At 51.3% G+C, this 70,327-nt stretch overlaps 1 protein-coding gene and 1 pseudogene across 1 annotated transcript; both read left to right on the top strand.

Moving 5' to 3' along the window:
* Positions 1-5,523, top strand: part of LOC114696135 — a 10,400-nt pseudogene extending 4,877 nt beyond the window's left edge.
* A 21,210-nt stretch (positions 5,524-26,733) lies between these two features.
* On the top strand, positions 26,734-58,671 carry LOC114696137 (uncharacterized protein C11orf96-like). Its single transcript, XM_037208267.1, has 6 exons — positions 26,734-26,760; positions 27,135-27,540; positions 42,248-42,461; positions 52,445-52,498; positions 53,997-54,124; positions 58,338-58,671. Exons 1-4 carry the CDS (start codon positions 26,734-26,736, stop codon positions 52,488-52,490), a joined length of 693 nt encoding a protein of 230 aa, XP_037064162.1. The 3' UTR covers positions 52,491-52,498; positions 53,997-54,124; positions 58,338-58,671.
* The last annotated feature ends 11,656 nt before the right edge of the window (positions 58,672-70,327 follow it).

Raw genomic sequence — 70,327 nt, 5'->3', positions numbered from 1 at the left:
GTGTATAGGAGGGCTACTGATTTTTTTGAGTTGATCTTGTATCCTGCCACTTTACTGAAGGAGTTTATCAGCTGTAGGAGTTATCTGGTAGAGTTTTTGGGTCACTTATGTATACTATCATATCATCTGCAAAGAGTGAAAGTTTGACTTCTTCCTTGCCAATTTGTATCCCTTTGATCTCCTTTTGTTGTCTTATTGCTCTAGCTAGAACTTCTAGTACTATATTGAATAAATATGGGGAGAGTGGACAGCCTTGTCTTGTTCCTGAATTTAGTGGTATCGCTTTGAGTTTCTCTCCATTTAATTTGATGTTTGCTGTTGGCTTGCTATAAATTGCCTTTATTATGTTTAGAAATGTTCCTTGTATTCCTGATCTTTCTAAGACCTTTATCATGAAGGGGTGTTGGATTTTGTCAAAGGCTTTTTCAGCATCTAAGGAGATGGTCATGTGTTTTTTTTCTTTCAGTTTGTTTATATGGTGTATTACATTGACTGGTTTTCGTATGTTGAACCATCCTTGCATCCTTGGGATGAATCCTACTTGGTCGTGATGGATAATTGTTTTGATGTATTCTTGGATTCGGTTTGCCAATATTTTGTTGAGTATTTTTGCATCAATGTTCATGAGGGAGATTGGTCTGTAGTTCTTTTTCTTTGTTGCATCTTTGTGTGGTTTGGGTATCAGGGTAATTGTAGCCCCATAAAAAGAGTTTGGTAGTGTTCCTTCTGTTTCTATTGTGTGGAACACTTTGAAGAGTATTGGTATTAGTTCTTCTTTGAAAGTCTGGTAGAATTCTGCACTGAAACCATCTGGTCCTGGGCTTTTTTTGGTTGGGAGACTTTTGATAACTGTTTCTATTTCTTTAGGGGTTATTGGTCTATTTAAATGGTTTATCTGGTCTTGATTTAATTTTGGTATGTGGTATTTATCCAGAAAATTGTCTATTTCTTCCTGGTTTTCCATTTTTGTGGAGTACAGGTTTTTGAAGTATGATCTGATGATTCTCTGGATTTCCTCGTTGTCTGTTTTTATGTCTCCCTTTTCATTTCTGATTTTGTGAATTTGGGTGCTCTCTCTTTGCCTTTTGGTTAATTGGGCTAGGGGTTTGTCTATCTTGTTGATTTTTTTCAAAGAACCAACTCTTTGTTTCATTGATTTTTTGTATTGTTCTCTTGTTTTCTATTTCGTTGATTTCAGCCCTCAATTTGATTATTTCCTGGCGTCTATTTCTCCTGGGTGAGTTTGTTTCTTTTTGTTCTAGAGCTTTCGGTTGTGCTGTTAATTCATGGGATTGTTCCCTCTTCTTTATGTGTGCATTTAGAGCTATGAATTTTCCTCTTAGCACTGCTTTCATAGTGTCCCATAAGTTTGGGTATGTTGTACTTTCATTTTCATTGAATTCTAGGAAATTGTTAATTTCTTTCTTTATTTCTTCCTTGACCCATTGATGTTTCAGGTGGGCATTATTCAGTTTCCATGAGTTTGTGGGTTTTCTATCATTTTTGTTGTTGTTGAGGTCTAACTTTAAGGCATGGTGGTCTGATAAGATACAGGAGGTTATTCCAATTTTTTTTGTATCTGTTGAGATTTGTTTTGTGTCTAAGCATGTGGTCAATTTTTGGGAAGGTTCCATGGGGTGCTGAGAAGAAGGTATATTCTTTTGTGTTAGGATGGAATGTTCGGTAGATATCTATTAAGTCCATTTGAGACATAACATCTGTTAGGTCCTTTATTTCTTTGTTAAGTTTCAGTCTGGTAGATCTGTCTTTTGGTGAGAGTGGTGTGTTAAAATCTCCCACTACTAATGTGTGGGGTTTGTTGTGCGTTTTAAACTTTAGTAGTGTTTCTTTTATGAATGTGGGTGCTTTTGTGTTTGGAGCATAAATGTTTAGAATCGAGACTTCATCTTGGTGGATTTTTCCCGTGATAAATATGTAATGTCCATCCTGATCTCTTTTGATTGATTTTAGTTTGAAGTCTATTTTATTAGATATTAGGATAGCTACACCAGCTTGTTTCTTAGGTCCATTTGCTTGGAAAGCCTTTTCCCAGCCCTTTACTCGGAGGTAGTGTCTGTCTTTGAAGTTAAGGTGTGTTTCTTGTATGCAGCAGATGGATGGGTCCTGTTTTTTATGCATTCTGTTAGCCTGTGTCTTTTTATAGGTGAGTTGAGACCATTGATATTGATGGATATTAATGACCAGTGATTGTTAATTTCTGTTATTTTTTGTGGATGTGTTGTGTTGTCCTTCTGTGGTGTATGTTGGTGTGGGATTATCTATTGCTTGATTTTTCATGGATGTGTTTAGCTTCTTTGGGTTGGATTTTCCCTTCTAGTGCTTTCTGTAGGGCTGGGTTTGTGGACAGGTATTGATTAAATCTGGTTTTATCCTGGAATATTTTGTTTACTCCGCCTATGGTGATTGAGAGTTTTGCTGGGTATAATAGTCTGGGTTGGCATCCGTGGTCTCTTAGTGTCTGCATGAGATTTGTCCATGATCTTCTAGCTTTCATAGTCTCTTTTGAGTAGTCTGGTGTTATTCTGATGGGTTTGCCTTTATATGTTACTTGGTCTTTTTCCTTTGCGGCTCTTAATATTTTTTCTTTGTTCTGTGTGTTTAGTGTTTTGATTATTATGTGGCGAGGGGACTTTTTTTTTTGAATCCAGCCTATTTGGTGTTCTGTAAGCTTCTTGTATCTTCATAGGTATTTCTTTCTTTAGCTTAGGAAAGTTTTCTTCTATGATTTTGTTGAATATATTTTCTGTGCCTTTGAGTTGGTATTCTTCTCCTTCTTCTATCCCTATTATTCTTAGGTTTGGTCTTTTCATGGTGTCCCAAATTTCCTGGACGTTTTGTGTTACAACTTTTTTGTCTTTAGTGTTTTCTTTGACTGACGAATCTGTTTTCTCTATTGTGTCTTCAGTGTCAGAGATTCTCTGTCCCATCTCTTGCAATCGGTTGGTTATGCTTGTTTCTGTAGTTCCTGTTCGTTTAGTCAGGATTTCTATTTCCAGCATTCCCTCAGCATGTGTTTTCTTTATTGTCTCAAATTCATTTTTCAGATCTTGGAATGTTTCTTTCATCTGTTTAATTGCTTTTTCTTGGCTTTCTTTGATTTCTTCCCATTTTTTGTTCATTTTTTCTTCCATTTCTTTAAGGGTGTTTTTTATTTCCTCTTTAATGGAGTTTTCCATTTCCTCTTTAAGGGAAGTTTTTATTTCCTCTTTAATGGAGTTTTTCATTTCCTCTTTAAGGGAAGTTTTTATTTCCTCTTTGAGGGAATGTTTTATTTCTTCTTTAAGGGCCTCTATCATCTTCTTAAAGTCATTTTTAGGGTTGATTTCTTCTGTTTCTTCTGTCTTGGTATGTTCAGGTCTTGCAGGTGTAGAATCACTACATTCTGATGTTGCCGTATAGGTCTTTATATTGTTGCCTGTATTTTTGCACTGGCGTCTACTCATCTCTTTCTCTGTGCGGTGCAGGTGGTGTCTGTGTCTGAGAGTGCCTCTCTTGTTCTAATTTTTAGTCTTGGTTTAGTAGGAGTTCTTGGTTAAATTGGTGATATTGGGCTGTTTCTTCAGGGGCAGCTGATCTCAGTCGGTGAAGTATATACTTATGATTCTGGTCATCTGGTTTGGTGGCTGGGCAGCGCCTTCTTCTGTGTTCCCAGGTCACTTTTTGTTCATTCATCAACTCCTCAGCTGATCTTGTTTCTTCAGACTTCAAACTGTAGGCATCTGAATCCTCTCCCAGATGGGTTTCAGCTGAGCAGGGTAGTCTCACCACCTCCAAGTTGTTGGGTTTTGCAGGATCAGCAGCTGGGCCCTGGGTTGTCCTCAGATGGAGTGTTCAGATTCATTCTGGTTCCGTCCCACAGAGATAGCTTCTTCCTCGGGTGTTGGGGTTAGAGGCGTCCCTGTTCCAAGCTGCGTCTGCTTGTAGTCGGGCCTGCCTACCTCTTCAGGCTGCCGCCGGGCCTGTATGTCCCTGTCAGCTGCTGCCGGGTCTGTCTGCCTTTGCTGGCCGCCACCGGGCCTGAATGTCCCTGTAGTTTCAAGAATCTTAATAAACAGTGTGTGTCAAGAAAAGGGAGAGAGCCAGGCACAGGGCCTCACACCTGGAATCTTAGCACTTGGGAAACCAAGGTGGAAGGATCACCTGCTTTGAAGTCAGCCTGGACTACAGAGTGAGATCCTGTCTCAAACCCCCTTTAGGCTAGAGGGATGGCTCAGCAGTTTAGAGCACGTGCTGCCCGCCCTTGCAGAGGACCTGGTTGGCTTTAGTAACCTTGTGGCAACTCACAACCTCCTGTAACTCCCTTTCCAGGGGATCTGCTTCCCTCTTCTGGCCTCTCCAGGTACTGCATTCATATGATGCACTTGTGTGTGTATATATATATATATATATATATATACACATACAGGCAAAAACATATACATAAAATAAAACCTTTCTTTTAAAGATAAAGACTATTAAACTGTTGCCTCTGATATAATTTTGTATATTCATAGAAACTAGACATATGGGGTTGGAGAGATGGCTCAGCGGTTAGGAGCCCTGACTGCTCTTCCTAAAGGTTCTGAGTTCAATTCCCATCAACCACATGATGGCTCATAAGCATCTGTAATGAGATCTGGCGCCCTCTTCTGGCCTGCTGGCATATGTGCAGGCAGAACACTATATAAATAAATAAATCTTAGGAAGGGAGGGAGGGAGGGAGGGAGGGAGGAAGGAAGGGAGGGGAGGGAGGAACTAGACACACTCAGCAAATACTAACTTTTAGAAATGGCATTTCTGCATTTCTGTCTGGGTTGATGTCTGTGGCTCCTGTTGCCATGAAGGCTATGCGGATTTCTGGGGTCTGGGCCTCCACCTGGGGTTCTGTTGGTGTCCAAGGGCCGAGCTACTGCTGACTGGGTGGCCTGCCCTACCACTGACTGGGGGCCACGATGACATCCAGACCTGGGCTGCTACTGAGGACTATGTCTGTGGTCCTTCTGCAGCCGGGTTCTGTGTTGAAGTCTGTAGTCCATGTTGCCACCCAGAGCCCTGGAGATGCCTGGTTCAGATCAGCCACCTGAGTCCATGTTGGTGGCCCAGGGACATGCTGCAGCCAGGGGCATGCAGATCTGAGTGGCCGATGCCGCTACCCGATACCATGGTGACGTCCCAGCCAGACCTGTAGCTGAGAGCCATGTCTGGGTCCGTGGCCCTGCTGCAGACAGGGTCTGTATTGGTGTCCTGGTTCCTGTTGCCATCAAGGGCCACATGGATGCCACATCTGGGGCCATGTTAGTGTCAGAGGACCAAACTGCTGCTGGGGCCATGCCTGTCTGGGTGGCCTGGGCTGCCACCTGGGGCAATGGTGACATCCAAATCCAGCTGCTTCAGAGGGCCACGTCTGGGTCAGAGTTCTCACTGCAGCCGGGGTCTGTATTGCCACCAAAGATCACACAGAAGCCTGGGGTTGGGACCACAACCTGTGGCCTTGTTGGTGTCCGGGGCCATGTGGCCACGTGAGCCATCTTGACCTGAGTGGCCTGTGCTTCCACCCAGAGCCAGGATGTTGTCTGGGCCCAAACTGCTGCACAGTGACATGCCTGGGTCCATAGTCCTGTTGCAGCTGGAGCCAATGTTGATGTCTGTGGCCCGTGTTGCCTCAGGGGGCCATGGGAACGGTGCATGACGGCATCAGAGGGCCGATCTGAGCAGGCCCTGCCATTTGCTGGCCCTCGGATAGCTGGCCCTGCTTCTCGCTGGCTGCTACAGCAAGAGAGCTGGTTCCCACCCTCACGGGGGGGGGGGGCGGGGGGGGGCGGGGAGCTCACTCAGGAGAGACAGCCCCACCCCTCACCTCCTGCAGGGGAGATCTGACCCTGATGGCAGGGACTCAGAGGAGCTAGCCCCGCCCCTCACCTGAGGCTGGTGGCCCCAGTGGCCTGGACTGACCAGCTCAGCTGCCACCCAGGCCCACAGCCAGGCCTGGGGTTAGCCCACCCTCACATCTACCCCATCTAGGACCTGCTGGAGCTCCCGAAGGGACTGGTCCTGTGGAACGATAACCACAGGATCTCCATGACTCAGGTAGCAGTGGGATACCTGAGCCGAGTCTCGGTGAGGACCCAGTGATGATGGTGTACCAGAACCCAGAGGCCTTGAACCAGATCAGTGACTCATTGCAATGAATATTTGCAAGTAAAGCTGATTAGACCAAAGGGTGCACGGTGTGGTACGCTGTGGCTCCCAGTGCCACCAGGACAAGTGAAGAGGTGTTGGAGAGGCGGGAAGATGGAGGAACAAAGAGATGTTGTTGTTGTTTTGGTTTGATTTTTTTTTTTTTTAAGTTTTCAATTGGGAGACCACTGCAGGGGGCAGCGAGGGTAGGATATGGAGGGACTGGGAGGTGAGTGGAATTGGGGTGCATGATGTCAAATTCTCAAAGATTCAATAAAGAAACGATTATATATATATATATATATATATATATATATATATATATATATATATATATATTTCTATCCATTACTGAGGAAAGGTCCCCACAAAAAGGGCACTGAAAAATGAGGATTCATCCTGGGAGTCAAGTCGTCAGGGCAGATGGACATCCAGACAGAAAGACAGAACTCTTTGCTGCTAAAGGATTGATGCATCCTTCCATGGCCAGGGCCCTATAGCCTGTTGGGAGTTTGTTTGTTTTGGTTGTTTTATTTTTTGAGACAAGGTTTCATTATGTAAACCAGGCTGACTTTGAATTCACAGATATCCACCTGCCTCTGCCTCCCAAGTGCCCGGATTAAAGATGTGCACCACCACACTGAGCAACCCTGTGGTGATATATTGTGTACCCTAATAAAATTTCCTGTAGATCAGAAAACAGAATAAGCCATTAGATTAAACAGACGCCAGGCAGTGGTGGCACACACTTTTAATCCCAGCACTAAGAAGGAAGTGATATGGTGGGCAGAGAAAGGTATATAAGGTGTGAGGAGACAGGAACTAAAGCCTTTTCAGGCTGAGGAGTCCTAGAGGTAAGAGGTGGCAGTGGCTTGTTCCTTTGTTTCTCTGAACTTTCAGCATTTACCCCAATATCAGGCTCTGGGTTTGTATCAAAAGACCTATTAGATTTCGTGCTACACAAGCCTCCAGCCTACTAATGTGCTCATACAGGAGCCGACCAAGTGAGCAGTGCCCTGTGTGGGATGAACCTCTGGCCACTGAGGAAGCTGTGACCTTCAGCTCTGACCTACAGCCGCTACCTGAATCCCACAGTTCCTGTTCTAGCTGCCCGAGGCACTAACTGGGTTTCTTGCCTTTTATGTGCCTGCCGCATGTTTCCAGATCAAAGCGCCAGCCTTGCCAAGCGTAAAGAACATGAAGAGAAGTATCCACTTCTCTCTTACAGAGACATAGCTCTGAGTGGTAGCTAGGTCGGAGCTCTCAGGGTCAAGACTATACATGGACACTTTCTCGCTCCTCCGTTAGAAGGAAACATGTCCCCCTTCACTCCACCCCAGGAACAGGAGTGCCTAAGTCATCCATTCCCTCAGCAGAGGAAGAAAAATGAAAGAAAGAAGGAGGGGGCAGGTGTTTACTGCCGTGAGAATGCCTCCCGCAGTCTGCGTCCAGAAGCAAATGACCCCTTGTCACACTAGCACGTTATCGTCAGAATTTAAAGAGAAGATTCGGGGTCTAGTCCTTCAGGAGCGATGCGGGCCTCTTTGGTCCTCTGGAAGCGCCATTCTCCCGGCCTGTCTTTGTTCTCTATCCCCACCACACTGAAGCCCGTTCTGAAAGAGTTGCCGTCTACGGTTAGCTATGATCACGGAAGGATTACTGGGAGGGCAGAAAGCAGGGCTACAGCTCACCTTGGCTTCTCATGCTCGCAGAACAAGCAGCTTATTGGCTGTCATCCACCGAGTCCTGCCAGGAAGTTCACAAAAGTCAGCCACCCCTGTGGGCCTGACTCCTAAGGAAATGTCCACGCTCCCCTGGCCACAGCTGACTGGACCCAAGGTAGCCGTGGGCCAGCCAGACTTGAAAGATACCGACTTTAGACAATGAAATGAGGCTCAGCCCGTAGACTGGGCGGTGTTTTGTTTTGTTTTATTTTGTTTTTGTCAACATGACACTGGATAGAATCATTTGGGAAAAGAGGCTCTCAATTGTGAGAATGCTTCCATAAGATTGGCCTATAGGCAAGTCTTGATAAATGATTGATGTATGAGGGCCCAGTCCACTGTGGGTGGTACCACCCCTGGGCAGGTGGTCTTAGATAGTATAAGAAAGCAGGTTGAGGGCCTGGAGAGATGGCTCAGAGGTTAAGAACACTGGCTGTTCTTCCAGAGGTCCTGAGTTCAATTCTCAGCACCCATATGGTGGCTCACAACCATCTTTAATGAGATCTGGTGCCCTTCTGGCCTGAAGGGATACATGCAGACAGAACATAATAAATAAATAAATCTTTTAAAAACAAACAAACAAACAAAAAAAAACCTCCAGGTTCCTGCCTTGAGTTCCTGCAAGGATGGACTGTGATGTGATGTGGAAGTGTAGAAGAGATAAACCTGTTCCTTCCCAGCTGCCTTTGGTCCTGGTGTTTCATCACAGCAACATACCCAGCGCTGGGGCTGAAAGCTGATGTCTGCCACACCCAGGCTTCATGTGAGTGCTGGGGCGCGAACTCAGCTTCTCATGTCTCCATAGCAAGCATCTCTCTCTAGCTTCTTTTTTTTTTTAAAGATTTATTTATTTATTATGTATACAGAAGAGGGCACCAGATCTCATTACAGATAGTTGTGAGCCACCATGTGGGTGCTGGGAATTGAACTCAGGACCTCTGGAAGAACAGTCAGTGCTCTTAACCTCTGAGCCATCTCTCCAGCCCCTCTCTCTAGCCTCTTAAGCATTTTTTTTTTTTTTTTTGAGACAGGGTCTTGCTGTGTAGCCCTGACTGGCTTGGAACTTATTGTGTAGCCATCCACTCTACCTCCTGCTCAGTCTCTTTTGAATTCAAGTATCTAGATGATCACTGATCCCAGAGCCTCCCTCTGGGCTCCCGAAGTGTCTGTGCATGGATCACAAGGACAGCGGTAGTTAGCCACTCTTTTCTGAGTGTTTGTTTGTTTGTTTGGACAGTATTTAGCTCGGCAGCCCAGGCTGACCTGCCTCAGCCTCATGAGTGCTGGAACTGTAGGGGGAGCGTGGGTGTATGAGCTCTGCTGCGGGTGGGGGAAGTCCGCTTTCTCTTATATCCCTCACGGTGGTTTGCGTGAGAAATGTCCTCGGTAGCCTTGAGTGTGTGAATGCTTGGTCCCCAGTCAGTGGTGATGTTTGGGGAGGCTTAAGAGGTGTGGCCTGTCCGAGGGAGTGTGTGATGGCTGTTCTTAGTTGATAACTTGACTACATCTAGAATGAACTAGCAACCCAAGCAGCCTGTGAGGGATTTTTAGCTAACTGAACCGTTGGAGGTAGGAAAACCCACTTAAATCCAGATCACTTGCAGTCAGAGGACCCACCTTTACGTCTGGGCCACACCTTCTGGTGACAGGCTATATGAAGGACAAGGAAGAAGGAAGCTTTGGGGCTTTGCCTGCTTGTCCTCGCTCTCACTGTTCATTTCTTCAGTGGCTTTAGAACACGCTTCTTCGGGATTCTGGAGAATACTGAAAACCAGCTGAGACTTTCAGCCTCACGGACTGAACAGCTCCTGGATTCTTGGACTTTCTGTTGGGAGTCAGCCATTGTTGCACTAGCCGGACCACAACCTGTGCATCACTCTAATAAATCCTCTTAATGTTGACCAGTGCCATTCCTCTCACGAGCCCTGACTAATTCAGAGTGTGTCAGGGGCTTTGAGAGGCCAAAGACTCAGGCCATTTCTAGTTTACTCTGTTTCATGCTTGCCGTTCAAGACGTGAGCCCTCAGCTTCCTGCTCCTGCCGCCGCCATGTCTTCCCTCTACCGTCAGGGACTCCATCCCTCCAGAACCGTGAGCCCAAATAAACCCTTTCCTCTCTAAGGTGCCTTGTTCCTGGTGTTTTATCACAATGACAGAAAAGTAACTGATACACCCCGCTACCTCAAGATATGGCCAACACAAAGGCAGTGCCCAGTCAGTGGTTGTGGAGTGAACTCCTGACTCTCCCCACGTGAATACACTGCCTTTTCACCGTGTATCTTTTGTAATAGAGTGTGAGCCAGGACCAGAAAGACTCCGGATATTTCAAGCAAAGGGGTGTGATAGAGGGGCTTTGTGTGAACAAAACTGTTTAGAAGAACTGGGAGGTAGATGTCAGGCAGACAGGAGGCCACACCATCATAGCCAAGATCAAGTTCAGAGGACAGAAGGAGCTCTTGCTGCTGCCATGACGTACAGCCAGTGTGGCTAAAGAGTGACGCATGGGGTGGAGCTGCTACAAAGTCTTTCTAGCCAGAGCTTTCTGACCAGGGCTAGGGCCACATGAGTGGTCATTTTTTAAGCAGAATGTAAGTCACAGTCAGACCCTGGCTGCAAGGGTATAGGTCTTAGCCTTCTGTGCTGGCTGATTTTATGTCAGACTTACACAGGCTTAGAGTCATCTGAGAGGAGGAAATCCCAACTGAGAAAACGTCTCCGTCAGATCTGGCTGTAGGCAAGCCTGAAGAGCATGTTCTTAATCATCAATTCATGCGGGAGGGCCCAGCTCCACTGTGGTCCTGGGTTCTGTAAGAAAGCAGGCTGAACAAGCCATGATGAGCAAGCCGGTAAGCAGCACCCCTTCACGGCCTCTGCATCAGTTCCTGCCTCTAGATCCCCACTCTGTTTGAGTCCCTAGTCTGACTTCCTTCAGTGATGTGAAAGGTAGACCACATTCTTCCTCAGCGTGCTTTTGATCATGGTGTTTCATCACAGCAATAGGAACCCCAACTGAGACACCTCCCACCCACTGCAGTTCCTGGGGGAGTACAGTAGTGGTCCCCACCTGTAATTCCAAACAGGAGGTTGGAAGCAGAGGCCAGCCAGTTCCAGTAGAAAATGTCTAGCAGACACAGCTCTACAATTGTGTTTGCTCTGATGTGCAGCATCTGCCTGGCCCAGGATGTGGGAGCATGCACACTGGTTCCCAGCATGCACACTAGTTCCCAGCATGGAAAGCAAGAACACTTTCTTCCTCAACTTGGACTCTCCTACACCAGCTTGGTGCCCATCAGGGGTCAAATGCCCAAGTGATGTCTCTGGCCAAGTGGCTCATGTTTTCTTTGGGTCCCCAGAGTCAGGAATCCAGAGAGTCACTGCCTGCCTACCCACTCCTCATCCCTAACCCTGTTCCCAGGAGTTCAGTGGCCACGGGGAAGAGAAGCTGCGTGGTAGAGATGGGGCTCAAACTACATCTCTTCCAAAGACAAAAGGCAGACAGTATGGCTTCCAGCAGAGCCTGGACCAGGCAGGTGGAAGCACCTTGGAACCCTATTGATACCAACCAAACCTGGAGGCTCCAGACAAGCATGGATGGATGGGAGTAGAGGTAAGGGACACTGGATCCCAGGAATCCACAGGAAGAGAAAGTATGGATCACATGATGGGCTTCCTCAGAGAACTCAGTATCCCCAAACATCAGCAAAAGCCAGTATCTAAGAGGCAGGGACCCGGACTATTGTTGCCTGTGTCCACGCTGAGAAGGTCAGCTAGCAAAGGATGCTGTTCTGCCCCGCATCATGGGGACCCCCAGCTCTCAGTCAGCAAGTGGGTGGAGACTGGCTGCTTCCCTTCATCCTCACTGAGGGCCTTCTAGGTGGGTCAACAGCCCAAGAGTCCTTTAATGCCAGTCTGGGTCCAAAGAGATGCTGAAGATGGAGGAGAGCATGGGAGGCCTACATGGGCCTGAGCTTCGCCAGGTAAGCCAAAAGAGGGAAAGGCATTTTTGAAAGCCATGGTTACACTTTCAGGCCCTATGATAAATGGCACCAGGGTCCCCAGGAGGCAGGCATCCCCAGGACTAGACCAGAGCAGCTCATGCTGGCTCCTGGTCATCTCCATAGCCTCACCCTCACCCTCACCCGGAAACTCCTAAGTGGTCTCCACAGGACGCCAGAATCTGACAGCAATGTCACCTCCAGCAGGGAGTGACACAGTGGGGGGACATCTTCCCCTCTGTCTTGTCAGGCATGGTGGCTGTGATGGCTATTCTTTGTTTGGACGACAATTAGACTGCATCTGGAATCAACCAAAACCCAAGCGGCTGAGGGCAACTCTGAAGATTTTTTTTCTTGTTTTGTTTTGTTTGTTTGTTTGTTATTATGTATACAGTGTTTTATTTGCATGTGTCCTTGCAGGCCAGAAGAGGGCACCAGATCTTATTACAGGTGGTTGTGAGCCACCATGTGGTTGCTGGGAATTGAACTCAGGACCTCTGGAAGAGCAGCCAGTGCTCTTAACCACTGAGCCATCTCTCCAGCCCTTGTTTTTTTCTTTCTTTCTTTTTTTTTTTTTGTTTTTTTTCCGAGACAGGGTTTCTCTGTGTAGTTTTTGGTGCCTGTCCTGGATCTCTCTCTCTGTAGACCAGGCTGTCCTCGAACTCACAGAGATCTGCCCGGTTCTGCCTCTGCTGGCATTAAAGGCGTGTACCACTGCTGCCTGGCAAAGAATTTTTTCTTAATTAAATCACTTGAAGTGGGAAAGACCTACTTTTATTCAGGATCTCTTAAGGTAGGAAAGTTCAGCTTTAATCTGGGCCACACCTTCTGGTGGCAGCCAATATAAAGGTCATGGCCTTTGGTCTTTGCCTGTTTGTTCTCGCTCTTGCTGGCATTAGCGTCTGCTTCTTCACGATTCTGACATCTACTGAAGACCAGCATCCAGTCTTGTAGACTAAATAACTACTGGATCCTTGGACTTTCTATCAGGAGTTGGCCATTATTGGACTAGCTGGACCACACCACCTGTGAGACACACACACACACACACACACACACACACACACACACACACACACACACTCAGTCTATCAGTTCTGTTCCTCTAGAATACCCAGACTAATACAGATTTTGGTGCCAGAAGTGATTCTTCAGCAACAGAAGTATAAGGGTAAATTTGTTTGTTTATTTGTTTGTTAGTTTAGTTACTGGGTTTTGTATGTTTATTTGTTTGTTTGCTTTGTTTTTTGGTGTTGTTTGTTTTGAGACAGGGCTTCTCTGTGTGACAACTCTGGCTGTCCTGGAACTCACTTTGTAGACCAGGCTGGCCTTGAACTCACAGAGATCCACCTGCCTCTGCCCTCCTGAGTGTTGGGATTGCAGGCGTGGGCCAACACCACTTGGCTAAGGATGAATTTTTTAAGTATCTGGGATGGGCCTTCCACTTTGCCAACACTACAGCTACTGAAGCCTCTCTTAGAAGCCCATGGTGTGAACTATTTTACAAACCAAGGAGACAAATGCCTTTGATTATCCTGATTCACCAACTGTGGGAAGCAATGGATTTGGTGACTCTCTCTATAAAACTTTTGACAATTTTTGGAAAAATGAGGCAAGTGATGATGTTGATTGGTTGCTCCTAGAATCTCTGGATAAAGTACCAAAGGAGAACAAAGCACTCTGTGTCAAAGATAACCAACTTCTAGCCTCTCAGAACACGGTGAAGGACAGTGAACTCAGTGATCAAATGGACCAGCTCCGGGGACGCATCAACAGCCTAAAGGTTTCTAAGTGTGCCCTGGAAGAGAATCTTCTCTCCAGCAGCCACAGGGCTCAAGTTGTGGAAAATCAAACTGATGGTGGTACATGCCTTTAATCCCAGCACTCGGGAGGCAGAGGCAGGTGGATCTCTGAGTTCGAGGCCAGCCTGGTCTACAAAGCAAATTCCAGGATAGCCAGGGCTACATACAAGGATGCCCTGTCTCAAAAAACCAACCAACCAACCAACCAACCAGCCAATGACTGGCCGAATTACAGCTTTGGAGGGTGAAAGCCATTAATTGGTTAAAGAATGAGATTCTGTAATGGGATGGGGATGTATGGGAGGACCCTATTGAGGCTGAGAACTTGAAATCCTCAGATCCTCAAGATTTCACCTGAAGAAGCAGTCTCTCCACCCTCAGCAGAGTTACTCCCATCCCCACCTCTGAGACACGTCTTCTCTGCCTTTGCCTGAGGAAATTAATCTTTCAGTGTCTGCTAAACCAGCAGTGACTTTCCCTGAAGGAGATGCCAGGCAAAACAACACTGAGGTTTCTCAGGGCCCACCAGTAGTTGTCTCTAGACCTAGAACCAGATGAGGTTAAGCAGACTCAGAGGAACCTATGAGGAGGTACGCTACACTACTAAAAAGCTAATTCATTCAAGCAAAAGTCTGGGAATATGTGTTGGGGATTTTAAGGGTGGGATAACGGTGAAAAGAGCCTAAAACTGGATCAGGCTGAGTTCACTGATATGGCCTACTGAATGGAGAGTCTAGATTTAATACGGATGCTTGCACAGTACAAAAAAAAAAGTGTTAAAAGCTTGTTTGAATGTTTGGCTGAAGCGTTTGTCAGAAGATGGCCCACTGAAACGGAGTTGGAGATGCCTGATATCCCTTGGCTTAGTGTTGATGAAGGGATTTTAAGGCTTAAGGAAATTGCAATGCTAGAGTGGGTGTGCTGTGTGAAACCTAATCCTCCACAGTGGGAAGGCCCGGAAGACGTGCCCTTCACAAATCCTGTAAGACAGCAAATGGTGAGAGGGGCACCAGCACATCTGAAGGGCTTTGTTGATGCTCTTTTCATTGCGCCAGACCATAATGGGCAGCACAGACAGAGCAATGTTCATGATAGCCCGACCCGTAATGGGCAGCACAGGCAAAGCGAACTTTATGTGGCATGACTCGTGTGGACCTTTGGTACTGGCTAATCAGTCATGGTGTTTCCAGGCGTAAAAGAGGTAAGAAGCCCCTACTGCATTTTTGTTTGATCTATATAAGCAGAAAAATTCTCAAAAGAAAGACTGAACTGGATCATGGCAAAAGGGAATCTTGGTCTGGAACCAATTTCCAGACCCAGAACCCCTTGAACGAAGGGCCAGGCAGGTCTCCTGAGGAAGGACCTCGATGAAATTCCTGAAAGTTTAACAGCTCTTCCCCGGGGACCTCCAGCCTTTGACAAGGGTAACTCTGCATGGGGGGGGGGGGGAGACAAGCAGACTCTCCAGGGTCTGTCGGATGCTGGTTCTGAACTGATGCTGATTCCGGAAGATCCCAAGAAACTTCGTGACCCTCCAGTTAAAGTCGGGGCTTATGGAGGCCAGGTGATTGGTAGAGTGTTGACTGAAGTACAACTCCCTGCAGGTCCAGGGGGTCCCCAAACTCATCATGTCGTTATCTCCCCAGCCCCAGAACATATAAATGGAAAAGACAAACTTGGAAGTTGGCCGAATTCCCACATGGGTTCCCCGACTGTGGCGTGAGGGCTGTTATGGTCGGAGAGACTAAATGGGAGTCTTTGGAGTCGCCTCTGCCGGAAAAAAAGTGAATCAAAACTAATACCACATCCTTGGAAGAACTGCAGAAATCAGTGTGACCGTCAAGAAAGATGACGGGCTGGTAGTTCCCACCACATCTCTCTTTGACTTTCCTCTCTGGCCAGTGCAGAAGACAGATGGATCATGGAGAATGACATCAAGTAGTGACTCCAGCTGGTGTACCAGATGTGGTGTCCTACTTGAGCAGAATAACACATCTCCTGCTACGTGGTATGCAGCTATTGATGTAGCAAACGCCTTTTTTGCAGTTTTAACTCAAAGATATATTAACTCTCCAGCCAAGTCATAACTTACTTCGAAGGCATCTTGTTTTGTTTTTGTTTTTCAAGATAGGATTTCTCCTGGCTGTTCTGGAACTTACTCTGTAGACTAAGTGGGCCTCGAACTCAGAGATCCGCCTGCCTCTGCCTCCCGAGTGCTGGGATTAAAAGTGTCTGCTACCATGCCTGGCTCAGTTCAAAGGGGTCTTGATCATCTGTCTCTCCCACAGAATATCACACTGGTGCACTATATTGATGACTATATTGATGACATTATGTCGACTGGGCCAAGGGAGCAGGAGGTAGCAACACTTTGAACTTGTCGGTTCCTAACCAACTTTGGACTTGTGGATGTGCACAACACTTATGCCTGTTAGAGTAAATAAATCCTATCAGAATTCAAGGGCTTTCTACCTCGGTGAAATGCTTAGGAGCTCAGTGGTGTGCGGCATGCAGACAGTTTCCTTTTAAGGTAAAGGATAAGTTATTGCACCCGGCTCCTCCCACCACCGAGAAAGAAGCACAATTTTAGTGTGCCTATTTGGATTCAGGAGACAGCACATTCCCCACAGTGTGTTACTCTGGCCTATATACCAAGTGACTCGGAAAGCTGCTGGCTTTGTGGGGGGCCTGGAGCAGGAGAAGACTCTTCAACAGGTCCAGGCTGCTGTGCAGGCTGCTCTGCTACTTGGACCCTAGGATCCAGCAGACCTGATGGTGTTTGAGGTGTCGGGGGCAGATAGGGATGCTGTTTCACAGGCCGCTATAGGTGAATCACAGAAGAGACCTTTGGGATTTGGGAGCAAAGCTCACCCGTCATCTGCGGACAGCTCTTGGCCTGCTAACGAGCCTTCCTGGGAACTAAACTTTTGACTATGAAATGGATCAACTACATATTTAATTAAAAAATAAAACAAAGCCAAGTCTTTGCATCAAGTCTTCCAGTGTGGAGGATGTCGGGTTAGAGGTGCTGCTGGCCTCGACCTACGATGTGGAGAAAGTTGGTTGGACCTGCAGAAAAAGCAAGGCTAGACAAGACCCCAGGGAGGCCAGGCTGAGTGGTCCCCTCCATCCCTTGGTGCAGTTTGGCTGTACATGCCAATCAAATCCCCTTTTGTCTGCCCAAACTGACTTAAATTAGGTTACTGGTGTGTATAGCCAAGGAGTCCCATGATTACTTTTCTCTGTAAAATAATGGAGGGGGGGGGGAATCCAAATAATGGGTCAGGGAAGGCTGGCCCGTGAAGGGCAGGGTGGCTTTTGACATCAGTGCTTTGCATAGTCTTGTCCTCAAGCCCTGGAAGAAGCCGAGGTGGCCTGACTCTGCATGCTCCAGGTCAGGGGTAAAGGGACCTCAGTGGAGCAGCCCCTCTTAATGTCTGGCTCAAGCTTGGCACACTGAGACAAGCAACTTAAAAGAAAAAAAAAAAAAAAAAAAGCTCGCTTTGCTATGGCTTCGAGGCTTCCAGGCCACGCCTGCTTGATCCTATTGCTTCCGGTCTGCGGCCTGCAGCTAGGCAGAATATCCTAGCAGGAGTCAATGCTGAAGGGAACGGCTCACCTCAGAGTAGGAAGAGAGCGGGGGAAGGGAGCGGGTGGAATGAGAACCCTTCCACGGGCATGTCTTCTGACCTAACTTCCTCCCTGAAGACCCTCATCAAGAGTTCCAGCATCATAGGCTGCAGATCAAACTTTCCACACCTGGCCCTCACAGACATTATAGAGAAACGTGTGTGTGTGTGTGTGTGTGTGTGTGTGTGTGTGTGTGTGTGTGTGTGTGGTAAGTTTGTTCAGGTGAGACTTACAGAATTGTTACCTGTGAACTGACATCAGCGAAGGCAAAGGAGCCGGTCAGTACAAAGACGTCTTTCAACAGAAACACGAAAGCAAAGTTGTATATTGTCTGGTTGGCTAAACTCTAGGGTGAGTCTGGGGAGATAGTGAGGGATTTTCTTGTCCCAGAACCCACAGTTTTTAAAGGGAGGGTGTACTGGCTGGTTTTGTGTGCCAACTTGACACAAGCTAGAGTCATCAGAGGAAGGAGCCTCTGCTGAGGAAATGCCTCCCTGAGACCCAGCTGTAAGGCATTTTCTCAATTAGTGATCAATGGGGAAGGGTCCAGGCCATGGTGGGTGGGGCCATCCCTGGGCTGCTGGTCCTGGGTTCTATAAGAAGGTGGACTGAGCAAGCCATGGGGAGCAAGCCAGTAAGCAGCTCCCCTCCGTGGTCTGTGTATCAGCTCCCGCCTCCAGGTTCCTCCCTGTTTGAGTTCCTGTCCTGACTTCTTTCAGTGATGAACAGCAAGGCTGAAGTGTGAGCCTAATAAACCCTTTCCTCCCCAAGGAACTTGCTTTTTGGTCATGGTGTTTGGTCGCAGCAACAGAAACCTTAGCTAAGACAGAGGGGCTGGAGGGGTGGCTCAGTGGTGCCGCCACCATTCTTGCCTTGGAGGTAGGATCTTTAAAGGGCTAGTTCAGGGGCTGGAGAGATAGCTTAGTGGTTAAGAGCACTTGCTGCTCTTTAAGAGGACCATGTTCAAGTCCCAGCACCCACACGACAGCTTACGACTTTGTAACTCCAGTCTAGGGGTTCCTATACCCTCTTCTGGTCTCTGCCAGCAGGCACGCACATGATAAATAGACATACATGCAGACAAAATACAAAGAGCTGGACAGACAGTTTGGCAGTTAAGAGCACTTGTTGCTTTTGTATAGGACTCAAGTTCAGTCCCCTGAAGCCATATGGCAGCTGACAATTACCTGTAATACCTGTTTCAGGGGATCAGCCACCCTCTGCCCTCTGTGGGTGCCAGGCATGCACATGGTACATATAAACTCATGCTGGCACTCACACATTCACATACATAAAAAAATAAATAAAACTGTGGTGTGGCCTGACCACCTCTGTCTGAGAACCCAACATGAGGCTGTGGCCTCTTGGGGACAGGAGATGTTTCTATTGCCGCTGTCCCAGCCCATACATAAACGTCGGCAAAACACCTATACACATAAAATAAATCTTTAAAGAGCTCACTAAATTGAATTAGATCATTGCCTAATGTGATCAATTTTCTCAGCGGAACCGGAGGTTAGGACGTAGCCACACACCAAGGGAAGACCGTGTAAGACACAGAGGGAAGATACTTTTCCTACGAGGCAAGATGAGACGTCTTAGAAGATGCTAACTCTGCCATTGGTGCCTTGAGCACTGTGGGTAAACAAATTGCTTTTGCTTCAGCTGCCCAGTCTGTGGCACTTGGCTGGGGCATCTTGCCACCATCTTCCCTAAAAGGTGGGATGCGGATGTGGGAGGAAGGCAGGCTGTGGTCCTTACTCACTGATCCACATGCACTTACCCAGTGTCCCTTGCTACGTAAGGAACTGGAGCTCTCTATTGAAGACCGAGAAGCCAGTGGAGGAAGCAGGACGTTGAAAGCCTGGAGCTTGGCAAGGAAGGATTTCCAACAAAGCTCCAGGCTCTGGCTAACCCAGAGGGCCCCAGAGGGTGAATCGCAGAGCAGAGCAGGCTGCCCAGGAGGGGAGTGAAGCCTTCTCCAGAGTAGAGCATCAACCTGACGCCAAGGTACTTCTGCAAATGATCATGCTGGGAGACAGATGGACACATCTAGAAAGAAGTCTGGGTTGAGATCTGGGTGGAGAGTCAACAGTGTCCTCGATGGTGCCCAGCATGAAAACACACTTTGGTGGGGCCTGACACTCTAGTCTGAGAGCCCAACGTGAGGCTGTGGCCTCTTGAGGGCAGGACATGTCTCTCTGGCACTGTCCCAGCATGAGCCCCCAGAACACTGCCTGACCTGTGCCAGACACTCACTCAAGAAATGCTCGAGAAGGGAACAGAGAGGAACAAAGGCAGTACCAATCGGGACCTGCAGAGGATCCAGAAACCGTGCTGATGCTTTAAGCAGAAAGGAGTCTGATATCATCCAACTGGGGAAGCTGACAATTCCTCACTGAGGGAAGGACCTGGAGTGTCCTTTGTACAAGGCCTGCAGGCTGGATTCCCAGACCCTGCAGGACTGGCTTGCTGGGGAACATGGCCACTGCTATGCTCTCTATCTGGGAGGCAGGAAACTACGAGGCAGCCCAACTAAAGGTCTGCTGGGCTCAAGAACACAGCTCTGAGTCGAGTGTGATGGCGTGCACCCGTGTGCAATCCCATCATTTGGGAGAGGCAAAGGATCGGAAGTTCAGGGTCATCCTCACCTCATAGTGAGTTTGAGGCCTTGTTTAAAATACATTTTTTAAAAAACCAAAAGTTTACCTGTGGCTTGGAAATCGGAAAGGAAACATTTTCAACTATGAAACTGCATCTCAACACCCCAAAATCACAGGATGGTACCCTGAAGCATCTTGTTGAAGACAGTCAGGAGATAGCTCCTGCCTCACTTCCTCCCTGGGAAAGGATACTGATTAACCTATCAGATTCAGAGCTAGAATACTGGGATTGAACTTGGGCCCTCTGCAAGAGCAGTATTTGTCAAGTTGACATAAATCCAGCCGGCACAGCCTGTAAACCCAGGGATCCAACACCCCTGACTTCTAAGGGAACCTGTACTCCTGTGTATATACCCACACATGAACACAGACATAATTAAAAACCAAAATAAACCTTAAAAAAAATTGCCATGTAGTAAAGAAAATAGGCAGAAATATACTGTCTTTCCACAGCTTCTTTTTTTTCAATTATTTTTATTTTATGTGCATTGGTGTTTTGCTATGGGTGTCGGGTCCCCTGGAACCGGAGTTACAGACAGGTGTGAGCTCCATGTTGGGTGCTGGGAATTGAACCTGGGTCCTCTAGAAGAGCAGTCAGTGCTCCCAACCACTGATCCACCTCTCCAGCCCTTTCCACAGCTTCTTATGTCTGCAAGGTATAGCTTTCCATGGCATTCTGTGTCAAACACTGGGGACATGGGACCGAGGCGATGGCTCCGTTGGTAAATGTTCACCGTGAACACGAGGACCTGAGTTTGATCCGCAGCACCCATGTTGAAAGCCAGGCATGATGGCTCACTTATTTTTTGTTTTCTATTCTCTGGCACAGGGTTTCTCTGTATAACAGCCCTGGCTGTTCTGGAACTGGCTCTGTAGACCAGGCTGGCCTTGAACTTGGAGATCCACCTGCCCCTGCCTCCCACTGGGATTAAAGGCTCACTTGTAATCCCCGCACTGGGGATGCAGAGCTGCTCAGTCCCTGGGGCTTGGTGACCAGCCAGCCTAACCTTATCAGTGAGCCCTAAGTCCTGATGAGCTACATTGTCTCAAAATTCAAAGGGGGAGGCTCCTGATGAATGACCCCTGGGACTGACCTCTGACCTCTGTGGTCATGTGCACCTGCACACACACACACACAAACTATTTTTAAGAGTCAGTACGAGAGCCAAGCATGTGAGCATATGCTTGTAATTCCGGAATTTGGGAGTAGAGGCAGGATCATGAATTCAAGGTAGTCTGGACCATAGAGTGAGTTCCAGAGAGCTTAATACACGTACCAAGACTCATGTGGCTCATGCCTATACTCTGCATTTGAGAGGAGAAGGTGGGAGGATCACTCACAAATTTGAGGCTAGCCTGAGGTACGTATGTAGTGAGTTCAAGGACACCCTGAGGTGCCTAGTCAGTTCTGTGTCGGCCTGGACTCTGGAGTATGACCCTGCCTTCAAAATACAAACCAAATAGTATTCCAGAGGCTGAAGCAGGATAGTGAATTTAAGGCCAGCTTGGTCTACATAATACAGGAGAGCCTGGGTTACAAAGAAAAAAAACATACACTTGAACACGTTAGACTATGGAGCTTGTTGACACGGCACTTGCCTAGCATGCTCAAGTCTCAGCTTCAGTCCCTGCAAAACACACACACACACACACACACACACACACACACACACACACACACACACCTGTCTTCCAGCCAGGTGTACTAGTGCACAGCTGTAAGCCCGCCCCTCAGGAGGAAGATCCACGACAATGGTGAACTCAGCTCAAGGCCCTGGCCCTTGGGCCACCTAGTGAGACACTAACGCAATGAAAGAAAAGAAATCAACAGTTCCTCTGGATTCTCACACCGGGTCAGCCACTGACTAGCCAAGACTTCCCAGGTCTGGGATTGGGGTTTGCCAGGGTGGAGTCACTCCAGTGTTCACTGCATCAGAACAGCTGGAGTGGGGATCAGTAATGGCGTGGCACAACAACCCACCCAGCTGTTAACCCTAGCAGATTTTGTGCCGTGAACAAATTGGAATGCTGCAAATCCTGCACCCTGTTACTTAACAAGCCTATCACTTGAGCTGGCATCTAAGCACGCTGTAAATTGTCACAGTTGCCGCACGGTGGCGCGCCTGCTCTTGCCGCCATGGAAACTCTTGAAGGATGGTGGTTTTGACAAGTATCTGGCTTTTTTTTTTTTTTTTTTTTTTCTTTTTTTTTTTTTTAAGCCGGTTTCATTCTGGAGCCCTGGTTTGCTTGGAACTCACCGTATCGCCCCAAACTCTCCTGAGGGAGGCGATTGCAGGCTTGAGCCACTGGGCCTGCTTCAGAAGCCTGGCATCCAGAACGTGTGCCCTTGACTGCACTGCAGTATGACTTGGGCGCTGCCTGCCAGGAAAGGCACACAAGAAGGCTGGCTGGGCTTGGCAGGAGCGCCTTTGAGTCAGAGAACTGGCAGTCACTGGACAGAATCCTGCTAAAGCGGGTCAAAACAGGGACCAGAGTCTGCTGCAAGAGAGAGGCAGGGATAGCTCAGTTACCCCCAACCTCTCCCTCCCTCCTTCCCTCCCTCCGTCCCTCCTTTCTTTCTTGAACCCCAGGGTGTTTTCTCTGATGGCTCCCCTCACCCATCTTCATCCTTCTTGGATTTGTTCCCTCCCCACTGACTTTCTCAGGCCACTGAGCTCCTCTGCAAGCCCCCAGCCTCGGCCTTGCTCCAGTAGACTCGGGCTGGGCTGGAGATCAGTCTGCACACGGTTGGTTATCAGGGAAAGCAGTGGCCCCAGGTGCTGTAAACAGGGCCACAGAGACCCACCAGGTCTAGTAGACGGGAAGGTCCTAATGGACACCTCTGGGTCACAGATGGGCTTTGACTTAGAATCTCCTTTTTTTAGCAAAGCATATGTTTTCTTTTACCCATTTACTTTTCAGAAGTCTGAAGCCATGTGAGGTTCAGCATCACAAGGATTACGTAGCCAATGGCGTTTACAGGAAGGTTGCTTTGGAATTCGGCACAAATCATGCTACTCTTTCTACAGGCCTGAGTTACCTTCCCCCAGATTACCCTGGTTTTGGTCTGTCTGCTTCTAAGAATCACTGTGTTGTTTTTGCTTTGTACACACACGCACATCTCTTGCCTAAGTGGAATTCATTTTCATCTTCAGGCATAAACATCTTCAATTTTAAGCAGGGCTGAGTGTTCTCTTCGGTTCCAGAGACCTCGATTATGGCCTTTGGAAAGCTAATTACCTTTTCTGAGCTATGCCTCTAGCAGTGTGGGCTCAGAACTCAGCACATATTTGTTGAGTGAATGAATGTCAAGAACCCGCCCACACTGTGGCCGCTGGGAACATCATGTCTGCATCTTCAGAGATGTTCCAGACTGCAGCTGTGAGACCCGGGCAAAGTAAGCCTCCAAATCCAAGCATCCCCTATACTTCCAGGCATTAGATGCCTCTACCCCACCCAAAGAGAAATAGCTTTCGCTTTTTCACTTTCTGAGATCTGTAGAGAAGGACCCTGGCTGAGAGGAAACCACAGAGATCAAGAAGCAAATCTGGGAAGGGTCTGAAGCCCCCAGGCTCCCATTCAACTGTCCTGGTGTCCCCAGCAACGCAAATGGTGCCCTTGACCCACGGTAGAGTTTGAAAGGTAAAGAGGACCCAGGAGCGGGAAGAGATGTCCATACAGCAGAGGCCTTGGTGTAGCTAACCGTCCAGATGCGGGCGTGGCACCGCCCACTTCTCTCACATCGAGAAGTCTTTCCCGCCGCCAAGCTAGGCTCTGTGCGCGCTTGCGTCCGAACAGAAAAGTCCAGCAGAGGGCGCTGTTGGACAATGCGCGGAGCCGCGTCAGCACGCCAGAGCCGCTGGGTCAGCACCGCGGAACGCAAGGAAGGAACTGTGGGCGGGAGTGTGGGAGCCCCTTAAGAACATCTGTGTCTGCAAAAGCTTTCATTTAGTCTGTCCAGATCTCGGAGCTCTGCTGGTCTCGCCAACTGCAGTTCTGGAGCCCAGAGGAGTGGGAGGGATCATTTGAACTGCAAAGGGTTCTGGTCTGGTCAGGATTCCTCTCTCTTCCTGCTTCCCAGGCCTATCAGGAGCGGCGGCGTCTGCGTCCTGAGCTCCACCTGTACCCTTTCCTTGGTTGACAGTCCCTCATCTTTGCCCTCTCATTGGCCTCTCCGTGGATATACTCTATAAGTCTGTGTTCCTGGGAAGTTGGGCTAATCCTAGGAATGGCCAGAACAGGCAGGCCAGAGGCCTGATCGACTTCTTGAAGCCCTGTGCATCAGGGTTGGCCCAGGACTTGATGACCTGATAACCCCAGAGCAAGAGGGTCATGCCTCAAGTGACCTTGCTCTGGGAAAAGCAGTGGCCAGCCTTTCCTGGCCATTCCTGGGCCACTGACATTCCGAACTTGCTGTTGTTTCACGGGTTCAGGGTCAACACACTGTCACTTAGAGACAGTGTCAGGATCCTGGCCTGTCTAGGGTGTTTGTGGGACACGGGGCCTCGGAGTTCTTCCCAGGATACCCACCTCCCGAGTTGATCTCCCTGCAAGATTCCCACCTCTCTGTAGCCCCAGTCCCTGTGGGAGGAGAATGGTGTCCCTCAGCCACGGTCGTGGATCTGGAAAGGCACAGCTAAGGACTGTGCCCAGCCACTTCTCCGTGAACCTAGGAAGCTGTCACGCTAGGGAGGCATGCGTGGTCACAGGGCACAGCGGTGCTGCCAGGGGTGATTCCTACTGAAGGTGGGGGCCCTTCCCCCACGCCTCCGGTTTAGGGGCCGCTTTGAAGCACTGGAGGGTGTCTCACCGCGGGGACCCGAGGGAAGCCAAGAAGGGACGACCAGCCGTGAGAACGCAAACGGAGGACTGGAGACCTGGAGACAGATGGTCTGTGCAGGTTGGTCTCTCCCCCGTCCAGTCCCCTCCAAAACCAAGCCCTAGCCCAGCCCCCAGCGGCCAGCCAAAGGGCGTGCAGGTGGAGGGGAGTTGTGACCTCTGTTCTTGGGTGAGCCCCGCCGAACCTCGCAGCGAACCTGCCCTTTTCTCCGGTGACTGTCCCTTCCTCCAGAAGAGGCAGCCGAGGGCGGGAGCGTAGGAGCCGAGCATTGAGGCGGGGGCCGCCGCCGCCGCCGAGGCCTAATGGATTCAAGGCCTGCGGAGGCTGAGGCGCACCCGCCGGCCTGCCCGCGCTCTCAATAGCGGACAATGGAGTCCCGGGGTGACCCGAACAAAGAATTTGGAAGTAGTTAAACTGCAGAACACGTTCTGGGCCTGGGTGCCTCCTTTCAAAAGGAGCGCTGGGAGAAGAAAGGAAAGCGCTGGGGGGTGAAGGGGTGAGAAAATGCCCAGGGGAAAAGTTGGTAGGTCGCCCTAGTTGACGCCAGCTACCAGACGCTAGGAATTCAATAGGAAGTGGGGGAAGGGGGGAGACTGGCCCAGGCTGCCAGACTGCACGGAGAGCCTGAGAAAGTTAGGGAAGAGCTGGGGTTCCAAAACAAGGGGCAGCCTTCACCCCGGGCAAGGACACCCCCCCCCCACACACACACACACTCGAGATCAAGCCTGCAGGTTAGTCTGATCAGAGGCGCCAGAGGAAGAGCATCTTCATCTGGAGAGCAGAAGCCCGTGGATGCAGTGTGAGGGGAAATGTTTGAGCCCTTCAAGGTTTCCCAAGAACAACCACCCCCACCCCTCTCTCTAGGTCCGGGGGTCTAGATCCTTATCTCCTGGGGGTCTCTGAGGCTGCTCTAGCAGGTCTCTGAACATGTCTCCCTCTTAGATCCTCTTCTGGAAGCTTCTTTCTGGTGTCCTGTCCCCATCCAGTTCCCAAAGTCTGATTCCACATTCATCCTGTCTCCTCCTCGGCTACTTTCCTCCCCCCCTCCCTTTCTCCTCTTTCCCCTGCTCTTCACAATGGGCAATCTAGATTCTTCTCATAAGAAAAATCTCATTATTTTCCCTCAGGCCTTCAGGTAAGTGTAGATTGAGGCCATTTGATATTTTATCTCGTATTTTTCTGAACTAAATTTTCCACAATGAACACCACCACACCCTGGGAAGAAAAGACGTCTAGAAAACCAGCTAGCTATATGTGTCTCAAATTAATTTATAAGAGGAAGAATCTAGAAAAATCGTGAAGACCCCTCCCCAAAAAAAGTAAGAAAATAACAGAGGGGGGGGGAATTCGGAGCGAGACCAGGAAGAAGAAAGGAGCTGTGGCCCGCACAGCTTCCGGGAGGTGGTGTCCCAGGAATCCCAGACAGCACTCCCTATTCAAACGGCTCCCTCCTTTGGGAGGCGATCAGTTTGCAAGGGGTTAACTGCGTTGCTCATGAACTTGGCCTGTCTGTCTGGCTCGTGATGAATGATGAGACCCGCTGACAAGTTCGGCTGGAGGGACCTCCCCTGCTGGGGTGGCGAGAGAAGCACTCACTGGCAGAAGGGACCCTGAGCCGAGCCACCGGGGCGCCGGAGGAAGAGGTGGTTCCGCAGGTCAGGCACTCGGGTCTGCCTGCCCTCTCTGTTCCCGCCTCCTCTTGACCTCTCGCCCCCTTCCTTGTAGCTTCCCAACATCATCTCAGAGCACTAGAATTTCCAGGGGCTCTGTCTCTGAGTCCCAGAACCCTGTGCCCGCCCTGCGGACAATGCCTCGCTAGCGCGGTGCAGCCGGGCTCGGGAGCCCGCCCCGGGGAGGCCGGATTCAGCATTTGGACAGCGGCTCGGGGGCGGTCTGCGGCCCAATGAGTTTGCAGGTGCACCGCCTACGGGTGAGGCGGGGTGGGGGAGGCACTGGGTCTCGGAGGAGCACGCTCCAGCCTAGCACACAACCCAGGCTGTCAACGAGACACGATCCTGCGAGCTAAAAGGTCCCTTCCGAGCCCACACAGGGACCCCAGGACCGGCCAATCCCTCCTGGGTCCCCTCAGCCATGACTTGTGTGTGTGCAAAAAGATCAAAAGCCCCCACTTGGAGCCCAGAACGCAGATGCCCCTCAAGCCCTGGGCTCTCCATTCTTCCCCGAGCATCCTGGATCCGGCAGCTTGGAGCTGCCAGCGAGATTTCCTGCCCTGGGTTTGTCACCACTTCCCAGGTGGTTGGTGGCTCTGGGTGAGCCCGGCGGTGCGGGGCCGTTTGCGGGGAGGGTTGCTCGGACGCAAGCTGGGGCGCGGGCTGGCAGGGCCGGGTCTCGGGGCAGGGCGCCCCTCGCCTCCTGCCTCCGCCTCTCCGTTCCGCACTGGTCCGGGTGAAGCCAGGGGGGGCGGGGGGAGCCGCGCTGACGTCACTGCGGGCCGTGCCCGCCCGAGAAGGCGGCGCTGAGCCGCTCAGAGCCCGGAGAAGCGGCGCGCCGCCGGGAGCCCCCGCGCCACCGCCGCCGCGCCGGCCTCTAGCAGCTCTCGGCCACGCCACCGTGCGGGCAGCGGCTCCTGGGAAGGCGGCCGGAGCTGGGCCGGAGCCTGGGGACTCGCCTGATCCTGGGCGACCGAACCACCGTCACCGCAACCGCCCCACCCCCGCCGTCGCCTCGTGGGGTCCCGGCCCCCTCCCGGGTCCGTAAGTTCCACTGCCTTTTGCGTCTCGGCCAGGCCAAGAAAGAGGGGCTAGGGCGCCAGGGCGGTAGTCTTCCACTAGAACCGCGGTCAGGGAGCTGGCTGGACTGGGTAAGGGGCCTGGGGTATCCCTGTGGGTCCCTCTTGGGTATCTCACCGGGCTCGGGGCTTTCCTTGACTCCTGGAGGGATGGGGGCTGCGCTCTGATTGTGGGTCAGGGCTCAGACATCTCCTGCAAATCGTCAAGACCAAGGTCAAGGGTCTTGGGACAGTGAGACACGCCCACGGTGTTCAGAAAGGGACAGGGTGAGGGGTCCGAGGGAAGTTGTGGGAAGGTAGAAAGGTCTGAGAGAAAGAGAGTGTTTCTGAAAGAGGTTGCAGGGAGTCCCTCTCCCTAACTCCTACGCGTGACTCCCCTCTTCTTTCCTATCCCTCAGCCCCCACCAACACACACAAATAACCTACAAAGTGGCTTCCTGGAAAAAAAAATTTTTTTTTTTGAGAAAATGCAACACCCAGCTCCCACTCTAAACAAGATTTATGACGTCCTTTTCCCCTTCTGAAATGGGAAGTTGGGGAAGCCCTTCTGTTCAGCACCCCACTCTATGCTTTCGGACAGGCCTTTGGATCTGTCTGTGGGTGTCTCTGAAGCCTCCTCCAGCCTGGTCCCCTTTGAGCTGTGAAGAATGAGGGAAGCGTGCAGGCTGAGACTGTCGAGGGGCTTTTATGGGAGACGCTTGGGTGATGGGGTGGTGTAGTTGGCCTCAGCACAGCCAGGAGGTAGCCGACTCCAGCAAGGGAGGTCCAGGCCAGCTCTCTGGAGCAGTGAAAACATCCAAAAGAACACAAGCTCCGTGCCATTGTCGGGGGGATGGGGGAGGGGGAGGGTGCTGAGCTTGAAGGGGAGACCCTCTTTGAATCTTCATATTCGGGAGCTGATAGATTCTTTAGCCTTGGCGGCGGGGTGGGGGAAATGGAGTTTGAGGGTCTGGCTTTCAGTTAAGGGAGGCCAGACAGGCAGGCTAAATGGACACCGAGCTGGGGTGCACCTCAGGAATCTCCCGCAGCAATACTGGCTGCTAGAGGTCCCAAGGAAAGGCTTGGCTTTTTGAGAGGGGTGTTTTGAGGTCCCTGTTTAGAAGAGCCCACACCCCACCTGCCTACACCTCAGCTGCTGAGGAAATAGGCTGGGTTGGAAGCCAGAGAGGGAGCTACAGCCCAACTGGCCCTGTGTATTTGAGGGCAGGTGTGGAGGCCTCTGTACCCTCTGGCTAACAAGGACCTGGCTCCATCTGAGGGAGCCCAAAGCTGGATCTCCCAGTGAACGGCCCTTCCAGCCTCCAGACAATAGGGAAGACCAGCCTCCTCAGAGCTTGGGCCTGAGGAAGGAACGAGAGAGAAAGGCAGCCATAGGGAAAGGCACCTGGAATTGGCCTGGGTTGTGGCTGGAGATTCTGTGTCCTAATTACAGCCCAGAGGGGATCATTCCAGACTGAATGGCAGGCCAAGTGGCTGCATCTGCTGTGCTCTCTCAGCCTCAGGCTCCCGGCCTCAGAATCTGGGCAAGTCTGGTCACAGGACAAGGGTGTGAGTGAGGCTGTGAATCGTCCCCATCCTCCTCCGGACCCCTGAACTCATTGTGTCCTGAGCGAAAGGTGCCGGCCTGTGTCCTTTCTGGAGCTGAATAACTACCACAACTACCGATAGGGAACAGAAACATGGGCCAGAGGCAAGTGGAGTTCAGGTAGCCGGTGTTTGCCTGCAGGTGGGGGAGCCCTGGCATACAGAGGGCTGGCACAAGTAACACCCCGACCTTAGGGGCAGCCTGAGGAGAAGGTGTGGTGTGGGTTTCCTGAGTCGAGGGGGCTCTAGAGCAGATGTGTAGTTTCTGCAGATTCAGATATGGGCATCAGTTAAGGACTTTTGTCCCTCTGTGGAGCTCTGAGGATGAACGATGGAGTCTCACCTTTGGTGAGATGTCTGGGGGCTGGGCTTCCCCGGATATTTGCTTCTCTAAGTAGCTGTAGGGCACCCCTAAGGCTCGGGTTTCCAACCACAGCTGAATGAGGAAATTCTGGGCAAGTGGAATTGCGAGGGGGGAAAAAATGCCAGGTGGGCAGCCCTCAGCACCATGGCCAGGGCCCATCAGCAGCCTCCAGTTTTCTGGCTGAGCCACCCACCCGTACATCCACTGCCTGCTCTTCTCGGGACGTAGGGACTGTGCTGGGACAGTAGGCCAGGGACTGGTGTGGGAGTCATCGAACTCAGACTCAGTCCAGAGTGCAGATGAGGAGACAATCAGGGCTGAGGTCAGTGGGGTCTTCCTTGCCTAGTCTCTGCTCCGAACAATGTGTCCTTGCTGGGTGCTGACCTGGAGGCTTCCCATGCTGTACATGGGTGTGGCTACTGGTGGACGGCCTGAGGAGACTACCCATTGCCCTACCCCATCAGAACAGCCCCCAGATGGCAGGCAGCCGATGGCTCAAGGTCCACTCTTTCTGTGGTCTCCTTCCTGAGAATGCACCTAGAATGAGCCTGTCATGCCTTCATGCCCCGGGCACTGGAGGGTGGGAAGGAAGGAGTCTCCATTCCAGGACAGGTCTTATTCCAGCGTGGTGTGAGATCTTCTGCCTGGCTGGCCTCACCTGCTCTGGCAAGGGGCTTGCTTTCCTAAAAACAAAACAAGACAGCAGAAATGTGGCTTTGGTGGCATTGACCCGCTGCACCTGAACTGAATGCAAAATCGAGCTTTTTAATCTTTCTCTCAGAGCGCTCACCCGCCCTAGGCTTGCAGGCCAGGGCTCCAGTGCTGTTACCGTGAGCCTGACTGAGGAGCCATTTTGTGTGGTACCCTGCTTTTAATCGCACTCTGAGAATGCTCCTTCTTCTTCTTCTCTCTCTCTCCTCTTTCTCCTGCTCCCGACTCCCCCTCTCTCTTCCCCCAATCCCCCTCTCAGGTGAATCCGGCTTGCACCCCTCCCTCTGCCTCTACGGTTCCACCCAGCCCAGCTCAGGGTGGCCCAGAAGGACTAGAGCTCAGGAGGCCGCCCACACTGACAGACACACAGCTAGATGGGGAAGGGTGTGGATTCCAGGAGCTGTAGGGGGAGGAGAAAGGGGCACCTCCTAATTGTGAAAATCCTTTAGAGTTAAGCACACAGGCCCAAATTCGAGGTTCCTTGGAGAACCTTGAGGTTGGTAGGTCCGTAGGTCGGCTGCTCTCTCTCTCTGTTTCTCTGATGCTCTCATCTAGGTCTGGCTTGTGGCCCTTTTCTGGAGAGAAGGATGTGTCTGTGGGGTGGAATTTGGAGAGAGGTGCTGCTAGCTGGCTTGGTCACAGGCTGACGGGGGGGGGGTGACAGTGAGAATACAGCCCACCTTGGGTTTGGGGTCAGGATGAAAATGGGACAAGTCCAAAACAAGCAGCAGTGTAAAGAGGTGCATGACAAAAGCTGGTACTTGACAAAAATCCAGTCGTGTCATTTTAAGGGAGAATGCTTTAGATGTGTTTAGAAAAATCCTGAACCCCCTTCCACTTTGGGCCTATTCTTTGAACCCACCCTGCAGGGATTGGCTGATGGAGAGTGTCCAGGGATTTCCAGCCCCACTAAAACAGGTCTGAATGAGTACCCCACCTAAGTCTGTAGTGGTCCCTGGGAATACCTTAGGACGGGAGTCTCTGGGCCTCCTGCATAGACACTGATGGAATCCTAGAATCTGCGAGCCTACTCTATTGTTGACTCTCTCTCCCTAGCTCTTAGATTTCAGATCTTTCGAGGAACATCTGGGGACAAATATATCGAATTTTTCATATTCAATCCTTGGCCTCCCAGGGATGGATGACCTAGGTGAATCAGAGGCCCCAGAGTGGGAGGGTAAGCACAGGGCACAAGGAGGAAGGGAGTGCTTTCAAGTGAGCACCTATGACCCACTCATACTTGGGAGGCTGAAATGGGGTCATCAGTTCAGTGGCCAGGCTCAATTCCACGGTGGCTCTGGGAAACCCAAGATGTCAATCCTTTTGCCCTGTGAAGCCACTTGGAGTGAGTAGGCCAGTTGTGTGCTGTGAGCAGAAAGAGGGCAGGAGATGCTTTTTTTTTTCCCCTGTGGGAGATGAATAGGAGCCCAATTCCGGCCTTGGATATCTTCAAGGCACCAGGGCACAACCGATTGCATATCATTGGCTGTGCCTAGGAATAACCAGAGGGAAGGGACCCAGCAGCCTGATATCTAGAACCTGGTTTGAGTGTAGCATGCCGCGGGAATCCCTACAAGTCAGGCGCTGTGTATGGGATACACTTACTGATCTAGACACAGGAGGACACTCCATCCCTCCCTTAATTCCCAGTCTTTACCGCGTAGTCTGCACAGTGCTTGGGCAAGGGGAAAGAAAGAGAGAGATTAAAGATGAAGTGACCGGTTCGCGGTCTCTCAAGCGCTCACTTGGTTGCCCCAGCGAGACCACGACCTTAAACCCCCTCCCTCAAACTCTAACTCTGGCGGTCTGCGGTGGCTGCCGGGCACCCAAGACTTTGGGGGGAGGTCAGAGGGGCTAGGGAGAAAGGCCAGAGTGTGTGCATCCAGGGAAGCAGGCCTAACGCTTCTGAGGGCAGAAGGGGCGCTCCCCTGTCCTCGCGGCGCAGAAGCCGTGAACGCCGAGGCCATTGTAAGGCTGGGTGGTGCCGAGCGCGGGAAGGGGGCTGGGATTTGAATGGGGGCCCGTGATAGGCCAGTTCCCGGACTGACGTCACTTCCCCGCGGGGCGATTAGCTTGGGAGAGGAGGGCTGACGGTCCAGTGCGCTGGGGGCCGCCGGGGCGCCCGAGGCTGCCCAAGCGCAGCGCACCGGTGCCCCGAGTGCGCCCCGGGTTGCCGTCGAAGCGGGCCGCGGACGCACTGGACGGGGAACTGGGGGTGGAGATGCCGCGAGGGCGAGGGTGGACGGGAGCTGGGCGACCCGGGTAGCGGGAGTCCGTGTGTCTGTGTGTCTGTCGGTCCCCTCTGGCTCTCCGCGTGCGCCCGAGGCTGCGGGAGAGGCGCCCGCTCAGGCCCCCGCGCCGGGTCGGCAGCGGCACGTGGGGCCCACAGCGCGGCAGCGGTGCCGGCGAAGGGAGGCCCGTTTCTCTCTTTGGTTATCTAGCTGTATGAGTGCCACAGAGCCGTCATAAAGCTAGATAACCGAAAGTAGAAATGACTCTCACAACTTCTGCGTGCGATCGCCCGCCCGGCCGCCCTGGCCACAGGAGCCAGAGGAGTCCAGAGAAGCCCACGCCACCCAGGGGACTCCAACTCGATGGAGCGGCCGCGCCCGGACCAGGTATCCGACCTCGGCTTTCCCGGGGACACCCGCCGTGTCCTGGAGGCACTCCCTTCCCCTCCTCCTGGTTCCCTGCCCCCTACCCCCATTCCCCAGCGCCGAGGCTGGAACCCCAAAGTGGAGTGGGCTGGGGGCAGGGAGCGGGCTGGGGTTGCGGAGGGGTCGCTGGCGGGGAAGGCGCCAGCCTTGCCTTCACCCCATAAATCAGGCTAGAACAATCCGCGCCCGGAGCTGCGGACGGGGATTTTGGGATGCAAATGCGATGAGAAAGAGGGAGGGGGGAGAGGAGAGAAGAGAGAGGAGAGAGAGGGAGAGAGGGAGAGAGAGAGAGAGAGAGAGAGAGAGAGAGAGAGAGAGAGAGAAGCGGTAGGCGGTGGGGTGGGGGGAGTAAAGGGGTGGGCAGGGGGCTGCCCTGCCGCTAACAATGCGGCCTTTATCGAATTATTCGACGAGTCAGCCCCTGAGCGCCATTAGCATACGGCTGGGGGGTTGCTGGAGCTTCGCCCCTCGGTGAGGTCAAGTTCTTGATAATTTGATCACTTTTCACCGGCTCTGGCAGCTGCCTTTGTGTGCAGTTGGGGGGTCTGTGTGCAGCGTGAAGCGGAGCAGAACTGGCGGGGAGTGGGCTCAATGGCAAGGGGCCTAGGCGGGGGCCTCCCGCCCCGACCGACCGGTCGGCCCTGCCCTGCATACAAACCAAGAGCGGGCTAGGCTGGTGGGCGGGAGAGACCCAGCCTCTGCGTCGGCCCGGGTCGGACGACTTGAGCCGCCGCCTCCCCAACTTCCCCAACTGGTTAAGGGGCAGCCGGGGCCTCCGGAGCTCCTCTCCCTCCCGCCCCAATAAGTGGCAGCATAAGATGTATTACAATGTCTAGCAAATAAAAAAGCAATTGGGGGAAAATCTGAATTCCGTTCCCATGGCAACCTAATGCTGCACACCGGCCACTCAAGCTCCAGGTCCCTCTTAGCTGGGCGCAGCGAGTGGGGCGTGCCGCTTCTCAGCGCAGGAGGTTCTTAGGCCCACGTAGCGCGGAAGGTCCCCTTTTGAGGTTAATCTGCCTCCAGGTCATTCTCCTCCCTGACACTCCCTTCACCCCCTTCCCTTTGTGAAGTTTGGGGCCCTTGCAACTTGGAAAACCATTGGGGCTCCTTCCACCCTCCTCTCCCCACCCCCCCACCCCCCGTGAATGGAGACCCAGCTGAGGACCCTGTGGAGCTGTAGAGAAGAAAGGATCCAAAGTCAGTCAGTTCACATTCCTTGAAGGCTTGCGGTGCTTTGCGGGAATATCAGCAGCGTATGAGTGCTTTAACAGATTGGCTGGGAGGGACTGGAGCCACCATCCTGACTTGACCCGTTTTCATTTCCTTGAACAAATAAGGAAGCAGATCTGGGGGTGGGGGACTGACTGACTCTTCCAGGGTCACTCAGCTCAGAAGTGCAGAGGTGGGCCTTACCTAGATCCCCTCACTTCCATCTTGGCCCAATTCAATCCCAAGAGCCTCCGCCTTAGTTATTTATAATATTGGTTTCTCAGCCTCTACCCCGAAACCTGCCCAACCCCCTTGTAAGAATAGAAATCTTTTCCCACCTTCGCGCCTACAAACCGTTTTTTTCCCCTTTGCTTAGCAAAAATTATTTTAACAACAACAAAGATTGCATGTGTTTTTTTTTTTTTTACAAAATTCAAGTGGTACAATAGGGAAACCCCTTGGCTCTGGGAAGGGGCAAGGTGTGGCTGAGGTAGATGGAGACTCTTCACTGTATTGCTCTTTGAATTTTAGCTATTGACAAAATTAAGAGCAGGCAGGCAGAGGCAAGAAAGCAACTGTCTCTGGTTGCCTCCTCCTCAGAGACGATCATTGTGTAGAAGGACGATTTCCATGATCCTGTTGTGATTCCTCTCTATTTTGAAAGTCCAGACTGCTTTTCTTGGCCTGTGAAGGGTCGCTCACATGTTTGGGGACCCAGGAGCACCACCACCCCCAGCATCTCCTGGGCCTGCCCTCCCTTCCTAGGGCACTTGGGAGCCTGTGTGCTGATGGTGACCTCATTTCAGAGGAAAGCAGAGCAGTTCTCTCAGCCTGCTTGCCCAGCACTCCCTGCCTCCACATCTCACAGCTGGGCTGGGGCTTCCATGGACCCTGCCCCACGGCCTAGATCCTTCTCTCCCACCACCCCAACTCCTTTGCTATTTTGGAAGAACCGGTCCTTCTAAAGCCAGGATGGCTTCATAGCTTCACAGCTGTGTCTGTGCAGTTCAAATGTGTGCTGCTTTTAAACACCGGTTCCCTTACTGTCAGGGGCAGGCCTGAACCCCCATTGGGAATCCGAAGGAGGTTGAGTCTGAGCCTGAGGAAGTGCAGGACCCCCCCCAACTTGCTTTCTATGAAGGAGGGGGAAAAATCTGCTGATACAAACCTCGAGCTTTAGGGAAAGGGTGAGGGCTTCGAGGGAGGTAGTGGTGGTAGTTGATGGAATGGGCATACTGATTCTAAATCACAGAGTTTATCTCACACCCATCAGAAGAGGCTTTCAGGGGTGCCAGCCTATCCATTTCATCCTAACAGAGAGATATTCAAATCCCACCCTGGGCACTTGGAGCTCAAGACACAGGCTCAAAATTATGTTCCTTATCAACCTCCCTAGCTAGTTTAGGCCTGGAGGAGCCAGCAAGGCTTGAGGCCTCCTCAGCCTTTGCTTCCCACCCACCCCCCCTTTCCATTTGTTCTCCAGGTCTCCTCTGGTCTGACTGCCCAAGTTTGGGCTACACTGTTCCAATTTCCACTAACTAGTCTCTTTCTAAAGAAAAGGCTCGTGGGCCCTGGAAGTGCGGCTGAAAGCACAGTTGGAAGCCAGAATTGGTTGGGATCTCAAAGACGTCAACCCCTTTCATTTTACAACTAGAAACACGGAACCTTTCGCAGAAGGTCGCGCGGAGGCCACTTGGTAGGGCAGGGTTGCGGGCAGCCCTTGTTGATGGTGAGGCTTCGAGGACTTCTTCCTTCCCGGTCCACGGGATTTCAACCCTGAACCACACCGGCCTCCTATGGGCCTCAGCCCGGCCAATGAAAAGCTGGCATCAGCAGGCATCACCGAAACGCAGGCTGCTGCGAGGCCAGAGGCCGGCTCGAGGCTGGTCCAGGAGTTCTCGACCGACCGACCGCAGTCGGACCTCCCGGGAAATGGGAACGGAGCACGAAGCAGCAGCGGGGCCAGGAGGCCTCCCAGGACCCGGCGCGACGCTGAAAAGCATGAAGGGTCGGAATTAGGCCCTCATTTAGCGAGCGTTACTAATCCGAAGTTACAGCGCTAATTCCCTGATCCCGCCGCTCCCACACGCAGCGCCGGGATTAGAGGCGAGGCCGCCGCCCGCCCCGCCCTCGCCCCCAACGCGCAGCCCCGCGCCCCGGGGTCCGCGGATCCCGCTAAGCCACTGACCGCGCCTGGCCGGCCAGACCGTGCAGACCGGCCTGCCCAGGGAGCCGGGCGGGGAGCGCTCGGCCAGGATCCCCAGGACGACAGCCTTGCCCGGACTGATGCACCCTCCAGGGCCCCGGAGAAGCAGCGCTGCCGGCCGCCGAGCGTTCTCCCACCCGGGTGTCCGCACCCAGAGCAGCGGCCCTTTGGAGGCTGCGGCGCCATTTTAATCGCCTTCTCTTCCACCCTTGGCTTCTCACACGCGTGGGGTGGGGTGTCCCTGTCCCCTATTTCACCCAGACTGGAGCCTACCCTACCTTCCTCCACCCTGGTTTAAATGACCAATCAGCTCTGGCCTAGGGTGGGATGCGCGTTACCATGGCGACAGCCAGAACCCCCTAGTAGTGCTACCCTACACAGAGGGTGAGTCTTCATCCCACCTGGAAGGGTGTAAAAGGAAGTTGGGGGACAAGCGAGAGGCAGGGGGCTGAAGCAAGGCTGGGGCACTTTATCCTCACACTCACTCCATATGTCCCTATGTAGATGTGGACAATGTGGACCCCATCTTGGTAGCTATCTGGGCTTGTCCCTGCTTTTTTTTATTTTTTAAATCAGTTTTCCGTCCACTGAGGATGAGCTCTCCATGATCTTTCTCATCTTGGTCCGGAGGTCCCTCTCCCTCTTCCTAAGAGAGTAGCCTTCGGGAGTCCCAAAAGCTTTTCCCAGACTGCCCTCAGGTTAAGTCCTGTGATTTCAGGCAAGTCAGTTTTCTCATCCAGAAGATAGGATGTTTGCTCGGGTGTAGTCAAGGAAAACACGTATACAGTAGGTGCTTTATATATAGTAGGTGCTTTATATATAGTAGGTGCTTTATCGTGGTTAACAAGACCTGTCGGGTTCAGACTCAAACGCTGTGATGCCCTTTCTATCCAGGGTAGCCACATTTGGGTGTCTCACGGATTCCTAGAGTTAGCTTTCGATTTCTCCTCCAGACAGCTGGAAAGTGGAGAGAAGGGAGGGTCGTTAAAAGTAGAGCCAGGGTGGGGGCTGTGACTGGAACAAAACCTTGGTCAGTGGCTCTGAGAATGGGCGGCCGCGGCTCCTGTAGCGCTGGCTCCTTCCTTCCCTCCTGGTCCGGCTTAAGCACCGCTTTAAGTGGTCCCGGCATTCACTGGCCAGCCCCTCACCGCAATTGAGCTGCAGGGGTTTGAAAAGAGGACCAGGGCCTCAATGACAGGACCTTGGGCCAGGCTAATTGGTTTTGGTTCAAGGGGATACTGGATTTGTGAAAAGCTCCAAACCGCCTTTCCCACGCCAGAGCCAGGTCACAGCATTATGGAGAAAGGTTGGAAGAGATTGGGGCCAGGGGAGAAGTCTTGGAGCCAGGTGCGTAGGGCCGATCCTCTTGTACTGTCCAAAACACCCCTCTGTTTGAAGAGTAGGGGATTGTGAGGGACCCCGGGAACACCTGTGTTTAGGGACAAGCAGGTCCTGGAGACAGTCACCCTGCACACCTGGGCTATGCCAAGAAAAAAGTTTCCCACCTCTCGCCCTTTGGCTAGCCCTCCTGGTGAAGAGGTCCCACTTTCCCTGCTGGGATCATTCAGAAAAAAAAACAAACAAAAAAAAAAAAAAAAAAAAAAAAAAAACCAAAGATGGTGGAGTTAATAGTTCTTGTCCCAAGGGCTAGACCAAACTTGGGCTTTGTCCTGAGACTGTACTACTGTTGGCCTCAAGAAAACCCATCTATCCCTTGATAAGTCTCTAAACTACCCCGAGCATTAGCAGACACGTCAGAAGTAACAGGAAATCCTCAGTACTTGAAAAACAAAATGGAGATCCAAAGGTTTCTTTACAGTCTCAAAAACCAAGCATTAATTGTAATATGCCTAAAATCTATTATGACTGCACAAAGTTTTATTGTAAATGCTTTACAGTGTGTATCTTAAAATGTCTCAGATACCTATGTGTTTGCACCAAATGGTATCTAATATACCCATTCTTAAGTGTGCATATGTATATATTTTGTTGACATGTAGAGTGCTACGCTTACATTAACAGTCATGGGAATGTGCTATAAGAGTCAGCTTTACTGGATTTTTTTAATGCTATGGATGCCAGGCAAGTGCTCCACCACAGAGCTACATCCCTAGTCCAGCCCTATTTAAAGTGACATTGCATCCACAAAGACCTGTGTATTATCTCTATTGTGTCTTGAATGGAACATTCCAATGTGATCACAAGCTGAAGAAACTGCCTCCCCCAGGCTTCCAAATTTTGCCCGGTGTTTGCCCATCTGAAGCATATGATAAATAGGAAAAAGGTACTTGGGAGAGATAGAGAACTCTATGTATTCCATTTTCTATTTTTATTTCTATTTTTAATTGCCCAGAGCCTAATTTCTCCGGGCCTCTGTTGATTTGCACATTGGAGATTCGTGTGTAAATATGCATGTGGCATGTGTGCACGCCTGGGCCTTCTTATCACCAAGTGTGCGTTCTTGGTGTTTAAATACACACAGTCCACATCGACACATGATTATGGGCTTACTATTTGCCTCTTCTCTAGAATCGGGTTAATTTTCCCTTGGCTAATCCTCAAACCCATTAAGTTCTCCTCTCCCCACCCCCACACACACAAAAAAAAAATTGCAAACCCTACTACAGACCAGTGGGCTTGCTTGCTCCTCCAGCAGGGAGCCCTTCAGGCAGGGTGCTGGAGTGAAGGTCCCTATTAGGCAGACTTCATTAATGTTACCAAATATACCCCGGCACATTTACTCGTCTACTATGAAGTATTATCATAAATAATTAAAATTAAACTGCACTTGTCAAAATAAATGAACAAAGTAGAGTTAGTGATGTCTTTGCTTTGATTTGCTTGCTAGGGGTTTTTTGCTTATTCACTAATTTGAAGAAAAGAAGAAAGAGAAGGAGGAAAGAAAGAACAGACTGCCATGGGAAGGGCAGAGCTGTGGAGAGAGAGGAGAGGAAAACCCCTCAGTCATCTGCCTTGGGTTTCCAGTCATTAGGGCACTCTGGGAGGCTGGAATGCAGCCTCAGACATCAGCTCATAATGAATATTGAGGTGTGGATGTGGAAGGGGGGATTTCTTTGTTTACTGAGGAATGGCCATGGGAATGGGGGAGAGGATTGCCTTTGGGGATTAAGGAGTGGGCTTTGTTTTTATGAAGGGCCTTACTTCTTTTCTGAAGTTTTCTGCAGCTAATTGATTCAATTCAGACATTCCTCCTCCCCACTCGGCCAGCCAAGGCCTCGTGCTTGTGAGATGTGCACAGTCCTGTTTCCCCATCTGCTCTGGCCCCTTTCTCCACTGTGACCCCTGAGAAAGGGTGTGAACCTGCACATCAACCAGAGGCTCTGGAGAGATCAGTTAGAGGCCGACACCTTTGGGTGGATATGTGAGGCACACACACGTATTCCGAGAGGCATGATTTTCATCTGGAAATAGATTATAGGTGTACAGTTCTATGAATTCTGACAAATGCATTTACACCCAAGACAGCAGTTCCCCCCTTCCAGAAACTTCTCTCTTGCTTCTTCCCAGTCTGCCTGCTCCCACACCCCTTGAGGTCTCTGTCAGTTTTACCTATTTAGGGTTTCATATAAATGGAATGTATGCCGGCACTTTTTAAGAAGGAATTTATTTCAAGTCTGGAGGGAGCTCACTGTCCTTGGAGGCCTGGCTGAACATGTGCCCAGGAATATGGGACTTGGGTCAAGCATTCTTCCCCTCAGATGGACCTAGAAGTCAAACCTGTAATTAGATGGGGGTGGGGGCTGGTTTGGGCTGGTCCTTCCGCAGGAGAGCCCTCTTCTCACCCTAGGTCTGTTAATGAGCTGGGGACAGGTGAGCCTCACACATTCCAACTTGACTGCCTCCAGCGGCATCCAGGGGCTGGTGGTGAGCTATTAATGGAAGGTGCAGGCTTTGTGCTAATTAGAACTCTTCGGCTTCCATCTGTGCAGGCATTGGAACCCCTCACTGGTCAGCCTCACCACCCCCACCCCAGCTTGCAGCCTGATTCTGTTACCCCCATGAATTAGGGGTACTGTGAGCAGAACTGCTTCTCGCTGGCTTAGGTCAAATCCCCAGTCTTTGTGTGTTTTAGAAACGTACAGGGTGGTGTTTCTCAGACCTTGTTAGGATCTAGTTGGATCTCCAGGCAAGTTGGATGGAAGTTTGGGAACCATGGCCACCCTCCAGGGTAGGTCAGTGTTAGAGCATCTGTCTGGGGTTGTTTGGTAAGGGATTTCTGGCTCCAGTCTCTTGTCCTTTGCTATTACGCCCATTCTGGATGTCTCTCTATCTAGTCCCCACCCATCTCACCTCACCCTACAGCGGCCCAATCTTTGCTGCCTCACACAGCCTAGGCTAAGAGCCATGTCCCTTACCCTTCGTCTGAAAAAGACTATTTAAAAAAAAAAAACTTTTAAAATGTATCTATTTCAACTCAGGCCTGGTTGATGTAATTTTTGCCTCTTATAAACGTTTCATGGGGGGGGGGGACACCATGTCTTGCCATTTAAAGAAAAAGCAGATCTCAGAATGCGAAAGCTTCTTACCTAAATGTGAAGGAAAAAGAGAGGAGCATTTCTATGACTGTTCTTTTATTTTTAGCTCCTCTATCCCCTCAGGGTGTGTGCAAAAATATCAAGCCCTTATATCAATGTATCTCATATTATTCTGGTTGGGTTATCCTGATAATAATACTGCTGTCCGTTGTGAGTGGATTGTTGGCCATTGTGGGGCTGGCTTCTCCAGGTTTCCACAAGATTTTGGACCTACACTAAAGAAGGGTGGCGCCTGGAAAGGCTGAGGAGATCCCCAGCTCATGGGGAGGTAGGACTGGCCGGCTTATGTGACTTTTTTTTTGCCCCTGAAGGTGATAATTCCTCACTTGAAGTTCTAGAGTTCAGGATTCAGGATCACCAGGTTTAAAAAACTCCCATTCTAAATTTTTTGAGAGGCTGAGCAGCTGGGAGCTGGGAGTGCTCTACTGTGAGGCAGGGTTCTTTCACAGATTTTACCCTTTCCTTTCTCGAACTCAGGCTATCCGTGAGGTGTGGCCTTCACCTCTCTGGGTGAAATGGGGACAATCATACCTGTACCTACAGGGGTCACGTGAGATTTACATAAAACATGTAAATAAAACGCCTGGCACATAGTGGGCAGTAGTCTGGCAGGGGGTGCACACATATCTGGGTCTGAAATTCAAAACTTCCCCCAGCTGAAGACAGAATGACAGCCCCAATAGATGGAAAATGTCACCAAAGGGCCCACAGGCTACCTACCTCCCCCAGCTAGTACCATATCTGCTGGGTCCCAAGGGCCTCAAAGAGCACTCCATGGGAGATCAGGGAGAGACAGCTATGAAGTCTGAGCTTGGATGACTAACTAGGGGGACATCGAACTGTCTTGAGACATTTGAAGTCAGCAGACACTCACCGGCTACCCTAGTAAAGAAGGCTAGGGCTGGAGGCCAAGGCGGCACCTCCGGGAGGCCCGTGTTAGCTCTGTGTATGGAGCTGGCTCTTCCGGGGAAAACCTCCCGGGGCCGAAGTCTCGTTAGTTATATGACATTGGGGAAAGCCACGTTCGTGCCTCGGTTGGGTCGAACTCAGGCTTTCTGTTTAGGTCAGGAACACGCATCCAGGTCTTCCGACAGACACCTGGACTTCCATTCCCGGGGGACTGCCGCAGAGACAACCTTGGGTCCTAGACAGAACCTGCTCCCTTCCATAGCCGACACCCAAACCGATGTCTCCCACATTCTGGCTGGATGTGGTGGGGATCAGAGCATCCAACATTTTCCTCAGGCTGTGGTCGTGACTCGGAAGACGCCTGTGTCCCCCCCACCTCCAAGCCAGTGCCACAGTACCTCGAGGCTTGACCCGGACACACTTCTAGGGGTCCGTGGCAGGCGCCCGACGTCTCCTCTCTGTGTTACAGTTGCTGCTCCACGGCAGGTCCTCCAGCTTCCTGCACTCCCTACCTGGGCTCTGCGTCTCCTTGGCTGGCACCTATTCGCTCTCCCCCAGCAACGAAGGAGGGCGTGCCACCGCCACGGGAGAGGTGAGTGGCCACTGCCAAGGAAGGAGGACGCGGGGTGTCTCCAAAACGGGTCGGGCGACCAGGAGCGTTGGAAGATCCCAGGATCCCGTTGGTAAGGCGGCTGTGTTTCTACCTGAGTCCCCTGGAGGGCGGGCGACCCCCCTTCCCTCTCTAGGCCAGAGTCCAAAGTCACCAAGTCACCACCACCACCACCACCACCACCACCACCACCACCACCACCACCTCCACCTCCACCATCTCCACCACGACACCGTTTGTGTGCACATCCCAAGTGTGCGATGGCTTTGAAAATACACCTGCTGGCTTGTGCTTTGGACCGCTCCCCCCGCTGAGCTGCTGGTTGCAGGAGCGGCTGGCAGGCTGAGCGCACCGGGGGAGCTGCAATGGTTCTGGCCTCCGAGGGGGCTCTTTGCACGCGTCCGGCCTGAGCCTGAGGAACCTCGGCTGCTAAAAGGCGCGGCCGCTTCTCATCTGCCCCGGGGGGTCAGGCTCGCCCCACCGAGGGGGGGCGGCGCCAGGCCTAGGGCTTGGTCTTGTGCGCTCTCTCTGGCCCCCCGACAGACACTCCTTGGCCGGCCTCACACCTCGAGTCCCAGCTCGCCCGGGGCCTACGGAAGAGCCGGGCGCTCGCCCGCCCGCGGCCAAAGCGGGACGGGGAAGAGCCCGGAGCGCGGCCCGCGCTCGCACCCCCGACGCCGGGGTGGGGTGGGGGAGCCGAGCGGAGACCCGGAGGGCCGGGCGCGTGCGTCCCCTCGGCCCCGCGCCAAGGCTGCTCCGGCGGGGCGCGCCGCGGGCCCGGGAGGCCATTTTGAGAGCGAGCGAGCGGCGGCAAGATGGCTGCGTGGGCACGAGGTAGGGTCGCCGCGCCGCGGGGTCCGCGGAGCTCGGAAGCCGTGAGCTCAGAGAGAGGGCACTGGGCCCCGGAGTCCTGGAAGCTGCCTGCGGGGCGGCCGACGCCGCCGAGCACTCGTCAGAGTCATCTCTGAGTCGTCGTCCCCCCCCTCCATCCTCCACCCCTTGCCCGGACCATCCTCCGTCGCTGTCTCGCTCGCTCGCCCGGGGACCCTGGCTCCAAGGCCGCAGTGACCTTGCTCGGGGTGCAAAGGAGAAAGCAGCAGGAGAAAGTAGGGTGCTCCAGGGCCCCCTTGCAGGGATGCTGGCGGAAGGGCCTTCTCCACCAAGCTGAGGTGCAGGCTCCGCTGACCCAGCACCGTGGGGTTTTGTTATCGTTGTTGTTTATTTGTTTTTGTAGTCTGGACCCGCAAGCTCTTGGAGAGTTGCTTCCCTGCAGTGCTCACCTGTGCCTGTGCGGCCAGCTGCCCGCATTTCCTTGAAACTGTGGTGCAGGAGGTGGTGAGCCGCCCGCCTGCATTATCCCAGACCCTGGCTGGTGTGACCCTAAGGTGAAGGGAGTCCAGAGAACCCCAGTGTGAGACCTGTGCAAGTCTGTGTGGTTGGGGTTGAGGGTGACCTAGAGAGGCCCCATTCTCACTGCCTAGGCTGGGCTGAGCCACTTGGAGGATGAAGGTGGCAGGAGGGAGGCATGGGACAGCATCTTTGGGCTTGCCCTCTCCAGACCTCGGCCCAAGAGTCACATCTGCTTTTCTTTCTCCAGCGCCCCCAGTCCATCAATCATTAGTCGGTCTGCTTTCCTTAGCCATGGATGCCCCAAAGCAGGCCCTGTACATGTGTGTTGTGTACAGTCCCCCACCAAGAAACTTCAGTTACCAATTTATGTTCAATGAATTCTGCCTTGCGCCAGGCCTGAGTGCTTCATGTGACCTCGGACCTCCCTAGATAGGGAGGGTGAGGAGTCCCTTAAGTGACTTTTGCCAAAGGAAGAGTTAAGCCTGAGGCCTTGGTTTTCAATTTGAGTCTCTGCAAGTGCACACACATACACATAAACACAAAGATGTATCTTGTCTGTTCTCCTTCCCAATTAACCATTACCAAGCCTCTATGAACCCAAGTCTCCTCACTCAGCCCTGCCTCACATCTGAGGGTTCTCTTGTCACTCCCCAACGGCTACCCTTAAGCCCTGGCCTAAAATAGTATTTATGATTGGCTGCTGCGGTTGCTCTGAGCTTCCTGGCAGCCAAGACAAAGCATGAGGACTCTATAACTCTGCTCAAAAAGGAAGCTCATTAGGACTTGTCAGAGATAAACATTTTTCTGATCTATGGTTTATACAACCATATTGATGGGTTGGGGATGTGGCTCAGTGGTAGAGCTCTTGCCTAGTGGTTCAATACCCAGCACCAGAAAAAAAATTTAATAAAACTTAGTGATTATGTAGGTTGAATGCATATGTCGACACAGATGGGGATGTGAACCCCCAAGACTGGATTTTCCTTGAGGCCACTAAGTTAGTGTAACAAGGACTAGGACCAGGGATCCTGACGGCCCATTCTTCAGAAGCTGGGCTTCAGTGGACTTTTCAACAGGGAGATGATTTACTGGTGGCCTGATAACCTCTATCCTCACTATAAATTCTTCTGACCTGGGTGCTGTTCCATTCTTTGCCCAGGTTCTGGGTGCTAAGCTGGACTTATCATTGTGGGGATCTGTAGACATGTGGTAAACAAGACCTAAAGCCAAGCCTAGTGCCGAGTTGAGGGTAGGGTGGAATCACTGACTGGGGGTGTGTGTGGGGCACTTTATTTTTTCAGTGTAGAATTCCTGCACTTAGTAATATAACCCCACCACCACCTCAGCAAACAGTGTGAGCTGGCGAGTGGCTTTTCCATGGCCTGATTCCTAGCTGCACTACCACATGTACTGGACCCCACTGGAAAGGGTCATTTGTCTTTCAGAGGGCCTTGTCAGGGAAGCCTACAAATCCCTTTAGGTGAAGCAAGGAAGGTGTGTGTGTGTGTGTGTGTGTGTGTGTGTGTGTGTGTGTCCCATCCCTGTTCTGTTCTCCTGTGCTGTGCCAGGAAATCTTTTGTCCTCTTTAGTGGAGAGCCAGCTTTCCCATGCCTTCACGGGTTTGGTTCCCGTGACTTAAGTACACTCACTGATAGAGCTGTGACTCAGGTCAGGAAATGGCAGTGGCCCCCAAAAGGTGGGATTTGAATCCTTGGCTTGATGACTGTAGGAACAAAATAGTCCAGTAACCCAGAAATCTGTACCAAAAGAGTGTTACTTCTGAATGTGGGGAGGGTATGCTTCTCGGTAGGGAGCCCCCATTTCCAGAAAGGCTCCAACAGACCTGGCCTAGTCCTAACTTGTCCTCCAGCGGGGTCTCCACGGGCACCACAGCAGAACTGGGGCTAGTGTGCCGCTAAAGCCCCAGCTGCAGAAGAAAAACAGGGTTCAGCTCCCCAGATTAGTTACTGTCTACAAGGATTAAAGGCCCCAAATAATGGCTAGCTTCTCCCCTCCTCTGTGCCAAGGGAAGACATGTAAATACAGCCGCACGCCAGCTTAGGCAGTAGATGTGTATAAATCGAATTTAGCAAATCAGATCATGGTTTAAATGCACTATTTAAAGCAGTCCTGCAGTGAAGCCTTTTACAAAGGGAATAATCATTTTGTGATGCTAATCATCAGCCTCCAATTTATCTCCTTTGTAAGTTCAGATGTTGGTGCACTGGGTGTTCTGAAATCGGGGCGCTCTTGTGTAGGGCTCCAGTGATGGCTGGCTGCCTTCTTTTTCTGACCTCTCATTTTAAATGGGTGCATGTCCTGCTTCTCACTGGGGGCCTCAGGATGCTTGTCATTTAGCCTGATCGTTCTCATCCGTCCCACTCATCTTTTCATAATCTGATAGAGGCCACCATTCAGCTGTTCCTGGCTCCTTTTCTGAGATTTTCGCTCTTCCTGGGGGGAGATACAAGCCCTGCTGTTCCCAGGCATTAGAACTAACTCCCTCTCTGATCTGAACCTCCTTTTGTTTCCTTGAGCTTCTGGTACCTCTGTTGTTGATCATAAAGACGATTTCAGAGATGACTACATAACACTTACTCAGCCTCTGAATTTAGAAGGCAAATTAAATGCAGGCACCCCCTTGTTGAATAGACAGTGTCCAGAAACATTCTCCCTATTCACAGGGAAAAAAAAAAAAAAAAAAAAAAAAAAAACCCAAAAAACAAAACAAAACAAAAAAACCAAACCCCTGAGGCCTGGATGTTAAAGTGACTTTTTCCCACAAGTTAAAATCAGAACTCAAAGGAGAACCTGTCTCCTAATTGCTATAAAAGTGTTTTATACACTGAGCTGTAGTTCCTTTCTCTGCAGAGAAAATAAAATCAGACCATCTGGGTGGGAGAGAAAGAATGAAGGAGAGCGATGGATCTGAGGAGAATAAAGGAAGTGGGCAGGAAGCTGGGGAGCTGTGAAGAGCCTGACCTTGCTTAGCTCACAAGCCCTGATATAGTGTCTTTGTCAATGCTGCCACTATTGACGCGTTCCTTGGTAATTATGACTGTGTGTTGGCATGGCGACTCCGAAGAAGAAGACTAGAGGCAGTGGGTAAATGCACGACTTGTTCTCGCCTTCTAAAGCAGAGAGGAGCTTTTGTGGGTAGTTCTTCCAGGGAGACGTGGTGGAAAATTCACCAGACCCTGTGCTGGAGCATGGGTACTGATGCGCCATGGGAGCCAGGTGGCCCTGAGCAGGATGGCACAAACAGAGGGCCTCAGCAAGACTTGGGGCTGACGCAGAGGTCTTCCAGAGCCTCCCTCCAGTTCCCTCCAGCTGTCTTTGTTCCCCAGCCTTGTGACATCAGATGTATCCGTTTCTCGTCCTCTCGGAGTTGCCTATTTCATTAGGTTTATGTTGCATTCCCCCTGAACTTGACTGAGCATACAGTCCTCTCCCTAATCGTCCATGGTTATGCATCTGGGAGCTGGAAGGGAAGGCTGGTGGGAGGCCCAGCTGTGAGGATGGAGTCTGGGGCTCTGCCTTCTACTGTGGTGCCCTCTCCATAGAGACTTTGGCTGTCTCCTCATCTGAAAATGGTGACCTGCTGCTGGAGTCAAGAGCTGCATTGTTCTGTCCGGTGTGATACTCAATAGACAGGAATGGTTGATCTCATACATGTGGGCAGCATGGCACATTTAAGTAATGATCTAAATAAAAAATATAATTAAAATGACCTGTTTCTCCTGTCTTTGGAACGAGGCTTCTAGAACATTTAAGATTACACAGGAAACTCCCCCCTTACATTTCTGCTGGAAATGGCTGGTCTAAACCAGAGGGTGGAGCCCTTTTACAGACCCGACACTTGGACTGATTGTTCTGATCTCACCCAGGAGATCAGAATCACAGAGGTCTATGCATAGAGTGCAGTGGAAAAACCAGGTGGCGTCTCGGGCCTGAGGGGGCTTTTAGGACAGCCTAGAAGAGCCCATTAGGTGGAGATTACCTCTCAGTCCTGAATCTACGGGCAACATGGTGTTTTCAGCATTTAGGGTAAGAGTAAGAAAGAACCTTGAGATTAAAAACTTAGGTCAGCAGTACCCTAGTGGGTTTGTATGGGCAGAGCTGGAGCTGATAGGATCATTGTTCCCAAAGTGGGACCCACCCCCCCACTGGTGACTTCATACTCTCCCAGATACAGAGGAGCCACTAAACAAGGGAAGACAGCTGTGTGTCCCAGGTTCACATCAAACTCCCTTTTGGCTGGGTTCCTTTGCTTGGAACCTGGCTGGGGCTGCCCATCTCCTGGCTGCCCCTCCTCCCCTCAGCCTCCCCGACTAGCAAGCTGGAGCTTCTGGGATGCTCCTTGGCTCAAAGCCAGCATTTTCTTGGAGAGGCTCCTGCTTTGGCTCCCTGCCAGGCCTCTGGTCTCCAGAGAGATTTCTTTTTTTCCCAGGGAGGTGCTGGGCTCATCCTGCTGTCAGAGGGTAGAGCCCTGCTCAGCCTTCTCACCTTGGAGGACCCCAGGCTGTGGGCCAACCTCGCCAGCAGGCCTGGCCCCTTCATAATTGTCAGTTTCTTCTTGGGGAAACCTTGCTCTGGGCGAAGGGCCTTCCAGCCTCTCTACTCTGGGAGTGTCTGAAAAGTGGAGCTTGCCAGATGGGGAATGGAAACCCTAATGGTTATAGTGATGGTGGCACAGAGCATTTACTGGGCACACACACTGTGCTAGGTTCTGTGCTGATCTTTGCACACTGGGTCTTCGAGGCCTGGCTCAGAAAAGTAAATATAATCCAGGCCCCACCCTTCTCTTCCTAGCCAAATGTCACACAGGGGTTGCATGAGGTATGGCTCAGAAGCTGTAGTCTTAGGGCTCAGTTGTCACAGGGTCCTTGTCTCCCAAGGGGTCAGCTGAGTCTTGGGAGGCAGCATAGGGTTATTTGGGCTGCTAGATGTCTCTGCAGCATCTCCTACTTCAGGTAGGCAACATAGCCGAGTAATCCAGATGAAGAGAGCTCAGTGCCAGGCCCCTGGGAACCCCAAAAGGAATTAGAGAGGTGGGAAACATCTCATCTGGTCCTGGCTTGTCTTGATATTGTCTGTCAGCCAAGCCTTGCTGTGCTTCAGTTTATAAAAATCAGGGTGGTTCCAGGACAGCCAGGGCTACACAGAGAAGCCCTCCCATAGATAGATAGATAGATAGATAGATAGATAGATAGATAGATAGATAGATAGATAGATAGAGATACATAGATGATAGATAGATAGATAGATAGATGATAGATAGGTAGATAGGTAGATAGATAGATGATAGATAGATAGGTAGATAGGTAGATAGATAGATAGATAGATAGATAGATGATAGATAGGTAGATAGATAGATAGATAGATAGATAGATAGATAGATAGATAGATTAGGGCTACACAGAGAAACCCTGTCATTCATAAATAAATAAATAAATAAATAAATAAATAAATAAATAAATAAAAAATAGTAAAATAAAATAAAATCAGAGTGACCCAACTCCACCAACTCCCACAATTGCAAGGGGCTGGCTGCCCAGAGTGAATGTGGGTTTTGCTTTCTGCTTCCAGAAGTGGTACACAGTCATACGAGGAAGGGATAGTATCTGTGTCCTCTGTCCAATCTTGTTTTCTAAGGGGTGTGTGTGTGTGTTATGTGTGTGTGTGTGTGTGTGTGTGTGTGTGTTTAGCATGTGTGTGCAGATATATGCAAAGCCAAGAAGAGGGCTTCAGGTCCCCTGGAAATGGAATTACAGATGTTGTAAGCTGCCTAACAAGAGTGTGCAAATCCAGACTTGGTCCTTCGGAAGAGCCGGAAGCACTCCTAACTGCTAAGCCATCTCTCCAGCCCCCAATCTTGCTTTCTTAAGCAAAGAATGCCAAGGCTTCCTTCTGTCTGCCAGTTTGGTAGCATAGAAACCTGCTTGTTAGGAGAATGGCCATCACCTCTGAGAGTGTCATTTCCTTATCAAGTGCCTTGGGAGGGTAAAGAGAAGGAGGGGGTCTCTAGTTCCCATCCTCATGAGCCTGCAACTTCTTGTATCCCATTGCATTTAAATACATGTTAACATTTGTGTATATTTATTTGCAGTGTGTGTGTGTGTGTAGATCAGAGGACAGCATGAGCTAGTTCTCTCTACTGGGTGGGCCTGGTGATCAGACTCAGGTCATTAGGCTTGGCAGTCTCCCTAAGCCATCTCTCCAGCCTCTGCATCCCATCTCAGCTGCTGCAGATTCTCCCCTACGTTGTCAGAGCACAGCAGTGAGGCAGAAGCCACAGGCTCAACAGGAGCCAGGTTCTGGAGCCTTTCTGATCTAGTTCAAAAACCACGAGGAGCATGCTGTTTTTCCTCTTTGTGAGCTACTGTTCTCACCTCTGAATTTAGGAATAGCACTCAAAAACACCAGGGCCCAAGTTCAGTCCCTGGGTCTGAGAAAGAAGGAGAGAAAGGAGGAGGAGGAGGCGGGGAAGAGGGAGAAGTGTGTGTGTGCGTGCGTATGTATGTGTGTGTGTGTGTGTGTGTGTGTGTGTGTGTGTGTGTAATATTAGTATGCATCCCATTTGATGTGGTGTCACACATTGTCGTGAATAAAATCTCTGGAAGACAGCAAGCAAGGGATCAAGCTTAGCTCTCTGTCCTTGTGTTTCCTGATCATCCATAAACTCCATAGTGTAGGGAGAACCCTGACCTGCTCCCTGACCTCTGGATCAGAGAGAACTGCTCGAAAAGCCTTAGTAGTCACTCATCCAGGGGTATATGATCTAACTTGGGCCCAGGAAGTTAAGACAAGAGGAATTTGTCTGGAGATACAAGTACCAGAGAAGGCTTCCTGTGACTAAACATGTCTTTTAGGCCTCCAAGAGGGCAGGACAGGGCATCCATGCCAGAGGAGAGGACTCTCTGGCCAGAGGTTCAGAGAAGCTGTAAGTGTCCTGATGGACAGGGCATGAGATTTGGTATGGAACGTCAGGTCAGATGCTGGAAGCCGAGAACAACAGGCAGGGAGCCGGCTAAAGGAACTGGCCTGGTCACCATGGGTACAGATGGGTAGGGTGGAGGCTGTCAGGCCCTGTGCCACCCAGGCCAGCTGGAGCTCAGCAGGCATGCCCACTCTGGGCCTGTCACCTTGTAGCACTTGGCTTGGACTCGAGTAGCTCCTGGAGCTCTTTCCAAGTTCGCAAGGAAATTGTGGGGCTCAGAAATTGGATATCTTCCCATGCCACATTATTTTTGCTACCACAATCATTTATTCATTCAACATTTATTGACTGCACATTATGTGTTAAGTAAGGCCTTGGGGACACAGAGGAGGAAACCACAGTCCTCTACCCAGCCCTTTAGCTCTTGTGATAGGGAACTTCACATATCCATCCACAACAGGAAGGTCAGGCTGAGGGAAGGGAGTGCAGAGTTAGCAGGCATGGGATGTGACAGTTACCATCATTCTATGGCTTCTTGCTTCCCCAGCCCTCTCCACTCTTCAAGAACCCACAAGAACAAAGTCAGAGGTCATTTCATGCTTTGCCCATGGCAACCCTCAGCTGTCACTTAGCTTCAGCCAGACTTCAGTTCTCTAGACCCCACCAGTTCTATAGTTTCCCTTTCTCCGTTTAAAACAACTTCGATCTTAAGAATCAGAATATCAATAACTCTTTGAGATTTATGTGTGAGACTAGCAGGAAACCTCTTAAGTGCAATGAAAAAATAAACCAATACCTGGAGGAATTCATGGATAGATGTTTTCTTCTCCTTCGACACCAGAAGCTTGTCTGGAGCGCCAGGTTCCGAATCCTACCTGGCTCTCCTCGGCCCGGCCCCTGAGTGCAGCTCTGGGGGGGTAGCCTGCATGTGAAGTGACAGTAACGGGCATCTGACCATGGCCTCCCCACACAGCCCGGTGACCCAGCCCTGCAGATGCGTCCTTAGCCCCAGCCCCCAACCCTGACTGTGGCCTTTTTCTGTCCCTTGCCTTCCAAGACCAGGAAAGACAAATGGGTTTCTTCTCATTACTACTACTCTGGTAGACGTGTGTGTGTGTGTGTGTGTGTGTGTGTGTGTGTGTGTGTGTGTGTGTGTAAGATCAAGCTCTTAGATATTATATGGTGATTATCAAAGCACAGGAGGCCCATGCCACTTCCGGCTGCATGGATATTCTTTCTAAATCTTTGGTTTAATCACCAGAAGACTAGGAGGATGTGTCCTGTGCTCTGCCTCCTTCTGTACTGTCCAGCTGTTGCTGGTAGGCAAGAGTGACCTTCTGTGGACAGGTGAGGCGGCAGCGCTTGACTCTTTCATTTAGGAAAGCCAGAGGTCCATGAGGATGCTTTCCCAGGAAGAGAGAATGTACTCTTAGTCCTGTACGCTGAACGAACAACAGAGCAAGGGGATGTTCAGGGTCTAGCTGCAAGTGGGTCTTTCCTGCGCTGGGTGGCCTTGGCTCCCTTCTGGCTTCCTTTGCTTAGATTTCCTGGAGGAAGTTTACTGAATAAATGTCACATCCATCGAGACTTGCCAAGGGTTTAAATATGGGAGCCGGCTGACGGCACACACTCTCAGTCACGAGGCTGGTGAGGGAGGCTCCCTCCAGAGCAGAGGGCCTCACAGACTCTCGTGCTGAAGAAGGAGGTGCACAGCTGTCTCCGTTCCTGTTCTGCTGTCCCTCTCATGGCCTTTGTCTCTCTTCCAGGACACGCTCCAGGGTCAGAAGAAGAGAAGAGACAGCTTGGTGGTGACTAAGAAGGTGGGTTCCCTTCCAGCGCAGGCCATGGGCCCTGCATAGACATTCAAAGCTCTCTCCAGCAGCGGCGCCTGCTCTGTGTGGACTGTGGCTGTAGATGGAAGGTCCAGGCAGAATCCACTCTCAGGTCACTCTTGTCACTATGTTTCCTTCATTGGGACCAAAGCAGCCTAGTTTGAGGGAGACACTGAAATAGGGAAGCCAGTGAGGGACGTACACTTCCGGTCCTGGTTACTCAGGAGGCTGAGGCAGGAAGAATGCTTGAGCCAGGAGTTCAATGTCCGTTTGAACAACTAATGAGGCCCTGTCTCAAAATACAATAAAGTTAAGTAAATAAACAAATGGACTGTTCCCTTCTTGTGGGGCCAGTTGCTTGCTAGGTTGACCCATGTACAATTTCTTCATTGTTAAATCAAGAACTGTTAACTGTTCATGTGGTTCAAGCTAACACATTTCCATCATGGGATGGTACATATCAACTATTTATGTTCCTCTTCATCCTACAACACCCCTTCAGCACTATTTTAACAGCAAGAAACTGGAGCCTGAGATTGTGCTGAAAGGAAAACTAGCCCAGCAAAGCTCCACTTGCTCCAACTTCAGGATCTGTTTGTTGTCTTGAGATAAGGACAATCAAGATGACTTTTGAAGCCCAGATGATGGTTTATGCCGTTAACCCTGGTACTTGGGAGACGGAGGCAGGAAGATCAGAAGTTCAAGGTCAGCCAGGCCACATGAGCTCCTGCCTCAGAAAACAAACGAGAGGAAAGGAAAGACAAAATGGCTTTGGCTATTCTTTTATTATCCTTTATTATCATCATTAATAAAAGCAGAAAAGTCTCTGAGATAGCCTAGCCAGCCCTGACTGGGCTGGACCAGTTACAGACTTTCCTGACTCAGGAGTCCTTCGCTTCCATCTGGACGGTGAAATTGTATTTTACTTCTCCGTCGCAGGAGCCCGAGGTGCTGCTGTGGAGGAAGGGGGTGCTGGGGTGCTGTTGCAGCCACACCATACACCATAACCTTTCGGCCACCCCATGGCCGGAGCTCCTGACTGAATGCACACCCGTCCCGCACTCATTACACCCTTGTCAGGGTGTGTCTGTGGCCGCCTCTGGCTGTGTGTGTTTCTTTTTGTATCTTCGTGTCAGTTGTCAGGCTGTGTGTGTCTATTTATGTCGGCCTGTCTAGGCGTGCTCAGTGCAACAGGGAGCTGGGGGTGGTGTTGGTAAAAGGAAGACATTTCAAAGCCTCAGCTCTCCCCCTCAGGGACATCAGGATGCTGGTATATATGTACTTGCGCATATATAGATAGATAGAGAGCTTTCTCTCATCTCGTTCATTGTCTGGAGATGCATTCAAGTGTCTAGCCAGGTATGGCCCGAGCAGTGGCCTAGGCTGGGGGAGCCCATCTGCCAAGAGCTTACAGTTGCCTTCCGCCCTCCATGTCCGTGGGGACCCTGTCCCTTCACCGTTTACCATCTACTCTCTAATTTATTAGATGGGAAGGAGGAGAAAATGAAATGTTGCCTGAAGACAATGGCCGAGACAGCCTGTCCCACCCTGCACAGCCGCCAGGGCTTCCTTCCCCAGCCTGGTCTCCTCTGCCTTCCCTCTGCTGAACCTGAGGTAAGGGAGAAAAGGACCCCACACCATTCTATGAAAAAGTGACGTCCGCCCTTGAACATGCAGGCAGGGAAAGCTGCAGACTGGTGAAGGAGGAAGCCACCAAGATGAAGGCTGCAGCCAGAGTTCGTATCTGTCTGCTGGGCCCATAGACACAAGGCCCTCCATCCACTCTGGGGCTCCCACCTCTCAGGCCCAAGACGCCCAGCTCCCAGCCAAGCAAGGGAGGGGCAAGGGGCCCTGGGCAGCTGCAGGGCTATGTTAGTAAACACTTTACTGGCTTCCTATTTTCTTCACACACACCCCCACCCTTCTCCACTCCCCGATGCCCCTTACATACTCCCACCCCCCAGCATCCCCCTTTCTGTGGTCTGCACAATGAGCTCATTGTCCCGGGTGTGATTTGAATAAGGGATCTGCGGGCCTGTTCCCAGCATTGTCCGAGGGGCTGGGAAAAACCCCAGTGCAGGCAGGAGGACCAGACCAGACAGAGACAGATGCCTAAATTAGCAACAAAGCTTTGTGCAGGTCCCCTGGACAAGGGCTCGCCTTGTCTGCATGGACTCAAGGGTGTGGAGCTGGCCGGCTGCTCGCATGTCTCCCCATGTTAATTAGTTTTGCATGCATGTCTGAGAAGGTGCCAGGGGAGATGTGTTTGCCTTCCTCCTCCCCCAGGAGGGGGCCCTGTTTGTGGCTGGCCAGTGGGCTGGAGGCTGGGGAGTTGGGCTTGGCAGGGCTGGGCTGGGCCTACCTGGGGAGCCAGGCTCAGGCTCTGAGTGGGGAAAACCCCAGCTTCCCTGCCCTGCTGTTCTTTGCCCTGTGGGGAGCCCAGCCTTACTCTCTACGCCCCTCCACTTCTGCCCTACTGCCGAAAGTTGGTCAGTGCTGACTACCAGGAACGCATTGGCTTCTACCCAGACCTAGGCTACTGCCTGTCCATCTGGCAGTCTGTCTCTTGCGACACAGGGCCCCTTGGGACCAGGCGGCAGAAGCGACCAGTCTGGGCTCTCTTCTGTCCCAGAGCCAGATGGCCAGTCAGCTTATCGCATTACGGCCTCCTCTGTCCCCAGACCCCTGCCGTCCATAGCAGGTCAGGATCTTGTTTAGGATATGATGGAGAAGCTCCCTTTTAGGCCCTTGTGGTGGGGTGGCAGAGTACAGCCATGGCCTCCCCACTGCCTTACTGTGTGACCTTGGACGGCCCAAGTCCCTCTGGCTCTTAATATCAGCAGCAACATGATGAAGCTGAGCATCAGGAACTCTTGGTTTCCTCCTAGCTGAGGGAATCTTTGCCGGTGGTGATCATTTCAGCTTGTGTTCATTTAGCACAATGACAAGAAAGAGACCAGTGAATTCTGAATAGGGGTGGGTGGGGAGATGGAAGAAAGGATTTGATCACTGCATACGCTCAAGTGAGGTCTTGTGTTTTCTGGGCGGTTTACGGAGGATCAGGAATCAGCAGAGCCTGCCTTCCCAGATCCTCACAGAGCCCCCTCCTGAGCCTGAGTCTCCCTCTGGCCTGTATGCTGCAGTGGTGAAAGCCACCCCAGCCCAGCAGAGGAGAAGCTGGGTGGAGAGCTACTGCTGCCTGGGCCCCTGCAGGCCCTGGGATAGGGCCCAGGGCTGAGAAAGGCGGGGTACCTGCCCGGCTAGGCTCAGCCGGGCCCTAGCATCTTCCCAGGTCATGTCTTCAGTGTCTAGCCCTGGGGAGCCCCGCAGGAACCCAGGAAGGGGAGGGCAGGATGCAGCCTTGCTTCTCTCATTCAGGTGCACATGTCCGCACATCTGACTCCAGCTCTTTGCTGGTCTCTTCCCACCACTCATCCCCACTAGTCTCCCCTCCGTGACAGGGCATTTGGGTTACTGCACATCTGCCTAGGACTCGTCAGTCCAAACTCCCTGATCCTTTCTGATCAGTTTTTATCACAGATGAAGCAAGCCTGTGTCATTCTTTACAGACAAAAGGAACTCTCTCTCTCTCTCTCTCTCTCTCTCACTCTGTGTGTGTGTGTGTGTGTGCATGTGTGCATGTGTGTGTGCGCGCGCGCGCGCATGTTCAAATTTTAGAATCTCTGTGTAGTCCTGGATATCCTGGAATTCCCTATGTACTTACTCCAGGCTGACTTTGAATTTACAGAAATCTGCCTGCTTCTGTCTCCTGAGTACTGGGATTAAAGATATGCGACACCACTCCTGACTTCTGTGTATGTCTTAAATAAGTTGGGATGTCTTTGGGCCCAGAAATCCTAAGGTCTTTGAGACAATATTCTAGTGCCCAGTTGGTTCCCTCTCTGGTTCCTTCTTTGCCAGCCTTTTCTCCTCAGACATGGTGGGAGGGAGGTCCTCTGCTTTAGAGCAGGCAGCTGGCCAGAGACCAACAGAGAGCCATGTGATTGGCCTCAGATGGCCTCGTGGACAACAGGTGAGCCTGGGCTCTCCTCCTAGTGCATGGCTCTAGCCAGTTTCCTCTCCCACCTCCCTCATCTCAGTACCTCTTCCCTGCCCCCCTGAGCTGTTTCTCACTCAAGCTGGGAGTCTGGTGGGGTAGCCCAAGTTCAGTGACGAAGAATATGGAAGCCAGACAGTGAGCGAAGTGCCTGAGTAGGGTGGGGGGGAGACAAGATGGCAGGGCCCTGGGGGAGTTGCCTGCTGCCCTCCCGGCCCCATCCCTCTCTCAGCTGCTGCCTCAGCTGTATCTGAGCTCCTTAATCTGGTGATCAGTGTGGTGCTGGGGGGTGGGCTGGCAGGGGCTTTAGGAGGTGACAGGGATCTGAGGAGTCACACTCTGCTAATGGAGCAAAACCAAGTGTCATGGCAAAGCTGGAGAATCACATTCCAAGCGCAGCTCCCCTCCAGAGGCAGCAGTCTTGGCTGGGCTGGACCCAGGATGGGTGGTGCCCAGTGGAAGCTAAGAGAGGGGTCCTGCCTGCCCCCAGGCATCACCTTGTTCTTTGTTCCTGAGAAGAAAACTTCCTCAGATCGGGGCTTTCTAGTCCTTTCTCTAGGCCTTTCTTTTTCCATAGCTGCCCTTAACTGTATTTCAGCTCCTAGATCTTCCAGCTGCCAATCCCAATTAGAAGTAGTGGCTGTGTGTTACAGGTAGTCATTCTTCTGGTCAGCCAGGAAAATGCTGTCAGAGCTGGCCAGGGGGAGAGATTTGTCCTGCAGCGGCGGCGGAATGATTATGCTAGACAGGATGCCTTCCATATTAGTTTGAGTGGTTCTGAGGAAGCCCAGAGAGTTTAGAAACTGAAGTTGGGATGTGAATGCAGGCCCAGGTAGTTCTGGGGCTTTGTGACGGAGGCAGGCAAAACCCTGGCTAGAGAGAAGGGAGGGACAGACAAATAGATGCTATGGACAGACACTCAGCCCTCGATTCACGGGCACTTAGATCCCCGAATGTCCCAGGACCTCTAAAGTCACATCTGTAATGTTGGAAGAACTCTCACTGTGGAATTGCTGGGCCTGGTGCAGACACTGGCTCTTCTCCTCAACTATGTGACAGATAGGACAGAGTCAACCTTTTCAAGGTCACTTAATAGGGCTGTGTTTCGGGGAGGAGGATGGAAACGGTGATGATATTCAGAGTGTTAACTACCAACCGGCCTTGGTACCAGTACGGTAACTTGTCTGAACCAGCAGCCCACAGAAGAGGGCACAGCTGGGCCCAAATCAATCCATTAGTCTTTTTGTCTCTGTTCCGTCACATAGGTGTCTATCCCTCAGCAAGCACACAATCTCCCTCAGGGCAATTCCTGACAGGACAGTCAGCCGGATGCATGATCCCGTCTCCTTTGCTCTCTCACCAGGTCAGATCTGCCCCCCATGGGGCACACCCTCATCTGATCTGAGCTCCAGGCTGGCTGAAAACCTGCCCCAGCCTCTCTCTGTGGGGCTGAGCTTCATCTGGATCTCTCAGAGTCCTTTTCAGAAGCACTGTGGTGGGCCAAGGACTAGGGGCCGGTCCTCGGTCTGACTCACCTCCTCAGGCCTCAGCTTCTTTCTCTAGGGGTGTTAGTGGCTCCTGTTGTCTGGGAGTGTGATGCTGGAGCGGGGATGGAGCCGCGGCTTACTAAAGAGAGCTTCTGGCCTCAAGGCAGCATACATCTTCAGCCCCAGGATTTTGGAAACTATCCCCTGCCCTGGACATACACACCTTGACAATAGCGACTTCCTCTGAGTTTTCTTTTTCCTTACTGAAATCTTTCCCTTTCAGGGTTCAAGGTGGCCTGGTAAAGAAACAAGGTCACTAGAAGACCAGCCCACTCACCTGGAAGTCAGAGGCTCCTCACCCTCCAGCCCACCATCCTGTTTAGTGCACTGGGCAAGCCTCTTTCCTCTCCTGGCCTGGAAAAGGAACACTGGATATGGCTGAGTCTGCAGCCACTCAGCCTCTACATTTTACACTGGGAATTCTTACTTTTTCTGCTTTGCTACCTGCAAGTCACCCTACCTCCTGCTCCCTGAATTTCAGGCAACTCAGCCTTTTCTCCTTCAAGCTGCCCTGGGACACAGGTAGATTCCTCTACTAAAGCCTACAGAGAAACAAACAAAGAAAGAACCAAACAAAAAACCCAGAAGCTTGTCCCGTTGCTGACCTTCAGCATTGAACTGGAAAGTGGCCTGTCCTGGAGCAAAGGCCTGGGCCAGACAGTGTATGTCTTGGCTAGGTGTGCTTCCAGCCTGAGTCAGATGCTTTGCCTTCTCCTCTGGTTTCAGATGTTCTGAACAGTGCCCTGGTGGCTTCAGAAAGGTTTGTCATATATTTGGGACCTTCCTTGGGCCAGAGCCCCTTAGACTCCACAAAGGCACCACTTCTTAACATCTGGTTTCTCTCCCTGACTTCTCCAGCCAGATGACTCCACTACAGGTATAGAGGAAACAAGTGTGGCTGTGAAATCTACAGGGCACGAACCCAATATCCGTGTGTGACCAGGGTGACCCTGGGACAGTGCATAGCACTGTTTCTACATTTCTAAAATAAGAAACAGGGTGGAGATAGGCTTCAGTGGTAGAGAGCTTTCTTTAATGCTTTTTTTTTTTCCTTGAGACAGGGTTTCTCTGTGTAGCTTTGCGCCTTTCCTGGAACTCACTTGGTAGCCCAGGCTGGCCTCGAACTCACAGAGATCCGCCTGGCTCTGCCTCCCGAGTGCTGGGATTAAAGGCGTGTGCCACCACCGCCCGGCAAGGTAGAGAGCTTTCCAAGCATGCTCAAGACCTTCAGATGTATCCTTAGGCTCAAAATATAACAATAATAATAACCATACCTTTCACATAAACATACACAAAGACATATAAATAATATAGAAAAATACTTTGGAAGAGTAAGTTCCATCTCTTTTATCTCCTAAGTTCTCAGAGACCCCAAAGACCATGGTTATAAATGAGTCCTTTTCCAGCTCCAGAACTTCCCTGCTGGGGAGATCCTGACATAACCTTGGAAGACCCTCTCTCCTCCCCATTTCCCCCTTCTCAGCCCCCATAATACCTGAATGGGATCACAGGACACCTGCCTCCCCGAGTGCAAGCTGCTCATAGACTGTTCTCTTGTCTTCAGCTGGCCCTGTGAAGGGCAGTGATGGGACAGCCAGTTCAGCTTTTATGGAAACAGAGAAGTGGTAACTCCTGCCAGGGTCACAGGCCCAACACAGAGCCTACAGAGCTGAGCTGCTCAGACACAGAAGAGTGCAGCAGGAAAGGAAAATGCAGAACCACCTGAGGCTGTTGTACAGGGAGCGATCCTGCCACCAGGGACTCAGCAGGAGCCCTGCTAGAGGGCCTTTGTCATCAGCCTGCTGGCCTAGCATCTCCTCCGTGCCTGCCCACGCCACACCTTTCAGGACTGTTCTGGGTCTGATGTGCCGTGGGACACTCTGTCCAGGCACTTGGGAAATGGAAGCTTCATGACTGGCATTTCCACCCCCAAAGAACTCGGCAGCACATTGGGAAGTTGCCAGAGGAAGGGACTGCAGCCTCCCAGGAGTTAAAGATGCTTCTCCCCAGCTGTCCTCCCCTTGGTGCTCCTCTCCCTCCCTCCTCCCGCTCACAGCAGGCAGGGCCTGGAACCAGGAGCCATGCTGCTGTGCTGTTGCCAGGGGAGCTGGGAGGCAGATCGGAGCTATGCAGGGAAAAGGCTCAGCCTGTCAAAGTGTCTCAGATGAACCACGCCATCCTGTGCAGCTGGGCTCAGATGTGTCTCGGCTCTTGTTCTGGGCCTGAGAACGGGGAAGCCCAGTGAGGTTCAAGGGCACCCTCGCTATTCATTAGTCAGGGGTTCTTGACGTCCTGTCTCTCCCAGGCATGGGTTCCCCCCTTCCTCTTTCTCTCCCTCCTGTGACACATTCCTGGGTGCCTGTGGTGAGGACTGCACACCCACCCCCTCCTGCACAGCCCCCTCCACACAAACCCTGAATCAACTCCTGTTAAGGAGACCGGGGCGGGACAGAGACAATGGCTTCAAGAAAGCATTCAGGCGGGACCCCAGCCACATTCGACTGCCCTCCGCTCCCAGTGCTCCTATCATCCGACTCCTCCGCTGAGACGCTGAGACGCAGGGCACCCTTGGGCCCCCAGCTTGCTCAGGCCTGGACAGGAGCAGGCCACTAGGTGTTGCTCTACACAACAGGCCAGTGCAGGGCTATTCTCAGGGGGCCCCTTGGTGCCTCTGTCCCACTGGTTAGATATTTTTATGCAGTTTGTTGGAGAGTAGAAACTACAACACTTTCTGAAATGTTGCAATGTCAAAATGTAAAAGGCACATATACTTGGTTACTAATTTCCTGACTAGAAATTTCCTCCAGATACACTGGAAACGTTTGCTAAGAAGAACTGTGGTTCACTAACGGGTCATTTAATACTGTGGGACACCACACAGCTGTAAAAGTGTGGTAGATCTTTGCTTGCAGGCTGATAGGAAGGCTGATTAATATACTTAAGTGAGTAGAACAAATTACAGAACATTCAAGTATGTTCTTGTTTGTATACATTTAACAGTCAGTCATGGAGTCCGAGGTATGTGAAGCTCAGTGATAAAATACATACAACACACAAGAAGCCTAGAGTCAAATAAAATGTATCGGCCATTAAGCTTGTCTATGTCTGCGTATGGATGGTTCCTGAACATGAACACTGGACAGCAACCTCTGGGAAATGGGAGGGATTTCTTCCTGTATGTTTGTGTTTGTTTTTTCTCTGTGTTTGTGAAATGCTTTTATTGAAAACAGAGTAGTAATCACCTAATAGGTTTAACTTCTCTCAGCCAATGAAGGGTAGACACACTAAGACAAGGTGGTGATGTGGCAGGGAAGAGTGTCCTAACAGTACTGATGGCCTCTGGCCAGTGGTGTTACTGCAGCCTACCAGTCACGTGTACCATCATGGCTGCTACTATTAACCAAAAGCCTACTATGTGCCAGGCTTGGCTTCTCTGGTTCTTGCTTAGGGGAGCATCATATTTCAGTCTCACCTCTGCAGGAGACAGAGTAAGGAAACCAGAGGGTTTCTCCAAGCTGGCTGGCAAGTGAGGGGCGGAGTCAGTATCCTAGAATGGGTAAATCAAGTGTGGTTCTGATTTCCCTCAAGGAGGAGCTGTTTTGAGGGGGGGGGCTTTGTGGCTGTGTTGATTAGGAGTAGGCGCACCTACCTGCTTTAGCCCAATGGAAGTGCCCTGCTGAGGACAGCCTGGCCTCGGGAGTGGACTGACTCTGAAAGGCTCTATCTGCATACACAGCATGTGTCCAGAGAGACACTGCCTGACCTTGCTGCTCCCAGTGCTAATCAAATGCCTGCCTGGCTTTACCCCCAAAGGAGTAAATTGCTTGCTAGAGGGTGCCTGTAAAGCACAATGTGGAGCTGAGCCTTGCAGTTTGGAATCCAACATAGGTCTAGACTTAGGAGCCAGCAAAGATTCACAGTAGAGTTGACCGGGGAACCTGGGAAACCCACGGAGGTCCCTGGACTTGGAGGGCAGCTGAAGGAAAGCAGGGTGGTGCTGTCGGGTCAGGTCTGCTGCTCTGGCTCAGTGAGGCCCAGTTTTATACTGTGGGAGCCATGAGTACACTCATTTTACAGGTGACACAAAAGTCCAGAAGTGTTGTTACATGTCCCAAGTCACAGCTGGAAAGTGACAGAACTGAGATTTAACACCCACCTCGTTGATTGCAGTCTGGACTCCTAACCCCAAATATATCCTGTTTGCCTGGGCCACTTTAAGAGAGGTCTCCTAAGCCCTAACCCCCCCCCCCCCCCGTTCCATATGAGGAGACATTAACCTCTCCCTCCAAGGTTCCTACAATATCATGCCTGGGGCCTTCCCTAATTCTATCTAATTTCATCTCTGGGATATGTCAAGACTTGGAGCCTGGGCATTAGAGCTGGAGAAGGAATTCAGAGCCATATGCAGATTGGGGGCCTTCCGTTAGTATTGCTGTTGAGGACTATGCTGTCTGCTTCCTGGGGGCTGGTCATCTGCACTCTGCAGATGCTGCCCTTTCTTCGGGTTCTTGACCTAACAGACTGATGGAAAGGTAAGGATGCTCCTGGGTCCACCCCAGTGCTCCTCAGAGGTGGACCTGTGGGGGGCTGCGGCAAGGCTGAGGCTGGAGGAGCAGACAGGGGAGAGCAGAGATGACACTCAGGTTCATGAATCCTTGGAACTCTCCCCAAACCATCGGGTTGTTTGTTTGTTTGTTTGTTTTTTTCAGGACAACCCTGAGGGAGAATTAAGAGAAATTCCGAGAGAAAGGACTCTTCCAACCCTGGGAACCCTCTGACTCTTTTATCCCAGCTCACAACAAATAAAAGTTTGAAGACACTGTCTCTAATAATTTTTTTTTTTTCTGGGCAGACAAGAGTGAGGAAAGGAAGATTCGATCACTAGCAAAGACAGCTCATGGGATATTGAGGTGTGATGGGGAGGGTGGAGTGAGAAGCCTCAGACTGACTATCGTCTCTCTTACCTGGGCTAGGGTCAGGAGGGCAGCCAGAAGCCTAGCTTGTGTTCAGGCTCGAGAGTATAAGCGTCTTGACATAGGCGTGCTGGAGGTTCTGAACTGGGAACCCGGTCCCAGGGTACGCCTAAGCCTCAAGCAATGTCTCCTCAATTTTCACCATGATCCCATAAGATGATCACATTTTCCACATTAGGAAACCGAGGCTCAGAGAGGCTTAGACACAGTCAGAGCCACACAGTGAGGAAACAGTGGCCCTGGGCTCCGGATCTCTATGAACAGAATGGGAAGCAGGGGGTCATGAGGCTTGGAAAGCCTTTGACAAGTTTTTTCATGTATGCGCAAAATCGCAATCATGCTTTCATCAGTTTTCATTCTCACAGGCCCTTGTACCCCAGACAATAATTAACACTTTCTTGCTCCCAGCACAGCTCTAAGTGCTTGTGCAGCCCCAAATTACATTTAATCCTCAGGCGTTGGTGCGCATAGCTGGGCACCGTCCATCCTTATCCCCATCTAAGCTACGGAGAGGGTAGGAACCAAGAAGCTGTTCAAGGTGGCTGAGCGCTGCTGAGATGTGAGATGTCAGCTGTGGAATGCCTGTCTGTCCAGTCGCCAGATGCTTGCTTACCCACTGCCCCCCCTAAAAAGCTTGGTGGCTGGCCAGCCCGATTTGACCCCAAGATCCCAAATGAAAAACTCTCTCGCCGGCTCACAGCAGCCGGAACCACCGAGTAGTTCGAGCCAGAACCACCGACTACCAGTCGGCACTCCCCGGGGCGCCCGGATCCCGCGGCCAGAACTGCAGGCTGGAGCCCCCGGGCACCGGGAGGAGCCAAGATCCTGGGCTGGGAGGAGAGGACTAGGAGGCGGGCGGCACAAAGAGCTTTTTATTCAAATTTGTTTAGAGTTTCGCGAATTTGCATGAAAAATGTGTGAGAAAAGCCAGCTCCGGTGACCTCATCCGCACCTGCCATTAACGTTCAATTAACGGCTGAATAGTGCCTGCCGACGCGACGTGCAGAGAATCTTGCCTGCCCCGCGCAGCGCGGCGGCGGGCCGGGCGCGGGATCGGGAGGAGGGGCGCGGCGGGGAGCAGGGCTCCGCCTGGGGCTCGGGGCCCCGACACCCAAGGCCTCCGCACCCTCAGTCTGGAGGGAGCCCGGAACCCCAGGGCACTGGAGCGCCGGGCGGTTTGCAGCCACACTGGGCCCTGGAGATCAGGGCTCCCTAGGGTCCCAGCGGAGTGCAAGCTCTCCGGCCTCCCGGACCGAAGGTGGCGGGCGAGTCCTGTCCCGACTCAGACAAGCTTCCTCGCCACCTTCCGGACAAAGTGTCAAGTACAAGTTCAAGTTCAGGGGCAGGCCCCAGGAGGAAGGCGGGTGGGGGGGAGCCATCCCCAGCTGCCTTTGTTCTCCGGGATAAGCGCTCCCACGTCCCCCTCCCGGGCGGGGCCCGGCAGATACCCCCGCCCCGCCCCGCCGCGCCCCGCAGCAGCCGCCTCCTCCCGCCCGCGCGGTGCCTGTGCCGGGGTCCCGGCCACCCTGCTCAGGGCCACCGAAGGGTCTGGGGGCTCGGGGCGGGGGGATGCGCGGTCCGAGCCCGTGGGAGCCTCCCTAGCCCCGCAGTCCCAGCAGCAAACTGCACTTGGTCGGACGGATGCCCGCGCGCGCGGAGGTAAGGACCCTTGGCGGGGTTCGTCTGCACCCCCTGTGCCCCGCCCCACTCCGGGCCGGACCGACCTAGACCAGCAGCGAGATCAACTGCGCGCTGCAAAACCTCCAGGTTGGGCCTCACGGGGGCGCGCTGCCGCTCCAGACCTTCGAGGGTGCCAGACTTGGGGGAGGGGGGAGGCGATGAGTACTGGGTCAGGGGCGCCTTGCGGAGGCTGGGAGAGAACATTGATTGGCCTCTTTCCCAAGGGCAGCTGATTCACCATCTTTCTTGCAACACTCTCCTGGCCTCCGCGCCTGCATCTCTTTGGCTTCGTGCACCTCAGATTTCAGCAGGGAGGGAGGGTACCAGAGCTAAAGGATATCGCCTCAGACTCAAGTCCCCTTGGGAAGGAGGACTGAGGTGTGCTTGCAGCTTAGCTAATAGAGGAATCACTCTTCGCTAATAGAGCCGTGCACGCTCCTTCCCCTCTCCGCGACACCTAATTGAAAGTTCTGTGACTAACGCCGGTTGCTGGTGTGGGCCGAGGTGGGCTGAAACCCAGTGTCAATGCTGGGAACTTGATTCTGCCTCTAAGACCTCCTTCGGTTTCTACACGCCCGGTTCTGGGACTTTGCGAGTTAGGGGTTACCCTTTCCACCCCGCCCTCTTCTAAATTGAAAGGACACGGAGGGCTGCGTCAGAGCCGCCTTTCACTCTCCTCTTCTGGATTGGACGTCGTTTATGCGACACTGCTTTACATATTGTCCCAACATCCATGGTAGTCGGTTTCTGAACCCACAGTAAGTTAGAAGCGGGGAGTCAGAAGTGTGTGTTCCCCGCTCCACCCGCCATGCTGCTTCCCGTGCGCTCCTTTCCTTCGTTTTGGGGGGGGGTCTCCTCCCTCGTGTCTCATTTGTGGGACACCGCCTAGCCAAACGTTGACGAGTTTCTCCTTGTTCTGGATGCTTGTTCAGATCTCTCTCTCTCTCTCTCTCTCTCTCTCTCTCTCTCTCTCTCTCTCTCCATCTTCAGCTGTACTGTCATTATTTATCAATAAGTGAAATGGCTTATGGATAGAAGAATTTTAAAAACGATATGGCATCCACTTAAAAAGCTTTAAGTTTGCATTTGTCTTGGTTTTACTATGCACTTCACGGTCAGAAGCTCTCAGCTACTTCATCCTTCTGTTCCGTAACTTTGGGGGTCTCATTCGCAAGCAGGGACCATGAAAACAGAGGATAAAAAGGCTCTTCCAGGGGTTCTATTAAAAAGAACGGGAAAACATTCAGTGGGAAAAAAAAATTGCTTTACAGTATTTTGTTAAAGAAGTAGCAGAAGAGAACCCCTTCAACACCATCCAGCTCTTCACTCCATCTGACTGAGTGTGGGGTGGCCTGGGAGAGCTAGGTGCATGGGACCCTCTGACAAAGCCTTAGTGTGCCCTGAAAGTGGAGATCAGCTCCACCAGACCTATCAGACATATATATATATATATATATATATATATATATATAGTGGTGTGTGTGTGTGTGTGTGTGTGTGTGTGTGTGTGTGTGTGTTTGAGACATGGTCTCTCTATGTAGCCTTAGCTGTCCTGGAAATCACTATGTAGATCAGGCTAGCCTCAGACATCTCCGTGCCTCTGCTTCCCAAGGGCTGGTATTAAAGGTATGTGTGACTGTGCCCAGTTTATCACCAACATGCTCATGAGAGAGGAGTCTGGGGAGAAGTTTCTATTCCTTAAAAAGAAAAGAAACCAAAATAGCTTTATATATTTATTTATTCGATGAATATGGGTGTTTTGCCTGCAAGTACATCTGTGTGTCATGTGAGTGCTTGGTGGCCTCAAAAACCAGAAGAGGGCATCGGACCCTCTGGAAGTGGTGTTTCAGACTTACAGATGGAAGTGAGCGGCCATGTGGGTGTGGGAATCAAACCTGGATCTTTTGAAAAAGCAGCCAGTGCTCTTAACCATTGAGTTATCTCCCTAGTCCCCTAAATGACTTTTCTTTGTTTGAAAGGAAAAAAAAAATCTATGGAGGCAGTTCTAGACTCTTTCTCTTCCCCAGGGGGAACTTGGGGCTAGAGGTCTCATCCACCTGATTCTCCCTAGGGGATTGTGACATCTTAAATGAACCTCACTTTCCCCTCCAACACCTCCCAGTTCATAAGCGGGTAAATAAGGACACACTAGGCAGCCACAGTTTGCAAAGAGAGGCATAAATTGAAGGTGTTGACGGTGATGTTTCTATTTGTATGTATCTAATCCTGAAGTTCTCTCAATTAAAGGACATGGATCTTGTTCTTAGCCCCCTTTGAAGAAGACTTGACCATTTGCCTCACAACTAGGAAGAGGTGCAGGTGGTTTAGATGTATGGCTATGTATATGGCCAAGATTCTGACTTGTCCCTAAAGCCTCTCTCCAAATCTTCATTTGGCTCCCTCTTCTTTACGAAGCTGTCACTTTGGTCAAATCTCTATTTCTTCATCTGTAAAATGGGCTTGCTGATGGGTCTGGGACTTGCAGTGAGGGTGATGCTGTTTGACTGGATACCGGAGGGAGACATTATCAATGAACCCATGGGTGGCAGACAGTGTTGTGAATACCAATCATCTCTAAGAGTTGCTACTGTCATTTCCCTCCCACTCCAAAACACAAGAAGAATTTGACCCTCTGGGTTGGTCTCTCAGTGCTTGAAGAAAGCAATGGGGAAAATGAGCTGGGTCTAGGAAATGACACTACCCACAGCCAAGGAAGACTCACTGATCCACAGGGTCCTAAATCCAGACACGTAGGAAAGCTCTGCCCCCTAAGCAGGTTGGGAGGGGTGGACACTGAAAAAAAGTCCCTGTGGATAATTGAGAGACTTACAGACCAAGATAGAAAACTCTCAAGGGGGTAGATCTGAAGCATGTTCTTATTTTCTCTCTTAGTCATAGATTGGCTAACCATCACCTCTGGGTAGAAAATAAGACTAGATCCTGCTACCAAAACAAATCCTGTCACTGGGCTGGCTACCTCTGCCACCTTTTGAAAAATTAATGTTTATTTGTCCAGGGTTTGTCTTGTTCCAGTCAGTGTTTTGGGTGTTGGGGATGAAGCAGAGAACAAAACAGAAATGCCCTGTGGAGCTGGGGTGTGTGTGTGTGTGTGTGTGTGTGTGTGTGTGTGTGTGTGTGTGTGTGTGTGTTATACAACAGAAGAGAGAACATCGGGATAGCTATGTGGACTACAGGTCTACTACCTGCCTCTGAGCGGGATCCTCTATGGCGAGACGGGTCAATTGGGATTCTCTCTCCGCTACTCATCCTTGTGTGCTGAGGACACACAGCCATCTCTGCCTGTGGTGGTTAGTCAGTAAAGGCCACTGGGAAACTAGATCAGTGGTAGAGGCATTTACCCAGTACCTGTGAGGTCCTGGGTTCCATCCCCAGTACCCAGTACCCAGTACCCAGTACCCAGAACCACAACAAACAAGATTCCAACCATCTGACTCGATGTGGGTGTTTGGCGCTTCCCCAAGCAGCAGTACAAGAATAGGAATAACGACATTCTGTGGTAGAGACCAACAGGACCGGGAAGGGTGGAGCTGCGTTCAGAGGTCTGGGGAAATTACATTAATAGCTAACCCGGGTCACGTGTATCAGCCCATTTGTGATCACGATGCCAATACTGTTATTAATCTGTATTAGTAACATCAAAGCACCGAGATGAAATAAAGTGGCCCAGAGTCACAGTGGGAACTAGCACATGGGAGTCAGATGTGAATCCCAGGTAGGCTTGCATACTGAACACATACTAACTGCTTATCTGGGCACTGGGGACCGGTTTCTCCCCGGCTGAAATCTACCCCCTAGAAGGTTCTAAGAATTGTGGAGATTTCCTTCTGTCACAAGTTTCTAAACTTGTCTGCCTCTCTGTCTGTCTGTTTTGAGATAGAGACTCACTCTATAGCCCAGGCTGTTCTCCAACTTGTAGCAATCCTCCTGCCCCAGCTCCCCAGGTGCTGGGATTACGCACCTAGCACCCCTCCTACTTCTTTAGAGATGCCAGGAGCCTTCTTTTGCAACTTTCCATCTCTTGGCAGATAAGGAAACTGAGTCTGGGAAAAGACTGGCCTGAAGTCATTGTCAAACTAGGCACCTGCACTCCATCATGGTCTTGGCAGAACACGATCAGCAGGTGCCAGCCAGGCTGGAACTGAATGCAAAGGCCTCCGAGGGAAGAGCTGCTGCCTGGGCTAGAGACTGCTCCAGGCTCAGCTGCCCACACTGCTGGGCACCTTGGTGCCAGGAGAGCAAAAAAGGTGATCCAGATGGTCTTCAAGGGCTTCAGAGGACCCGGGGCGCAATGTGCTCAGAGAACCAGAACCCTCTGGAAAATGCCCTCCCTTTGGAAGGAGGAGAGAATGTCAAGGCCAGTCTGAATTTGAAGTCAAAATGCCAGGAAGAATGTTATATATCTCTCCATGCTTGGGGAGCCTCAATTTCTTTCCATTCTCTGAGCTTCCATTTCTTATTGGTTGAAGGAAGACAAAGACACCTCCCTGAGCCCGGTGGGTGCCGAGAGGGAGTGTAGAAGAGGAGGGTGAAGGTGCTCTACCAGGAGGAAGGTGGAGGGGGGACCCTGCTTACTCCACATCAATTCAATAATTTTGAAAAATTGAGTTCTAGACCAGAAACTCCATCGCAAATCCAGAAACAGGATGGAAAATGGTGCAGAGGGTACAGGATGGGGAAGGAGGAGGCAGGGATGTACTTCCTCTGAGCTCCCGTGTAGGCAGGATCCACCAGAGATCCACCTCACCCTACCCCAACCCTAGGGACTTCCTGCAGTGAGGAGGGAGCTAGGGTGGGGGGCCGGTGCTTTCTGGTTAGAATTCTACTGTAATGATTTCCACCGGTTGTTAAGCTGGATGCCAGTTTAAATCGAGTTTTCGGGATTTTCCTGGCGGAGATAGAGGCTGTATCACCAACTAACCGAAACACACAGTATTGGTGATACAGCCAGAGTAAAGATGAAGTATTTTGTTCCACTCCAGTCTCCCCCAAATCCAGACCCAACTCTTCTTGGGTGAAAGATTTCTGCCTCTGTTGACTCTGAGGTCAAAGTTAAGAAGCACCAGGTCTGATCCAAAGAAATATTTTTGTGCCCTGCTTTTGCATGGTAACTCACAAGGCCTGCCTAACTCAGTAGACTGAGGGAGACACTTGAAGCCCCGGGAACAACTGACCTTGCTCAATGAGGCTTTGCTGGAAGCTAAGGATGCTCCCCCCCCCCAGGCCCTAAATTAGTCTGCCCCAAAATGTATTAGCCCCAAACTCTCCTAGAAAAATAAACTTAGTAGAGGACTGGCCAGTCAACGGGGGGCGGAGGGACTGCGACCACATCTAGCCATCTCTCTTTCTCTAAGAATATTATTATATTATGTTTATTATGTTGTTATGGTTTGTTTAAAATCCTAATGTGAAGGGAATCACTCAGGGTGTTGGTACCAATGGCCCTCCTCCTGAACACACTGATATCGATTAGTCTTGGAAGCAGCCAGATGGTGGTGGCACATGCTTTTAATCCCAGTACTTGGGAGGCAGAAGCAGGCAG

The sequence above is a fragment of the Peromyscus leucopus genome, chromosome 1 (assembly GCF_004664715.2).
Source record: "Peromyscus leucopus breed LL Stock chromosome 1, UCI_PerLeu_2.1, whole genome shotgun sequence".
NCBI classification, from domain to species: domain Eukaryota; kingdom Metazoa; phylum Chordata; class Mammalia; order Rodentia; family Cricetidae; genus Peromyscus; species Peromyscus leucopus.
The sequence above is the reverse complement of the archived record's forward strand: the minus strand, read 5'-3'. Positions and strand labels throughout refer to the sequence as shown.

Excerpts from the sequence above, each read along its gene's own strand:
- LOC114696137 (XM_037208267.1), top strand. The coding sequence starts at position 26,734 with ATGAGTTTGCAGGTGCACCGCCTACGG. Across the intron at positions 27,541-42,247 it reads GGGTCCCGGCCCCCTCCCGG|TTGCTGCTCCACGGCAGGTC; the intron begins GTCCGTAAGTTC and ends TCTGTGTTACAG. Across the intron at positions 42,462-52,444 it reads AAGATCCCAGGATCCCGTTG|GACACGCTCCAGGGTCAGAA; the intron begins GTAAGGCGGCTG and ends TCTCTCTTCCAG.